Source organism: Molossus molossus, unplaced genomic scaffold, assembly GCF_014108415.1.
Source record: "Molossus molossus isolate mMolMol1 unplaced genomic scaffold, mMolMol1.p scaffold_m16_p_26, whole genome shotgun sequence".
Lineage (NCBI taxonomy): Eukaryota > Metazoa > Chordata > Mammalia > Chiroptera > Molossidae > Molossus > Molossus molossus.
In genome coordinates, this window is record NW_023425362.1 from 3117133 (window position 1) to 3185230 (window position 68098).

Consider the following 68098-nt stretch of genomic DNA (forward strand, 5'->3'; position numbering starts at 1 on the left):
ATTCCCTGTGTGGGCACAGTGGGCTTCCAGCCAGGGCCAGGGCACCTGTGGCCGGCGGCTTGGGCAGCACTCAGGACACGGGGGTGCCGGGCCTCCCTCACCCCCCTGCCTGGCCCGGCCGTGATCCTGACCTCCCCCCTCCTGGGGGGACGGAGGTCCTGGGAGCCCGGAACGAGGGGCGGGCCCGGGGGAGGTGACCTGGTGATGTATCATAAGAAACACATTTGGTCCCGTCCCAGCCGCCGGCACTGAGCTCCTAACAGGCTCCGGAATTTCCTAAGTGCTGAGTGTGAAAGCGCCTTTTGTTATGTTAATGAGGCGGCTTGGAATGCACTGAAGGATGGGGGTCGGTCACCGGAAGAACCGACCGCTGGATTAGAGGCTGGAACTTTCTGTCCCCCGGGCCCTGCAAGGCCCCTGGATGGTGCCTGGGTCCTCCTGGGCTGGACCGGACCGGAGAGCCCCGCAGTTCGAGGACAGCCCATCTGTGCCGGGGAGCATTCGGTCCCAATCCCACTCCGGTCTCCTGGGTCAGGCTGTTTCCTCGGGCCCGGCCAGTGCGGGAGGGACCGGGCTTCACCCGGCCGGGACCTCGGAGAGGTGTGTGTGAGGCCTGTGCCTGTGCAGGCGGATTCACACCCCCTAGAGCCCTTCCCCCGTGGCCTGCAGTGTGGGGACGGTGCTCTGAAGGCACCCCGCACACCCGGGGAAGGAGGGGGAGGAGACTGAACTTGCCCCCCATCGCCCCCAGGCAGGGAAGGAGGGCAGCGGGTGCCAAGGGCACCCAGGGGGCTCAGGAGGCAAGGGGAACGAAGGGAAATGCAGGGTGTTCAGGAGCTGCAGTGCGCCCCGTGGTCTGGGGGACCCACTTCCCCAGAGGCCTGGCTCTGCCCTCAGCATCCACCTTGTTCCTCCACAGGGGACCCAGCTGCCCACCTGGAGGAGGAGGATTCAGGCCTGGCTGCCATCCCCCCCCCCCCGCACTCCCTCCCCCGCTCCCTCCCTGGAGGGGTCACCTCCAGGAACCCTCCCCATATTATATGTGCCCTAGTGTTGGCAATTATTGTCACTTGCGGGCAAGACACCTCTGGTTTCCTGGGACATTAGTGTGTGCCAGGCTTCAGCTAGGGGCGTCATGCTTCCAACAGCCCAGGAGGTGGCTGGTGTTGCACCAATGGGGAAACCGAGGCTCAGAGTCAGATTCTACCCCTCCCCCCTTTCTGCTTGATCTGCATGAGCCCAGGAGCCAGCTGTGAGAACCCATGGAGATGCCTACCCCACCCCAGCCCAGGGTACTGCAGACTGTGTCTTTTTTTTTAATCCTCACCCAAGGATGTGTTTTTTTTCCACTGATTTTAGAGAGAGGAAGGGAGAGGGGCAGAGAGAGAAATATTGATCAGTAGCCTCCCATATGCAACCCTACCCAGGTGTGTGCCCTGACGGGAATCAAACCCGTGACCCTTCAGTGCACAGGACGGTGCTCCAGCCAACTGAACCACACGGGCCAGGGCAGAGCACATCTGAAGCCTCCCAGTGCTCTCCCGCTGAGGCTTGTGGGGAGGAAAGGCTCCCCCGGTCCCACGGGGGTGTGCAGAGGCCGGGCCAAACCAGCACGTGAGGCCTGGAGCCCCCAGGTCCCTTTGGCACCCAGCTCTGACCAGCCTTCGTCCCCTCTGTTTAGCCTGGAGAGGAGGGGGTGGCAGCAGGGAGTGCCCCAGGGGCCAAGGCGGGTCCACTACCTTGTTCATTCATGTGTTCACTTATTTATTCCCTCACCATTAAGGGGGTGCTGCCCAGATGAGGGGTACCAGGGCACCCGTGCTGGCCAGCGTCAGCGTGGCTGACCACCTCCCATCTCACACTGAGCACAGGCCCAGAGCTGGTGCCACACAAAGGCGTTTCTGAGCCTGGACTGGAACCTGCCCTGAGGCTTGAATGCTGCCCTCTAGTGGCCCATGTGGAGCCCGGATCCGTGAGCCCGCTCCCTGGGGCTCTGCACTGAGGAGCAGGTGCAGGAAGGAAGACCATGTGCAGAGTGGGGACCCCGGGCCATGCATCCAATGCCGGATTGGTTGCTACAGCTATGGGAGGGGGTGCAGAGCAAGAACCCAGGGGGACCCCTTTGGATGCTGGGGCCAGCATGCTTGGCTTCCAGTCCTGCTTGGCCACGGGGTGACCCTGGCAGTCCTTCTGGCCCCCCACTCTGAGCTATAGTCTTCGCACCCTGGGGGCTCCCACCAGGCACTTGACCACGCATGTATTTGTCTTCATGAGTCACCTGGGTGTGGGGTCACAGTGCAGCTGGCCAGGCCTCGCTGTGGTCACTGTCAGCCCGGTGGCTCTTGGTGTCTGAGACAAACAACAAACACCATTACTTTCAGGAGATCACTCTGGGAAATAGGATCGTGGCTACAGATGCAACTATACTTCAGACGGTTGATCTAGCTCCCTGGGGCCGAGTACCCGTTCAGAAACAAGCCAGTCATCCCCTGAGAGGCCGGAGAGTGGGGACTCAGCCCTGCTTTCTAAAGAATACACTTGGCTTAAGGCATGAAAAATGCATGAAGTTAAATGCAGGGCAGAGTGACCATGAGGAGAAATGAGTGACCCTCTCCTGCACCTCCTAGGCCTAGAGTCAGATCAGTCAGGAGTGAGTTTTACTTAATACTCTTTCTATAAACAGAGCTGGCTAAAGGCAGAAAGATGGGGGGCTCCACCTGCCCCTTTATTCCTTCAGCACAGCCTTTCTGGGGCTGGCTGCAGGCTGGGGCCCAACTGAGCCCCAGGGAAGAGGTCTGAACAACCAGTTGTCTGCAGACTGAGTGGATCCAGGACAGGGACACCTAAGCAGATCATGGGGTAGGGAGAAGTTGATTATGTGCCCCAGCATCCATCTCCCCATCTGCCTTTGTAACAGAGCTTCAATTTTAGCTAGGTCTAGTGCTGCTCAGCTAACAGATTACATTTCCCAGCCTCCCTTGCAGCTAGATATGGTCATGTGACTACGTTTTGGCCAAGGAGAACAAAGTGGGAATGTTCAGGAATGGGGAGAGGCATGCCCTTATTTGGTCCTTCTTTTTTTTTTTTTAAAAAAAATCCTCACCTGATGACATTTTTCCACTTTTTGTTCAGATAGAGTGGGAGGGAGAGAGAGGAAGAGAGAGAGAGAAACATCAACGTGAAAGGGGACACATCGAGTGGCTGCCACCGGTACAACCAACCAGGGCCGAGGACAAACCGCAACCGAGGTATGCGCCCTTAGCGGGAACCGAACCTGGGTCTCTCTGGATCACAGGTAGATGCTCTAACCACTGAGCAAAACCGGCCAGGGCCTTCTTTTTTTTTTGGTACATGCCCCTAGTGGGAACCGAACCCAGGACTCTCTGGTCTGCAGGCCGACACTCCAACCACTGAGCCAAACCTGCCAGGGCTATTTGGTCCTTCTTCTACTCAGCAGCCTGGAAAGCAGATGTGATGGCAGACCTCTAGCAACCATCTTGGACTCTGAGGTGAAGGGACACATACTCTGGAAGGCAGAGCAATGAGCTAGCAGGAGCCTGGGCTCCAGACGATGTGTGTGGCCTTTATATAAGCCCTGGTTTATCTACATCTAGACATCTATTATGGGAAATAAAAATACACATTAATCCTATTTAACAACTGCTGGTTTTAGTTTTGTATAATATGCATTCCAACCTAATCAGGACCAATGTATTGGGAAGAACCTTTAAAGAAAACAAGATTCGCCCTGGCCGGTTTGGCTCAGCGGTTAGAGCGTCGGCCTGGGGTCCTGAGAGGCCCGGGTTCGGTTCCCGCTAAGGGCGCGTACCTCGGTTGCAGTTTGTCCCTGGCCCTGGTCGGTTGTGCGGGTGGCGGCCACTCGATGTGTCCCTTTCACATCGATGTTTCTCTCTCTCTCTCTCTCTGTTCCTCTCTCTCCCTCCCACTCTACCTGAACAAAAAATGGAAAAATGTCCTCGGGTGAGGATAATAAAAAAAAAAAAAAAAAAAAAGAAAACAAGATTCATGAAAGCCAGAGGCATGATCAGCCTGGGGCCTGCATACAGTTCGAGGGGGTCACATGGTCCAGTGGGATGCCTGGGCAGGTCAGTGTAGGTGCCAGCCCTGGGGACAAGGTCTCCTGGACCGAGCTAAGGCGCTGGGGCTGCACCCCGTAGACCAGGAGCTGCGGAATCAAAGGCCGAGAGGGGCCCTGAGAACAGAAGGAGTCGTGTGGGAGGGTGTCGTGCATGTGTGGGGAGGAGCAGGGGAGGGACAGGATTCTAAAGGGACGTGAGCCGCTTTCCTCCGGGACTCATTGTCCCCTCTGGCTGGTGTCTGTGTGCTCACCTGTTCTGTGAATGGGAAGCTGGTACTGACCAGCAGCCCCTGCAGCTGGGCGTGGCCACAGATCGGGCCAGCATCGGTGGGATGTGGGCCGAGGTGGTGTCAGTGGGTGCGGGCAGAAGGATGTGGGCACTGCGTCATTGGCCTAAAAGGAAATTGCTGGTTTGGACTTTTCTTCTTCCCCCACGTGGGAGCCCAGACGTGCCCGTGACACCTCTGGAGCCTGGCAGACCTGCCCACGTCCTGGGGAGGTCCAAGCAGGATGGGAGAACCTGCCTCCTCCACACCTAGAGGTCCAAACCCACGTTCTCCAGCAGGGCCGATCCTGTCATTGGACAACGTCAGGAGACACTGTGGGTTGTCACAGTGGGAGGCGTGGTAGTTACAAGTATAGTGGATGGAGGTGAGGTCACCCACTTGAGAGTTTGAGACAAGACAGGACAGAAGCCTAGTCACCAAGGTAACAATGGACGATCCTCCCCTCCGCAGGGCCTGACCCGGCCCCTGGCACCTTTGAGCCAAACAGCAAGTTCACTCACAAGGCGGCCCTGAGCCTCCGGAAACGCTTCCCCTCCTGCACCCCAAACCCGTGGAGGTCAGAGGGTCACCTGCACATTTTATTCCGGGTGCAGCAATGCTGGCTTCAGGCGCTCACTCTGGGTTCTGGGGGCTCCCTGATGCCCTGTGGAATCGTGTCAAGCTCTGGGGGTTGCCCTGGGGGGCTGCTTCTCCCCTGTCCGGCCAGTCTCTGTCTGCCCCTCTCCAGTGAAGGCCTCAGCAAGAGGGTAGTGGGGAGGGCTCCAGTTCTAATCCACCAGAGGGCGCTCTGCCCCTCCACAAGGAGCCACGCCTCCCCACAGGGCCCGCCCACCTTGACGGGGCTGGGAACTCCAAGGGGACTTGGGAAGTCGGTTCACATGAAGATGGTCTGGGATGTGACTCATGGCTCAGCTGGGGCACACTTGTCCGAAGGAGCGTGCCGACCTCAGAGCCACATCTGCAGGCCCCTTCCCCAGGACGCTGGAAGAGGTCCTAAGAGTCAGCTGGTCAGGCAAGCTTGACACGTTCTATGCAGGGCCCCCTCTGGTTGCCCTGTGTCCCTCAAGTCTGCAATAGCTCCCCAGTGCCCACAAAAGCAAGCCTGCGCCTCCGCGTCTGAGCCCTGCCTCGTTCCAGTCTCATCCTTCACTGGGCTCCGCCGCCTCTGAGCGCCCGGCAGCCGGCCCGGCGCTTGGGTTCCTGCTCCCTAAGTGCGCATGTTCGGATCGCACCACGTGTGCTCCGATTGCCACGCGGGACATGATCGCGCACTACAGCCCCTCCGCTCGCTGGGTCACAGTCTGCGGCCAGAAGTCCGCATGGCCTGTTCCTGTGCTCCCTGCAGGTGTAGGCCGGGCTGCATCTCACCGGAGAGTCAGGGCCCTGGGGCTACAGGGCTGAGGTCCCCATTTCCTTGTTGGCTGTGAGCCCCGGGCGACTCGCAGCTGCTAGATGGCCCCTGGATTCCTCCCACGAGTCCCCTCCACCTTCCACGCTGCAATGGCAGGTCAGACCCATCTTGTGCTTCGAACCTCTCTGACTGCCCCCCACCACAAGCCGGAGAAAAGTCTGCTTTAAAAGTGCTCACATGATTAGGCCAGGCCCACCAGTTAATCCCCTTTCAACGAATTCAAAGTCAACTGATCAGCTACCTTGTCACACGTCACATGCAACATGACATAATCACAGGCACTGTACCACCACATTCACAGTCCCTGAAATTAGGGCAGGACATCTTGGGGCCACTTAGAAGTCTACCCACCACACTCCCCTTCCTCTCCAGGAGCCCCTAAGGTACCTCACTCCCCCTGGGGTTCGCCCAGCGCCATCAGCACTTTCTCCATGGCTTCCTGGCCTCTGGCCACACTCAGTGTCCCCCACTGAATGGGGGCTCCACTCCCTGGGACACAGGCCCCGCCTCCTAGAGGCTGGAGTGAAAGAGGCCCAGTTCTGGGCCTGCTGGGCCTGGGCCCGAATCCCAGCTCCACCAACTGTGTGACCTTGGCCAAGCCCTTCCTTCTCCGCCTCAATTTCATCATCTGTGCAATGGGTTTAGTAGCATCACTTCACAAGGCTGCGTGAGGTCCAATAGACAAGCATGTAATCCTCATCTGCAAGGGGCTCAATACATGTTCACTGTAACCTGAGTAGAAATTTGGGCGGCACAGGAAATGCTTATCTGTGAAGCCAGTGACGAGAAGCAGCAAGGAAGCAGGAGAAAGGCAGCAAGAGTGGGGTGTGCTTGATGCTGGGGATGGTGGTTGGGCTCAAACTCCGGGTTCACAGGAGTCACTGTCAGGTCCCCGGTCTCCGCAGTTTGCGACACTGTCAGTCATGGGTGCTCTCCCTTGGAAAACCATGCATTCATTCCGCGGTGGCTTAGTGAGCACTTACTATATGCCACCGTCGATTTTACCCTTGGGGATAGAGCAGGAACCAAAGCGGACATGGAGATGGTCCCGATGGAGCTTACAGACTGCTGATAGACAGGAAACAGATGACACATTGCCCTCAGTGTCCCAAAGGGAACAGCAAAGTGTTGTGATAGAGAATCCCAGTGAGTGTTTGGGGGGAGGAATGTGAGGGCCCCTCTGATGTGGGACATTTAAGCAGAGGCCACACAGAACCAGGGATAGAACACTGCACTTGAACGGAAAATATGTGCAAAGGCCCTGGGGCAGGAACTAGCTCGATGTATTTAAGTGACAGAAGGAAAGACAAGGGCGACAGAGAGGACAAGTGTATGTGATGAGGTTGAGGGACGGGCAGGGGCCAGAAGATGCCAGGCTGAACCCGCAGTGATTGACATCCCACCCTCTGCCAGTCACTTCACAGGGGTTAACTCATTCAACTGTCAGAACCCCATGGGATGTAGGTGTTACTGTGACCCCACAGGGAGATGAGGAAACCCAGGCTGCAGAGGTTGAGAACTGTGCCCTGCTGGGCCCCACTGAGGCCAACGGTGGCCTAAGACTCATCTGGGGTCCCTATTGTACCCCATCTCTGGAGATTTCTGCCCTTTGGACACTGTCCTGTCTCCCTATTAGTGGGAACCAGAGCCCCATCCCTGGCAGAAGGGTCCCCTCTACTTCCTTCCCCCCAATCTCTCCCCACCTCAAACAGGTGGAACCTGGGGAGCCAGGCCTGTTCAGAAGGCCTGGAGCTGCAATCCCATTGGGGAGGGAGGGCAGGCCCCACAGACCTCAGAGCCCTGGAACCAACCCTGGGAACCCAGGTTTCGTGGGACTTTAGGTGCAGCTTCCCTTCTGACCCCAGGCAGCTGCTTCTGCTCCCTGCACACGTGTGTGTGTGTACATATACCAGCGGGAAGCTGAGCCAGGGATGGGAGCAGGGGGTCACAGGGGTGATCCTTGAATCTGGCCCCACAATACCTCAGACTTTTCTCCCAGGTGCCACTTCCCTCCCCCAGCCGGCAGGGGGCAGCACCACGCCACGCGGCTGTCCCTAGCGTCCCCGGAGGTGCGGCCCGGAGGGGCAGGCTGAGTTAGCGAACCAGCCCAGGCGTCCAGCGCGGACTGTGATCCTCTCATCTCCCAGCGCCAGCCCCCCACAGCCCGACTGGGAGGAGACGGGCATGGGCGATTGGGTGGGGCTGGGGTAGGCGATGTGTCCCGGGCCTGGAGGAGGCCAGCACTGCGGTGGTGGTTATTTAAGCCGCCACAGATCCACCGCTCCTGAGGACTGGCCTTATTAACAACGGGGAGACTGAGGATGATGGCCCTCGGGGGCGGCGTGGCCACAGGACGCTGTGCCAGGGTGGGGACACCGCCGGTTTTGCAGCCCTCTCGGCGCACCTGCGGCGCAGCGTCCGAGCCGCCACAGTGCGCCGCCAGGTGGCAGCATCGGTCCGCGAGTCCGAGCTCCTCCGGAGGCTCCCTACCCCCAGTCGGCCGGGCTCCAGCCACTTCGGTCCAGACCCTCCTGTTTCCAGAGTTCAGCTTTGCGTTCATCAAAATCCCGGGGCGCAGGGGCGCAGGGGTGCAGGGGACACTCGGAGGTGAGGCTGCTCTTGTCATTTCACCTCTTTCTGTGCCTCACTTTCCCTGCCTGTGATGATCTCCAAGGTCCCTTTCATCTGGGAACACTCCCCCTGCGCTGGGCTCCGCACAGCTGCACCGGCCCCCTCTCTCATCCAGGGGCCAAGGAATGGCCCACGCCCGGGTCGTGGCAAAGGTTCAAGGGATTTGAAGGATTCAGAGGGGGTGGGGGAAGGCGATCCAGCGGGACTGCAGGGGCGGGGTGGGTAGGCTCTGAGCTCCAGGTCCCTGCCTGGTTTGGCTAGGTGGGACCGAGGGTGACTGGTAGCAACTCTCTTCCCCTACCTCCACACTCCCACCCTAGCAAGTGCGGGGTCCCAGCTGGTCCTGGGGCCCAAGCTCTCCCCAGTTGTACCCCCTGGCCCAAGAGGGCAGTGAACCGGCCGAGAAGGAGAGGAACCTAGCCAGGACCGAGTGAGGCGGTTAGGTGGCCGGTTGCTGTCCTGTCCCCTCCGAATCGCAGGGCTTCTGGGAAGCAGGGTCAGCCAGGCCCTGAGTCCACTCACTCCAGACTGGGCCAAGCCTGACCGCTCCGGGTGTGTGAGGCACTGTGGCCGTTCTGACCGAGCTCTGGGCGCTGGACTTGAACACTGAGCCCGGCTCTGCACAGGAGACTGCACGGACTGCAGGGGCCAGGGATCAGGGGAGGGGAGGCAGGGATCCCCCAGGGTGGGGAGCTTCCCCCAAAGACTGGGAAGCGCCCTCAACATCCTCCAATCTGTCTCTATCATGGTACTTAGCCAAAAGGCTTCTGCAGGTCATCTGAGCCATCCCCTTGCATCTGACCAGTCCTGTATTTCTGTCCCTTCCCTGTCCCCACTCTGAGTTAGCAGTGCTGACAGGTGAAGGCGACCCTGAGTGCTGGAGGGGGAGCTCTGATCGAGGTCTGCGGGGAAGGCATTGCAGCCTGGCTAAGGGTGTGGCTCAGTAGGACCCTGGTGCTGGGGGAGGGGAAGCCGCCAGAATGGCGATATGGCTGGGTGGTCTCACCCTCCCCCAGTAGAAACTGGAGGCCCAGTGGCCACCACGATCTGTACCATCCATTCCCCGCCCCCCACTCCCACCCCCGCGGGCTCAGAGCAGCGGCCAGCCCCTCCGCAGGTGTCTCTTCCTTGTCGCACCTTCCCCCCTGCCCCCCTCCCACGCACCCACTCTCCCTCCCCCAGCCCAGTCTTAGTAGGACAGTAGGAAGGGAGTCGGTCTGAGGAGGGGGGTCCGGGGGGGATGTGTCTGTGTGTTACGGGGGAGGGAGGGGAAAAGGGAGGGGAGAGCCGGAGAGCGAGGGAGAGAGAGAGCGCGGAGAGCGAGGAGGGCGGGCGGGAGGCGGATCCTCCTACCTGGGGCGCGCTCGCTCCCTCGCAGCTCGCTTGCTGGGGCCGCGAGTCACCTGGGGAGGCCGACAAGTGCGGACACATTGGCCGCCGCGGCGCTCGGCGAGGCGCGCACGGCCCCAGGCGGCTGCGCCCAGTACAGACAGCGCCTGCCCAGCCGCCGCGCTCGGGCCCGGGCCCGGTCCCCGCCAGCGCTCAAGGGGCTCTGCAGTCGCTCATCCGGGCTCCGAGGTTGCGGCCCCCAGCCTAGGTCACTCCCCCAGGCGCGAGCGGCAGCGGCGGCGCCCTGGGCTCACCATGGTGGCAGCGCGCGCCGAGTGCCCGCGCGTCGCCAGCCGCCCGAGCCGCAGCGCCGGCTGAAAGCGGTCCGCCGAGACCCCCCGCCCCTGTCCGCTCCCCGCCCCGCCCGCGCGTCCCCTCCGGCCGCCGCTGTCTATGGCGCAGCCCCCCTCCCTGGATCATGCACAGAAACTTTCGCAAGTGGATTTTTTACGTGTTTCTCTGCTTTGGCGTCCTCTACGTGAAGCTCGGGTGAGTAACGCCGTGGGCAGGGGCCGCAGCCGGGGGTCTGGCCGCCGGCAGGAGCGGCCTCGCGGGTGTCCCCGCGGGAACGTGGGGGCCGGAGGGGGCTTTGGGCGGCTCTCGAGGATCCGGGACTGGCCTGTGGATCCTCGCCCAAGCCGAGCAAGGACGCAGCCGAACCCCCTGAGCGGCGGGTTCTCCCGAGGGGCACCCGGCCCAGGGTTGGAGGAGGGAGAGCAGGGCGCGCAGGCGGTCGCGGGCAGGCTGCTGGGTAGCGGTGAGCGTGCCCGGCGCGTACTTTCACCTGTTTGGGCTCCAGGCCCCGGGGGTGGGACGCGCCTTCCCTCCCCCGGGCTGCGCTGGGCGCTGAGCCCGGGCCGAGCGCTCGCCGCCGGGAGGGTGCGCCGGCGCGGGGGGCGGAGGGGTGCGTCGGGCGGTCGGGGAGGCCCCAGCGGGCGGGGAGCGCGCACCCCGGCCGCGAGCGCGCAGGCCAGTGCACCCGCCACGGCCCTTCGTCTCTATCCATCACCCGGACGTGTTGAAATTACCTTGACAACTTGTCCGGCTGGCTCGGGATGGGCCGCGCGGCCGACCCGGCCGCCTCGGGCTCGGTCCAAGCCCCGCGTCCCCGCCCTCCCGGGGCTCTCGGCCCGGCCCCCTCTCGCTGCGCTCCCCCTGGAGCGGCCCGGCGGGCGGGCGGGCGCCCGGCGGGCCGCGCTCGCAGCAGTAGCTGCTCCGAGTCGTATTTCCACATTCCTGAACCCAGCCGAGTCCTTACCTGTTGAGCTGCGATCTCCTTTAGACAGAATCTGTCTCGGCCTCGCTCGAAGTGGGGGTGGGAGGGCGGTGTGACCCCGAGGGGGTGCAGTGCACCTCGCCGGGGCGCCCACGGCCCCGCACCCCGCCGCTCCCTGCGCGCCTACTGTGCGCCGCCAGCGGCCGGAGGCAGGCCGATCACCGCCCGGGCAAAGCCGGCGAACTACCCCGAGGGAGGGCCCGGCCAGGTGCCGCCGGCGGAGACGCAGCTTCCCCCGCGGAGGGGTAGAAGCTTCACCTGAGAATCATTTCGTCCATTGCCCCCTCCGTCATTTTACAGATGGAGAAACTGAGGCCGGTGACGGCAGGGGCAGGACTGGAAGCCCGCCCTCTGCCCCAGCCGCGGTTCTGCAGCCGCGGGCTGCGGCCGGTGCTGGCTGTTTGTGTGGGTCTGTGCGTAGGCTCTGTCCCTGGGTGTTTGTTTATGGGAGGTGAAGCTTCGTGCACCGAGTCTGCTGGGGGACAGGAGGTGGGGAGGGAGGCACCGTCTTCTGGACTCTCCAGCAGCCCCTGCAGTTATCCTTCCTGTGCCCCCAAAGTAATGGGCACCCCCTAATGACTCTCTCTGCAGACTGGCTCTCAGCAATGAGGCCTTGTCCCTTCTGGCAACTGGAGTTATGTGCCCTTAACCTTTCCGTTTTGAAGGATTAGATACCCTCCAGGAAGGCCGAGTCACTGGTCCTCAGAGTAAGTGGCAGAGCTGGCACCGAAGTTGGCTCTGGTCACCACAACTGCCACCAATTCCTGGACAGGAGTCCTCAGCTAGCAGCTTGCAGGGAGAGCTGTATGAAGCACCCCACTTCCCCACTCCCAGGACACAAAGGGAACCAAGTCAGTGCGCCCAGCCTAGGCTCCCAGGGCTGCCCCCCCCCCCCCAGCCTCCTTCTCCCCTCTGTAAGCGGAGTTGCAGCTCTGGCCACCCTGAAAGGGACGGTGGCCAGTGTCTGAGCGGAGAGCCCAGCGAGTGAGATGTAGCCTGTGTGCCCAGGCACACGGGCCAGCCTCTCTGGGGGTGCCCGACAGAGCCAGGCAGTGAACAGGCCCTGTCCTCTGCTCCTGGAGTGGGGACTTCCCCTCTGTGCTCCCTGAAGCACACACTCTCTCATTCCTGAGGAGAGGGACAGGAAGACCAGAGAGACACCATGGGGTCTGACAAGGGGACGGGCTCCACCTGCCACCACCTGAACCCCTCCGGCCTTTGATCTTGTGGGGCGCAGGGGCCTGCTTCCTCTGCAAGCCGTCTTGGTTGTACAAGGCAGGGGGAGAGGGGAGCTGGGCCCGGGTTCCACCTGCGGGGTTAGGAGCCTGAGGATGCGGTTTGGGTGGTCAGTCTGCCTCCCCACTCCCCATCCAGTGCCATGGGTGAGCTCTTTAACCTCCCAGCCCACCTTCCCTCATCTTAAAAGTGGGGTAACAGTGCCTCCTTTACTGGGTACTGTGAATGCTGGTCATGGAGGCCCTTGCTGTGGGATTGGGGGGGTCCTAATAAACACCTGTTCACACCAGTCCAGCCTTTGTTATTGTGAATGACCAGATATCACAGCCCTGCACGCACCCTGGGGACCTCCAGATACTGTATTCTGGGGCCTCAGGATTGGAGGACTTGGCATTTCAGGGCCAACCACATGTCAGAGATTGTGTGTGTGAGGACAGTCCGTGGTCGCAGCCTGCCAGCCCACACCTGTGCAGTGCAGTCCCCACACACACGCCCTCAGCCAGTGCGGAGCTGCAGCTCTCGGGGAGCTCCCAGACCCGCGGGGATGGAGCTCAGTCCTCACGATGCCTGTGGGGACTGCGGTCCTAAGGCCAGGTGTGTCTTGAACTTTGCACAATTTAATTAATTTATTTTTTAAATCCTCACCGGAGGATATTTTTCCATCTATCCTCAGATAGAGTGGGAGGAAGGGAGAGAGGGAGGGAGGGGGAGAGAGAGAGAAACATGATGTGAGAGAGACACATTCATTGGCTGCCTCCCACATGACCCCGACCAGGGCCAGGGACCAAACCCCTAATGAAGTACGTGCCCCTAAACTGAATGGAACCTGTGATTCTTTGGTCCTTGGGCCAATGCTCCAACTGCTGAGCCAAACCGGCCAGGGCGATTTTGCAGTTTTGAAACAAATGGCTTTGGGGAGTCCCGGTTTCTCACGGAGGACTGAGCAGCCTCTGAGCTCCAGCCCTGGAAGCGGCCAAGCCAGGGCCTGGAGGATCCTTCTGGAGTCTGGGTACCCTCTGTCCCTAGGAATAAGGGTCGTGAAGTGCCAAGACCAGCCCTGCTCCGTGCCTACCTCGTGCCCTTGGGGCCAGGAGGGGCAAAAGGGCCTGAGAGCCCTGGACCGGGAAGATGAGGGGGAGAGCCAGCCCTTCCTCCTGGATGCTAGGGGTGGGTCTCCACACCTGGTTTAGAAGCCCGGAAATCCACTCCCCTTGGGACCACTGGCCACACTGCAGAGACCTTTCTCTTCTTGTCATCTCATCTGCTTTGTGCCTGTGCCCCAGCGTCAGGAGTCTACACTGCGTCTAGAGGGACAGTGGCGTGTAGCTGAGCTCATGGACAATAGGAGGTGGGATTTAAAACCCGTGTTTCTGGGCTTTAAAAAATCACTGGAAGGATTGTTCAGAAGAGTGTGTCCCACACTTAATGCAACCAACCCTTCAAAAGAGAGCAAAATAAGTGAGGGGGTGGGGAGCCAGCGTTAAGGGGCCTCTGAGCACCGGTTGGAGGTGTGGTCCCACCGTCAGCCTCTCTGAAGAGACGCAGGCAGGACCCTGCAGAGACACCAGTGCGCATGTGCACAGGTGAGTCCTGCCAGGCTGGGCCTGGTTGGCCAGAGAAGTGAGTGCACGCGACCCACAGCCAGGCTCACCGAACTCAAGGGCGCACGCAGGCAGAGGCGCAGCACATACAGCACATCTGTGCGCACACACCTGCGTCCTCACTGACGCGCCCACGCTCCCGCAGGCGCACACAAGCACATGCAGGCACATGCATGCACACCAGAGCACACATCGCCGGGCACAGCCCCCAAGAGGAGCGCACGCCCCCGCGCGGTTACCCCGAGGTGCTCCCCCCAGGTGCACCCTCCGGCGCAGGCCAGAGCTGTGGGCTCCCTGAAGTTGCGGGAAGGGGTCCTGGCCAAAGCAGTTTGGGCAAGCCCTGGGGGCGGCTCCCGCCGCGCGCTCGGGTCAGCCTCCCCTTTAAAAAAACCCGCCCGCGGAGGAGGCGGATGTAGGGGCAGCCCGGCCAATGGCAGCTGCGTGCCTCGGGAGACTTGGAGACGTGAGCCAGAGCGAGTGACAGAGCCGGTTCCGACCGATCGACGGACGGAGGTCCAGACGGCGGCTGAGGCGCACCCGTTGCCCCCTGCCGGCCCCACCCCTGCCGGGCACTCCAGCCCCAGCGCGATGCGCAGCCCTGGCGGCGGGGCACCGGCGACTACTGCGCCGGGACCCGCACGCCAGGGTCCCTAGCGCCCGCTGCCGCCGCCTTACCTCGGGGAGGGCCGCGGAGACCCGGCCTCAGCTGGCTCAGGCCCCTGCCCGCCGGGCCCGCCCGGCCCCGCCAGGAGCGCCGGCCCACCATGCTCCTGCTGTCGCCGCGTAGCGCGCTCTTCTCGGTCTATTGCCCGCAAATCTTCCTCATCTTGTCCAGCGGCAGCTACCTGTGAGTGCCGCGGGCCGCACGTGGGGTGGGCGCGGGGGGGGGGGGGGGCTCCCTCCTCAGCCTTCAGCACAGGAGCCGAAGGGCAGGAGGCGGTGAGGTCCCTGGGCGGGGCGCGGGGTGCCCAGCGCGCGCAAAAGCCAGGGAGCTTCGGGTCGCCCGGCTGGCCTAAGCCGCCGAGGGGGGGACCGGCGAAAAGCGTTGGCATGAGAAGTTACGGCTTTGGGGTCAGAGAAAAGATAGCTCCCAAGAGGCCCGACTAACCCCCAAGACGAGGCTGCGGGCGCTGGGCGCGAAGGCCCCAGGGCGCGGGGGGCGGTGGGGAGATTCCCTGCGAGTCCCAGCGAGTCCTGGACCAGCAGGGACCCCTCCCAATAGAAATCCACGCGGCCCGCACTGTCGTGCCATATTTGAGAGAGCTGCACGCACGTACCCGCTCCCCCGCATAAACACTGGCACACACGTGCACGATGCTCCCCACCAGACAGCTTCCAAGCTGTCCCGCGAGGTCCCTGCGGCTTCTCGCGCCTTCCCGCGGCGCTCGGTGGCCTGACCCCCGCCCCGGCCGACTCCTCACCTGGGGGCGAGGGGGAGCAGTGTGCGCGTGCAGCCGGCCAAGGTGTGCCCTGGTGTTCAGGCCGGGGCAGCGCGCGGAGTGTGGGCGCGCATGTGCGTCGGGCCGGCCAGCGTTCGCCCAGCTCCGGGCAGCTTCAGGCAGGGCCCGGCCCGGCCCAGGGAGCCGAGGGGGCACGTTGGCGCAGCGGTGGCTTCGCTGGATTCCTAATGGGACGCATATGCTCTGGCCTCCGATTTAAAAAGAAGTTTGATTTATGGAACCGCCGTTTGGGGGAATTTAAGCTGGATGCTACTGATTAAACCTCAGAGCCAGCTCTCCCTCCTCTTCTTTCCTCCCCTCCCCCTCCCCCTCCTTTACACGCGGGCCACGTCCGGGGTCGCCTAACGCGGCCAGAGGGGGCAGCCGTTGCCTTCCCGCTCCCTGCTCCGCTCCCTCCCCCCACGAGGCCGCAGTTTTAATAAATCGCCGCGCCCCCACCCCCTTTTAATAGAGACGCAGCCAATTTCTCCTCCAGCTCCTAGGAAATTACTATCCTACCAGTTTTCCTTCTATAAATAGTCGCGCATCTTGAAACAAAAGTTCGCAACCACAGCCAGATGCTGCGAGGCCCGCGGTTTCCCGGGCTGTGGGACATAATTACAAGGTCCGGGCGCAGAGAGCGCTCCAGGCCCGGCGGGCAGCCCCGGCTGCGGAGGCATCGCCTGGGGCGCGCGGGGGGGGGGGCAGACGGCCTGGGGCAGGGCGCAGGGCGGGTGGGGACCGCCTGATCATTGGGGACTCGGCTGGGGAAAAGAGCCCTGCTTCTGCCACCCCTCCCAGGAAATGGATCAGCCAGGGGTCCTTGGAATTCAGCCTCGGTTCTGAGAGGTCAGAGGTGGAGGTCCAGAGCCTCCCCTCCCCAGGATCCCAGCACCTCAATCTTAAATCTTGGTAGAGAATCCGCAGCTCCTCTGCTTAAGAGCCCATTTTTGGAGCCAGCTGATTGAGGTTTGGCGTTAATGGGGAGGTGATCGGGTGGGAAACCTGGGCTCCTGGGGTGGTTTGCAGTGAGATTCTGAGAGGAGGAGGTGGGCAAGGGGCTCTGGAACTGGTGAGAGAGGCTGAGGGGGCAGGGGCAAGCCAGCAATTGAGGGGCTCCGGGGCAGGTGGTGCCCAGTATCCCTCCGCAGACCCCAAGCCCTCCTTTGGCTTTGGCCCTCCAAGCCCGGGTCTGCAGTGACCACCATCTGTACCCACAGGCTCCCTCCACCGTGTGCACTGCCAGCTTTGTCGGCAGAGTTGTCCTAAAGTAGCAGCTTTCCCAAATGCTCCTGGGCCAGGGCTGGGGTCTGGAGTGGGCAGTGGGCACGGGGCAGACTGGCCTCTGCCCTGCCCTCCGGTCAGCCCAGCGGAGGAGAGCCCTGATCCCGCCTTTCCTGAGCAGAGACCAGGAGCAAGGCAGGGAGGCCTCAGCATCCCTGGGGCTTCCTGCCCTGTTTGGGTGGGCGCGGATGCAGATGGAGTGTGTGAGGTGAGAATGCGCTCTGGCGGCCGAGCTCACACCCAAAGGCAGGCCAGGCGGCCAGTGCAAAGGAAGGCTTAGAAGGTGGGCCCTGTGGGGTCTGAGGAGGTCCAGGACAGGAGGGGTCCTGGCGGAGGCTTCTCGCTTCTCCAGAGAACTTTCCAGAAGGCATCCCACTGCTGGGATCACAGACACTGGTGAACGGTTGATCCTGCCCTTTCCATCTGGGCTGCGCTCCCAGCTCCCTGTCCTGGGCCGTGTCCCATGCACAGCGGATCGCAGATGCATGCCTGGGCCCCTGCCACTGATTGGGTGCGACGGGTGTGCTGGCCTGGAAGGGCCCTGAGCCCTGTGCCTGGTGCTGAGCTTGGCCAGATGAGCCTGTGCGAGAGCCCTGCAGCCTGGCCAGCCACACCCTCCTCCGCGCCTCTGTGTCAGAGCAGGAGCTCGGGCTGGCGGGGTCGGCGAGGGCCCAGGGAGGGCAGGTGCGGAGCCCAGAGGACGGCCGTGGTGCCAGGTCAGCTGGTATGGGGGCCTGGTGGAGGCCTCGTGCCAGGACCAAGCTGACCTCTGTGCTGGGCAGGTCCTTCCGGTCTTGGCCTCCCTCTCCCAGATGTGGGGGTTGGCTGCAATGATCCCCCCAGGTCTTCCGGTACGAGCCTCTCATGGTGACCGCCTGCTCCGGGGATCTGAGTGAGTCATGAGTGACAGGGTGGTTACTCACCGACCACCTGGCTGTGGGGGGGTGAGGGGCACTCACCACTGCTCAGCCAACGCTGGGCCTCTTCCCGGCTCTGCTGCTGTGGCTTTATCGGTGGTGTCCACCGCAGCCCCAGAAGCCCTGTGGGCATGACCCGTGGGGGGGGCTGGATCAGGTCCGCTTCTGTGGCATCACAGCCCATGTGGGGGCAGAGTGGGGCCACCAGCTCAGGCGAGGACAGGTCGCCCTTGGGAGGAGCAGCTCCCGGCTTGCAAAGCTGTGTCTAGCGGGGCGTGGGAGGAGCTCAGCTCTGTGGCCTCGGTCAGGTCCGAGGGCCTCTCTGGACCTCAGTCTCCTCATCCTTCCTTCACAAGCTCAGGTCAGGCCCACGTGGCCTCGTGTCCGAAAGCACGTGCGGCGCTGGGGAGGGCTGGGTGGGAGCCAGGGAGCCTGACAGTCTTAGCTCCCAAGGGACCCCCACAGCTCAGGATGTGCCAATCAAAGAGAACTTCTTGGTCGGCGACAGGAAGTCACTGACGTGTGAGTGGGACTCGGCAAGCACTACGGGGGGACTGGTGCACTCTGGAAAGGACTCCCTGTGACCGTCAGCATGGGGGGGGGGGCGGCAGCACTGAGGAGGGCTCCTGGAGGCCCCTAGGGCTGCACTGGGCTCTGCAGCTGTGAGTTGAGGCATCGCAGGAGAACGGCCCATTTCTAACCAGGTTCCCCTTGAGTCCTCGCGAGGCCCAGGTCCCATCTCTGTTTCCCCCCACTGCCTGGGTTCCCCCGGAACCTCACTGTCTTCGTACAGAGGGGCCACGGGAACTCACATGTCCTGGAGAGGGTGTGAGAACTCAGCCAGCAGACGCAGAGATGTGCTCAGCCATGTCCTGGCATCTGGCCAGCGCGCAGGAGCAGGGCGGCCCAGTGGCCACGCTTGTTGGGAGGAGGGTGATGAGCTCTCCAGGCTGTCTCGGAGGGCTTGCTGGAGGAGGTGACGCCAAGGCAAGGTCTTGCTGGATGGATAGGAGTAGCCCAGACTAAGTAGGAAAATGGGGTGAACCCTGGAAGGAATGACTCACGGTCACACCGTTCGCCCAGGTGCCCCTTCAGGGGGCCTCGCAGCCTCTTGCTGAGGTGGCAGACTGAACGCCGGGGTCCAGCAGAGAGGCCCTGTCCTGAGGCCACCCGAGCCCGCAGAGAGGCCCTGTCCTGAGGCCACCCGAGCCCGCCGCGGAAGGTTCCCTGTGGAGAGAAGCCCGGGTCTGTGCGGGCGCTGGCGGAGGTGCTGGGGGGAGGAGAGCCCCGCGAGGGGGGTGTTTGCTGGGACCTCACTGCACACCGTTTGTTTCTGCATTGAGCTCCCTGGGGACACTGCAGACAGAGGCCTGGCAAGTCACACTCCCTGCCCCCTCCACCCCCACTGTGGCCGGCAGAGCCTGTGGGGAGCCCAGAACCCCAGCTGAGGATCGGGACCAACTCTCTGGGTTTGAGGGTGGTGGCCGGCAGTGGAAGGGACGAGATGGACGCCTTGACCGTGGGACCCAGAGCTTCAGCTCAAATGGGGGGCAACCAGAATAAGCCCTGCAGGGCAGCCTGTGGACCCCCTCAGCTCTGGCCTCTCCAGGAGAAGTGGGAGGGGCTTCGGCTGGCCCCCCTGAGGCCTGCACTTTCATGGCCCTGGGTCCAGCTGAGATAGGGCTCCACACCCCCCCCCCCCCGCCACTCCCCTAGCGAGGGGACAGGAGGCTGGGCGCCCTCCCTTGTCAGATGAAACCCCGGCCCAGGGCTCCCTCAGCCTGATGAAAGGGTCATTGTGTGGCGCAGGCCGCCCGCTGGCCAAGGACAAAACCACCGTTTGTCCTCCTTCCCTGGCGCGGGTGGGGCCCCCCTGGGCTGGCCAGCAGGGTGGGGGTGGGCACAGGTGCGCTCCGCTTCCCTTTCTCCATCTTCCCTGTCTCCATCACAGAACCGCTCCACTTGCTGAGGCCCCCTCCAGGTCCTGCCCCCACCCAGGGTGTCCTCGCCCCTGAGTGGGGAGCCTGAGGCTCCAGCCAACCTAGCTGTTGGAGGGGAGGTAGTGAGCTCTCCAGCCTTGGAGGCATGCAAGCAGATGCAGGAGTGAGGGCCAGGGATCCTGGGGAAGGGCCTTGCCTGGAAGACAGCCCTCACTGGTCCTCTGTGCCAGTAGCCATGTGACGTGCTTGGCCCGCTCTGTGGGTGAGGATGCGGAGGCCCTGAGGGGTCGCCCCCTAGCCTCAGCGGCAGGGTGCAGCGCTCAGGCCGGAGCAGGCGGTCTCTGTGGCCCTGGGGATGTCGCGAAGAGCTCCATCTGAGGCTGGGAGCGGAGGACACTATACTTCGACAGTCCCCAAGTAGCCATTGCTAACGTAGACCCTAAGCCTGCCAGCCACGCAGAGTGGAACCAGGGAGGACGCAGCTCCTGGGCATCAGCGGTGGTGTGGAAGAGCCCGAGTTAGCATTCCCTGGCTCCCTCCATCCCCGTGACACCAGTGGGCCTCCAGCACGGTCCAGACCCCCGCCCGCCCGCGCAGCGCTGCCTGGCTCAGCCCTGCTCTGGTGCCTTCCTCCTCAGAGGTCCCCTTGTCCGGAAGGCCTGCTGCTGTGCCTAGGCCCCTGGAGGGAAGGAACCCGGGCAGGGGGCCAGTCTCAGTGCACCTGTCGCAGACATTTGTGCTACAGGGTTCCGAGGGTCCAGAGCTGAGACTTAGGCCCTTGCTGTCCCAAGTGGTAAAACAGATTAAACACCCCCTTGAAGAGAATTCCTCCAGTACGAACTCCCTGCCCCTGGACCCCCACTGGCAGACACAGGGCCCTGTATTCCAGTTCTGCACGAGCAGCTGGCTGGGCTTTGTACCCTCCCTGGCCACCAGGTGGGGCCACCAAGCCCCCCCCCCCCCACCGGGAGGCGGTGAAGTGGGTGCGTGAGGGTCAGTAACTCCCTGTCGTGTCTGAGGGGGCTGAGCCCAGATGCCAGCCTGGGTCCGGCCTCCGCTCAGGGTGTCCTGCTCACACCACCCTCTAAGCCACTGCCTGCGACGCCCGTAGGTCTAGAAGCCAACTCTTCCCGCTGCGCAGGGTCGTCTTGACTGGGAGTCGTGAGCGGGTAGCCCCAGCCGCCAGCTTGTGACCACTGTCAGTCAGCGTGGGGTTGGGGCCACGCGCCGTGGACTTGTGGAAGCCTTGGGGACCACCTGCTCCTTTTCTGGACCTTGGTTTCTCCATCTGGGTGATGGGCCTCGATACTCTCTCCCCGCTCTCCCCCTCCCCTTACGCTGGTCCCCCACTGCCCCAAGCCCACCCCGACTCCGTGCCCCGCCTCCACCACAACTCCCAGCCCGCCCCTCACCCCTCACCCCCCTCACCCCAGCAGCCCTGAGCCCGGGACCTCCTTCCTCCCTGGTGCTGCCACAGCAGGAGCCCTAACCCACCAGGAAGGGCGCTCCTAAGGTGACCTCTGACCTGGCGGAAGAATGTGCTGGAGGGAAGGAGGGCATTCCTGGCAGGGCTGACCAAGGGCTGGGGATGGGGGGGGTGATGGGGGCGGTGGCGGAAGGTTTTGAGCACGGCAGGGTGGACAGCTTTATCCTGGGCATGGGTGGGCACCAGGAGACCTATGGGCTGCTCCGGCCCCTGGGCTCAGAGGGAGGGGCCATCTCCCCGGAGCAGGGTCCTCAGGGCTGGGGGGGCGCCGTCAGCACCCAGGCTCCGCGAGGCCAGGCCTGTGGTCGAGAGGTTGACGACTGTGCCCAGTAGACACGGGTCCAGTGCTCAGACGGCCACCGTGTGTCTGGGGCCCGGTGAGGCCCACTGATCTAGTCAGGGCCCATTGTCCGGAGGTGGCAGAGGCCTCCGGGGTGGTGCTGGCCCCCGGCAGGCGTAGGTGGGCATAGAGGTGGGCTGGGGGCTGGGCGACTTCCTGGCTCTCCTGACTCAGGCCTTCCCAGGGTGACTTCACCGCTGGCTGGGAGCGTGGGGAGTTTCCAGGTGCTACCAACACACCTTCCGGAAGCAGCTACCTGCGTCCCCTTGCTGTCCCCATCCTCCTGGGCCCCTCCTGGGTGCCCCTTGCCCACCTTGAGCCCTGCGGGGTGGCTGGGCTGCACCCATGGACAAAGCCCCTATCCCTGCTCCAGCAGGGTTATCCCCTCCTTGGTAACACTGTCCCGGGGTGGAGCACGGTGCCTGGCTTGCCCAAGTTCCCGGGGTGACCTTCCTGAGCCTCAGGCCCATGAGAAAGGGCCAGCCCAGGGAGGATGCCCAAGAAGTGTCCCTGGGGCGGGGGCAGGGGCCTAAGGCTGGACGGGCAGACTGGGGTTGCAGGAGCACTGGACAGGGAGCCAGCAGCCTCAGGCTAGCTTACCCGTCCCCGGCGCACTCAGGGCCGCGGGGCATCACAGAGGGAGTGGGGACCCCAGGGACACGGACCCTGGAAATGCCGCCTGGAGGCTGCAGTCAGCGTATCTGGGGTTGGGCTGGGCTGAGCGCAGTGAACGGCCGAGAGTTCCGCCTGTCCTCGCTCGGACCCCGCCTGCTGGCCCTGTGACCGAGCTAGCCTTCACTCCCTGGAGCCCCCGCAGGTGTGCGGAGGGATGGGCACCGGCCCTGCCCCCTTACTTCCCTTCCAGCAGCCCCAGGAGTGAGGCAGGGTGTGAGGTGCGGGGACTCCGTCTGCCAGGGAAGTCCTCGTTGTCTAGCTTCTGCTCCAGGAGTGGGCAGGCAGGGGTTCCAGCTGCCCCCGGGGTGCTGGCCACCACAGGCATGGTCCCCAGCCCCTCCCAGAGAGGTGCTGAGAGCCAGGGTGTGCGGCCAAGTCTGAGTGTGAGCCCGGGGCGACCCCGGCCCCGCTCCCTGCCTTCCTGCCAGGGTGGGGATTCCCGCAGGGGGAGGCGGGGGAGGGACAGGTGGGAGGCAGCCAGCAGTTGGAAGAATGTGCTGGGGAAACAGGAAGAAGGGAGCGAGCCCAGGGCCGGCCTGCCCCTGGCTCCTGCTGACCCCCTGCCGGGCGGGCAGTCGTGGTCTTGAACCAGATTCGGTGCCTTCCTCCAGCTGGGAGCAGAAGGCGGGGCCTGCGCAGGCCCAGGCAGCCTCGGGCAAGGCCGGAGCCGGAGCCGGGAGGTGTCTGGAGGTGCGGCCCAGGGCTGGGGCAGGCTGTTCCTGAGGCGGTGAGCACCCTGTCCCGCAGGACATCCGAGAGAAAACGGTTGGCTGGGGAGGCCCTGGTGGCCCCGAAATTCTCAGAGGGAAAAGCCCAGGGCAGGGGGCTGCTTTAAGAGCGAGGCTGGTGGGGAGGGGGCTGCGCCTGGGAGGTTCTGGCCCAGGAGGTTCTGGCCCAGGAGGGTTCCCAGCTTCGGTGAGAGCAGAGGGCAGAGCCATAGAACTGGGGGGCCTGGGTGGGGCTGGGCCTGGGTTTGGGCTCGTTCTCTGCTCTGAGCTACTGTGTGGCCCATGCAGACCCGCCCTTCATCTGTTCCTGGAATGGGGACCCTCCAGGACGGCGGCCTGTCTTAGTCCTGGGGCCAGGAGCTCAGGTCTGCCCTGCAGGCTACACAGGGTGACCGCTCACTGTCCACCCCGCAGGGCTTGGGCCCCAGCCTGCCGCTCAGACCGTGTCCAGAGGCCTGGCCGACCCATGAGATGCCCAGACTCCCAGCCTGGCCGTGGGCCAGTGGGCCCCGCCAGCTCCCTCCCACCAGTTCTGCCCTCCTGTCTGTCCGCCGTCTGTCCTGAGGTGAGGGTGGGCAGTCCTGGTTCCCAGGCCTGCAAGGTGCCCCCTTGTCCAACAGGTGCACGGCCAGGGCTGGGGTCTTACTGCTGCTCCGGCCTCAGCTCGCTGTGCAGTCGCTGGGGTCACGGCACCAGGGTCCCCTTCTGTCCCGCGGGGAGTGAGGAGAGACCTCGGGGAAGCCCAGAGCACAGCAGGGGCGCAGGAAGTGTGGCCGCGGCCTGGCCGGACAGGTACGGCTGGCTCTCAGCCCTGAGCAGCCTCGGGAGCCTGGCATCCGTGCATCCGTGCGGGAGGGAGGACAGGAGACCTAGGCAGGCTTTCTGGAGGAGGAGGCACTCAGCGGGCCTGGACCTCTGCCTGGCCGGAGGAGGAGGGAACCTTCCAGCATGGCTTGAGCCCAGGCATGGCGTGATGGGCCCTGAATGCCCAGCAGAGGTCTGGAAGTTTCTGAGGTCAGGGGCCAATGCCTTGGGGTCACAGTGACAGGGTGAGGTTCTGGAGGATCCCCCTGGCTGTCCTTGCGCACCTCCATCAGCCTCAGCCCTACCCAAGACCCCCTGCTCACGGCCTGCTTTTGCTCGGCCTGCCTGGTTTCTCTCCAGAGTGGGGTCCCAGGATGCCAGCTCCGTGTGGGGGGGGGGCGAGCTGGCGGAGCAGGGGCCTGGACAGACCACACAGACGGGAGCCGGGGTGTCGGGAGCCTGCCAGCAGGCTGTTCTTCCCATTGGACAGATGGGCAAACCGAGTCGGTTGCTGAGCAGACTCGCACACAGGGTCCAGACCAGGGGACTCTCTTTGGACTACAGCTACAGGTGCCCCTCACCACGCAGACAGGAAGCAGGCCCGGGCAGGGCAGGGGGGCAGAGGGAGGGCCTCATGGCCCCGCAGCGCCACTTCCCACCTCCAGGCCTCTCTGTGCCTCCTCTTGGGCCACCCTCGTTCCTACGTGCCACCCTGACGCCCTCCTCCGGGGTCTGCTGAAGCCTCAGTTTCCTCGTCTGCGGGGAGGAGGGGAGGCAGGGGGGGGTGCTGCTCAGGAGGGTCTTTCTGACCTGTTTCTGCCCCGAAAGTGTGGGCCCTGTGTCTCTGCAGGTAAGGGGACAGGCCAGATGGACAGGACGGTCTGTGACCAGGCCTGCGGTCTGTGTACGCGTCCCCACCATCGCCCTGCTAGGTCCAGGTTCTCCCAGCCCGGGCCAGTGACGGGAGAAATCATTTGCCAGAAGAGGGATGATTGGTCCCTATTTTCAGATGAGAAAACTGAGCCTCAGAACAGCCTGGGGTGGCCTTTCCAACATCTGGGGATGTCCCCAAGCCTCATGCTTCCCACAGGCCAGGCCTTGAACTCCAGCGGCGGAGGAGGGGGGACGAGTAGACTCAAGGAAAACCGGAGGAAGGGGAGGTGGCATGGGTGCCACCGGGCCTTTGCACCAGCTGTGTCTGGCTCCCTTCTGTCCTGTTCCATTCCACAGAGGAGGGCCTCGGGGACCCATCTGGTGCCAAACTCTGGCACTATGACAGTGGCTTGGTGGCTCTGCTGAATGACCCAGGCCTAGAAGACAGTCTGATCCCCTCTGGACAGGCAGGAGCACTGAGACCGTCATTAGCCCCATGGTCACCTGGCTCCAGAGGCGGCCCGTCCATGGCTGGAAGGCTCTGGGCCAACCCCTGCGCACCTGAGGGCGAGGCTGGCAGGAAGTGGCCGTGGGTGGGCGTGGGGGCCAGGTGCCGCCCTCTCAGGTATTTGCCGAGTGCTTCCTGGACAAGTGGACCCGGGCTCGCCTCCCTGGCTGATCGCAGATAATTAGAACATTCCTCAAATATTTTGCCGGAGGATGCCCAAGAAGGAAGAATTACAAAGCTGTCCGGGCCAGGAGCGTGGGCTGGAGGAGCTCGGGCGGCTGGGCAGCCAGGGCCGGGGCCAGGCAGGAGACTGGGGATGTGGCCCAACTAGACCAGCTTGTCCCCCCCTCCCAAGGAGCTGGGGCTGGGGTGGGGCTCACGTCCAGAGCCAGCTCCGAGCCCAGCTGGGTGCCGGGCAAGATTGGGGATCCCGACCTGGGGAGCCCACAGTAGGCAGGGTGGACAGCCCTGCCCCAGCGGGGTTAGGAGAGGCTGGGGTCCAGCACAGGGTCCTGCCCCCGGGGCCTCCCGGGAGGGTCTGCAAGGCAGAGTGGGTCTGGGGGAAGACGGAGCCCGGCAAACGAGAGGAGCGGTTGGCGTAAGAGGGAGTCGTAAGGGGTGTGCTGTCGGTCAACCTGTGATGACACCCATGGTCCCCAGAGCCCAGGCCCCGAGGCCACTGTGCTGCTGGTTGGGGAGGAGCAGCTGCACCCGGGTGGGTGGCCCCGAGGGCAGAGGGGCTGGGTGGCTGCCCTCCCAACACAAGCCAGCTGGGGATGGGGGGGGGCGCTATCCCCCAGGACCCCCTCCTAGCTCTGGGGGGTCAGCCTGGGGTGCTGAGGCCTATAGGGTTCGGTCATGAGGTGGGGCTCCAGGAAGAACGTGGGCCCGGTGTCCCCATGGAGTACCGCCCGGTCCCAGCCTCAGGAGCACTCCCGGGGGTACTGCGGGTGGGCCGCTGGAGCTCAGGCCGGAGCGTGGGCTCCCAGGGGGCACTGGGGCCGGGGGCGGCCCCCGCGGCGCATCTCTCTCGGGCTGTGGTCTGTGGGGTCGGCCAATGGGGAGCTCGCAGGAGAAATGAGCCGCTGGGGTGGAGGCGCCTCCTTGCGACACACGGCCACTCACGTCCGTGGCCGTGGTTTGAAGGCCCTGCGGACACGTCGGACAGCCCGGGTCTGGGAGGCTCTTTGGTCATATGTCCTGGGCCAGCAGACACCTCCTCCTCTGGCTTTTAAATAGAATGACACGGCTTATCCCATCACTGGCGACGCGGGGGACCAGGGGACCAGTGCCCTACCTAGGGCCCTGTGGGTGGCTGGATCCCCGGCACCCCGTCGCCTGCCCACCTCCCGCAACCGGACGCGCTGGGCCCTCACAGGAGAGGCGGACATTCCCTCTTCATATACGGCTGTTTATGGGCCCGAGTGACGAAGGGGTGTGCTGATGGCCACCAGCTGCCCGCCCAGCTCCTTCCCACGGAGGACGCCCTAGCTGCACTCCCAGCTCTGCACAGTCCGGGGCGCTGTCCGGGAAGCCCCCCAGCAGATGGGTCTGAGATGTCTCCTCACATTCTCCTCCTGGCTCATCTGTCCGTCATTCGTTTGGTTTTTCCACGAGGACCCTGAACCCAGTTCAATGCACAGGGGGAGGGAAATGAGGACCTGCTGTCCGGGCTGGCCTGCTTGGGGACACGTCCACGACTCGGCCCTTGGCCTGGGGGCTCCTTCCGGCCTGGTGCAAGTTGGGGCCTCCTTTAGGAGTCCCTCCGAGGGGTCCCAAGTGTAGCCTCCTGCCTCTAGGGACCAAAGGGGGGGTGGTTCTCCAGGTGGACGAGTGACCACCCCCAACTGTCCTTGAGAGTCAGGGACAGGGGTGATGAGACTCCGACAGCCTGGGGCAGGAGGTGTGGGTCCAGCCCCTGCTCCCCCCACTTGGCAGGTGGCTGGGCCTCTCGGGGACTCCAGGTCCTGCTCTGAGGGAGTAATGGTTATTATCACTTACAACACTTGCCTCTCTTCTTAGCCCCGAATCCACACACAGTAGGGGCTCTCTCTGCCTTGAGCTGCTGTGTCCTGAACAGCATGAGGGGTTCAGGTTAGACTCCTGGCTGCTGGGTCAGGCTTTGGGTGGCTAACTCCCAAATAAAGGCAGGTGTCCCCGCAGAGACTGGCAAGGACGATTCTAATCCTGGAGGTAGCTCCTCCACCCGACCCCTCTCTGGGCCTCTGGGTCCCTGATGGTGTGACACAGACATTCTTCCCCAAGGATGTTGGAGAGGGGGCTGCCCCAGGAGCCCCCCAGGCTGGGCCTGGGCAGGGGGGGTCTTAGGCAGAGCCCAGAGCTGTCTCCTCCCAGCCTCCACCAGGGCCTGTCCCGGCTGGTGGGCCAGCTGCTCAGGGAAGGAGACGCCAGCAGGGGGGCAGTGCTGGCCCCAGTGCCGGGCAGGGCCCCTCCACACCTGTGGGCGGAGTCCAGGCAGGGGTGAGGGTGGGCGGGTGGGCAGCCCTCGGAGGACCAGGCTGGGGATGCCTTTGGACCCGGGGTGTCTGAGAGCCGGGTCGGGGGCCCCCGAGGCCGGGCACACCCAGACAAGGCACACGGCAGCGATGTCTACTGTTCACATGGTATTAAGTGCATTTTCTTTATTTTCACTTTCGTAAGAAAACCTGGCGTCTTCGTTCTTCTCTCCGCTGTCCGCCCTGTAACCCTGTGCGTTGCGTCCTTTCTCTTGTTTGCTGGGTGGAGCTCACACCAAGTGTGTGCAGAAATCTCGAGAGGGTGCTGATGCATTTTTACACGTGTGGGCACCGTGTGACCACTACCCAGCTCGGGACAGAGAACGTTCCGGAACCCAGCAGGCTCCCCAGACCCCTCCCAGCAAGCGCCTCCCACCCATGGCGACTCTCGCCTGACTTCTGTCTCGAAGGGGGGCCGTGCCCGGTCCCGTCTGGCTTCTCTTGCTCAGCGTGTCCGGGAGAGTCACCCACGTGGATGTGTCGCCCGCGGTGTGACTGCCACAGGGCATCTGTCCCTCTCCTGGGATGGCACCTGGATGATGCTCCCAGCTCGTGTTGGACACGCGTGTGTGTCTTTGGTGACCACAGTGCTCACTTCCCTCGGTGTACAGACTCCGCCCAGAGTGAGGGGCAGCTCAGAGCTGACCCAGGAGTGCAGCTGCGGGGTGGGACGTGGACGCCCCCTGGCCGCAGAGCTGCGGGGTAAGCATCCGTCCTCCCAGTGGACGTAGCGGCTGTTTGGTCCCCACAGTGGAGCTGGGTCCAGGGGCTGAGTGGATGAGTCAGTAAGGGGCCCCCAGTCTCAGGCCACGAGGCTCGTGAGGGTCCAAACCTCTGATCTCTGACCTCTGACCACAGGCCAGCTACAAGTGTGTGTCCTCCGCACCACGCACGCCCTGCCAGCAGCAACGTCACGTACCAGGCCCGTTATTACTCCTGTTTCACGGATGTGGAAACTGAGGCTCAGGAAGGTTAAGAAACCTGCCTGAGGTCTCACGGCTAAGGAGCGGCAGAGCCAGGCCAAGCCGGCCACACCTGTGCTCATGTTCCTCAGCCCCGCCCACAGGGCTGCCAGGTGGCTGGGCTGGCACCTGGCTAATGCCATAGCAGAGGTCCCACCCTGTTGGCCACTTCTGCGCCTGTCACCTGGCGGGGGTCACCTCTGCCCTCCCCACACTGGAACTGCCTCGTCCCCGGGGGAACTGCCGAGATCTCTCTACCTTCCCGTCGTCCGCGCAGCCCCTCCTGCACGGTGCCCTGTCCGAGCCAGTGCCAGGTCCTCTGCGGGCCTCGTCACCCTCTGCTCCGAGACGGGAGGCCTGTCCATCGTCCCGGGACAAGAACTGCTTGTCTGCAGGGTCCGGAACTCCTTCTCCGAGCTCAACTGACTGGCCTGGCCCGGGGATGAGCCCAGAGCAGAATTTTCCATGGAAAAAGTCAGCAAGTGAAACAGGAGCACCCTGCCTGTGACACCGGCCACGCAGCCGTCCCTGCCAGCCTCTCCCGGGCACCTGCAGGGCAGCGGGGGCCGGGAGGCGCTCAGAGGGTTCTTCCACTTTGGGGCGAGAGCGGGCCCCCTGCGGGGTGGCTTGATGAGCGCGTCATCGCATGCCCGCACCCAGACTGCCAATTATCCCAGCATGTGCCCGTGTCCACCCACCTCTCTCCGCCCGAGTGCCAGTTATCTAGTTATTATGTATTTTTATCCTTTTCCCACTCCGCCGTTCCCTGATGACGGCCAGGCCGGGCACCCTTATCAGCAGCCCCTCCCTACAGGCGGATGGGAGAGTGTGGGCAAGTCCTGAGGTGTGGCAGGGCCAGGCTGCCCCGAGGGCAGTGGTCAGGCTGGTGGGGTCCCGGGGGCTGTGGGGGAGGGACGACCTCAAACGCCAGCAACGATGTGTCCACAAACCGGGGTGAATTCGTGAGTGAGCTGGAGGATTCTCAGCAAGGGCAGGATGTGGCTGTTTTGACAATGAAAAGTAGGCATGGCCTCCGCCCCCGTCACCCTCTGGCATTTGTAAGGCACCTACTGTGTGCGGTGCTCGGAGCCAGACGCTGCGCCCACCTAACTTCCGGAAGCAGAGCCGGGCTCCCGGCCTTGCTGTGTGGCCTCGGGCAGGCCCCGAGCCTCTCTGAGCTCCAGCCTGCACACCCGGAACGTGGGGAGGACAACAGCCCTTGCCACGTGTGGACTGAGACACGGCAGAGACTGTGTGGTCCAAGGTCCATGCTCAGAGCAGGAGTGTCCATATCACTGGGGGCAAAATCCCCACATTCTCAGGAAGACAATTTTGGAATTATTTCTGAGTTATCCATCATGTCTGATTACTCATGATCCGGCCACAAAAGCCAGCATGACCCTCTTCCGTGACACGTTTTACCTGTAATCCAGGCACTGGCTGGCGACGGCTGGGGGCTCCTGTCCCCCTACTCATTGTCCCCCTCTACCCCGGAAGGTATACAGTGAGTACAAGTGGGGTGTCTCCGGGAAAAGTCCCTCTTGTCTCCATCCCCCAATCCCACCTGTGGCCAGGGTGTAGATACCCTGTGTGCAGATAGAATTTTTAAAAATTGTGGTTGAAAGACCTGTCGACAATCTGAAAGAGTACAAGTCAGCAGCATCTGGTACACTCACAGGGTTGTGTAACCATCAGCTCTATGTAGTTCTAGAACTTCCTTCATCACCCCAGGTGGAAATCCCACACCCATTAAGCAGGCACTCCCCAGTTCCCGCCCCCCAGTCCCTGGCAACCACAGATCTGCCTCCTGTCTCTGCGGATTTGCCTTCGCTGGGCGTCTCACAGAAACTGAGCCTTGCCGAGCGGGATCTCTTGGGTCCAGCTTCCTCCCTGAGCATGATGTTTTCGAGGTTCATTGAAATCGCATGTACGGGTATTTCATTCCTTTTTTATGGCTGAATAGTATTCCGCTGCCTGGACAGACCGCGCTCTGTTGGTTCATTCATCTGTGGACGGACGTTTGGGTTGTTCCTGCCCGTTGGTTGTTGTGAATCATGCCGTGATGTGTTCACACTTTCGTGTGCACACCTGTGTTCAGTCCTCTTGGAGGACGTTCCAGGGGTGGAGCTCTGAGTCCTGGAGTCGGCACATTTTACATTCCCGCCAGCACGCGCCGGACCCACACGCTACGTTCTGTTTGGAGTGTAGCCATGGCAGGTGCGAGGTGGCCCTCACCGTGGTTCTGACGGCATCTTCCTGATCTGAGTGACATTTAGAGCCTTTCCGTCTGCTTGTGGGCCCTCTGTTTATCTTCTTCGGAGAAGTGTCTGTTCAAGTCCTCTGCCCATTTTCCAACTGGACTGTCTTTTTGTCACCGAGTTGTAGAAGCTCTTTCAGGCATACTTTTTGAGCATTTACTCACTTGTTCATCCACTCATCCGTGTCACAAACCTCACGAGAGTGGCATGGGCAGCCCCTGAGGCCCCAGATTCAGCTGGGACTGGACACTGCCCCGAGGTGGAAGTGGGCAGGGACACAGCTGTGCGGCCAGGTGCGGCCGGTACTGGAGAGACACCTGCCTACTCCGTGAGCCCTCAGTGTCTGGGGCCAGAGGTTTGAGCCCAGCGTGGCTGGCACCTGGGCCCGGCGGGGAAGATGCTTACCAGACAGGGAAAGGAAGAGGGAGCGGCACCCCAGGCAGAGGGGCCAGCACAAGCTAGGTGGGGGTGCTCAGGGGCCGATCCCAGGACACCCCCGGTTCTAGGCAGAAGAGCGAGAACTATGGGTGGGCTTTGAGTGGGGGTCGATGTAGGTGTTGGCAGCAGTGGGGCTCGGTGGCCTGCCTGGAGGCGGAAGACCAGGGCAGCAATGATCTGTTTCATACCCCCGCCGCCACCCCAAGGCCCACTGGAGTTTCCCCCCCGCACCCGCCCTGTCAGACTCCATCTCCTTAGGCTTCTGCCCACAGCAGGGGCTCTTACCCCAGGCCGCGGCTCTGCAGCGGGCACGCTGGAAGAGTTGGGGATGGGAGCATGCTTCAGCGTCCACAGCGGCCCTGACCTGTGGCCTGGAGGCTGGTGCCCGGCAGGGTTCCCATCCAGCTCATTTCCCAGGGTCGGTTTTCTGAGGATCTACAATTACTCTGGGCTGAATTCCCCAGATTCCAGCCGGCTCCCAGCCCCACCCGCCCAGATGCTCTTCCTCCACACCAGCCTCCCAGTTGCTGCCCATTGTGCCCGTGGGAGACCCGGGGGGGTTCTGGCCAGATTAGCGGGTGGGCCGGGCGGGCGGTGGGGATTGAGTGTCGGCCGGCGTCCTGGTCTCAGCACGTGCTGTGGGCTCATGCCACACGGGGACGTTCCCAGCGGGCGTGGTGCTCGGCCGGCGGGGGAAACGGTGAGAGGGGCCGGAGGCCGTGGCAGAAGGAGGGAAGGCCTGGAGGAGGCCAGGCCACGGCATCGGCTCTGGGGGCTCACGGTCCCCCCACGCACACCCCTCGGCCCTCACTAAGCAGCCGGGGACCGTCTGGAAACCCGGCTGCGGCTCGTGGTTCTGCCGAAGCCAGCGCCTCCTTCCAGTCCGCTTCCACCCACCGGCAAACGGCTTAGTGGCCCCCCAAAAGCTAAACACGCTACCACAGGGCCCAGCAGTTCCACTCCTGTGCACGCCCCAGAGAACTGAAAACAGACCCAAACAAAACATGGACCCTGACGATCACAGCAGCCAAAAGGTGGGAACACCCCAAACATCCGGCAGTGCTAGAAGGATGGACAGACTACAGTCTTGGCAGACGGTGGAACATTGCTCGGCCTGAAAAAGGCAGGAGGCCCCGACACGTGCTGCAGTGTGGACGCCCCTCGGAAACACGGCTCCGTGAAAGCCGCCGGGCTTTCTGGGCACAGGGGAGCCGGAGAACAGAAGCAGATCCCGGGGGGGGGGGGGGGGACGGGTGGGGAGCGGTTGTGGAGGGCATGGTTCTCTCTGGGGCTGGGACAGTACCTTGGAGCTCAGAGGTGGTGGCGGCGCAACATGGAGAATGTGCTCAGTGCTGCACACTTCACGGAGCTGCACACTTCAAAATGTTTCCCTTTATGTGATGTGAATTTCACTTCAAACAAACAATCTCGCTGATACCAGCTCAAGAAAGGGACGGAGCCCGACAGGTGCCCCCTGCCGCAGCCTCAGTCCCTGGAGGGTGCAGGGGGAACAGTTACAAGGGCTCCCTCAGGGCTGCTCTGAGGACACGTGGGCAAGCACCCTGCCCAGCCCAGCACATAGTAGGAGCTCACTTCCTGTTAGCTCCTTTTCCTCCTTGAGGGCCCCCAGTCAGCCAGAAACCAGTGAATAATGACAACAGTTGTCCCCCAGCGTGCAGCCCCCCCGAGCCCGTGCGGTGGTGGTGACCGGGGACAGGTTTCTTATACCCCTATTTCATGGATGTGAGAACAGAGGCTCAGAGAGGCGCAGTGTCTTCCGAGGTCACCCAGGGAGGCAGCCGGAGCCAGGGTGGGGGGCTTGGCTGCTGGCACAGGCACCCCCCGAGCCGGGTCTACACGTGTTGCCAGCTCCCCAGAGTGCCTGCAGCTGGTGCAGAGGCATGAGAGCCACGGCTTTTCCACGTTCCGTGGGCCTCCTGATCTGCGGGACTTGTGATTCCATGTCTTGCCGTTCTGTGGTTCGTGGACGGGCCGTCAGCTGGCTCACACTGTCCTGTCTCCCTCTCTGCAGAGCGCTGTCGTCTGTGGTGGCCCTGGGAGCCAACATCATCTGCAACAAGATCCCCGGTCTGGCCCCGCGGCAGCGCGCCATCTGCCAGAGCCGGCCCGATGCCATCATTGTGATCGGGGAGGGGGCGCAGATGGGCATCAACGAGTGCCAGTACCAGTTCCGCTTCGGGCGCTGGAACTGCTCCGCCCTCGGGGAGAAGACGGTCTTCGGGCAAGAGCTCCGAGTAGGTAAGGGCACCACCCGGCTCGCGGGGACCCTGCCATCTGGGCTTCCGGGGCCTGGGGGCCAGGCCGCCTGCCCACCCACTGAAGGCCAGGCCAGGCCCGGCCCCCAGCTGGCCAATGTCTTTGCCATAGCATCTCCCCACGCCCTTCTCCATGCCTGGCCTGGTTGGAGACGGGACCCCGGGGAGACCCAGCCCCGGCCTGGCCCTCTGGGACAAGGGGGGCTTCGAGGGGAGCCAGCCTGCGTGGGTGGATGAGGGTCCTCGCTCTGGACTGAGGGCGGGGGATGTCATCCTGGCACGGACACCAGCCGACAGGCTGGGAGCGGGCAGTACGGCGCAGTGGTTGGAGGCGCACCCCGCTGCAGCTGAGCCGCTGTGTGCGCCCAGGACCTTCGCCCCCTGTGCCCGCGCTGCTAGGTCCGGAGATGGGGTGACAGCCGGAGCGTCTGCGTGGGGCTGCTGGGGAGCTTGATGCAGAAGGTGCCCGGCGCACGGGAGCCGAGGGAGGCGTGTTGCCGGGATCCGGGAGCGGCAGGGATTCCAGGCAGAGGGGACAGACGGGCACGTGTGCACGGGGTGCTGGGCGTGACTCGTGCGGGGCACGGAGGAGTCCCAGGGCCGGGGGCGGTGGAGGGTGTGCGGTAGAGTCGGTCAGGGGAGGGTGCCCTGCCCTCCCAGGGCAGCGGTGGCCACTGCGGCGTTAGGCAGGGTGGCAGGATCTCTGCTGGCTGTGCCCTGCTGCGCTGGGCACGGTCCTCGGGCCGCACATGTCTCCATGTCCCCACAGCCCTGGGCAGCTCCGTTCTGCCCACTTTCCAGGCGAGAAGCCTGAGGCCCAGAGAGGGGCTCGGAGGGGAAGTGGCTTCCAGAGTCTGGCCTGGGTTGGAATCCAGCTGTGTGACCTCATGCCGCCCAGGGCTGCTCCGGGCCTCGGTTTGCACGTCTGTAAAGTGCGCCCCGAGGAGGCAGGCCCGCAGCTGGGTCCCCGGTGCCTCTCCTCGTGTCTGCACACAGTGGCCGCTCGCCGGACTGCTGCGGGACGAGGGGGGTGGGGCCGCCGTGGGGTCAGCTGGGGAGAGTGCTCACTCGGGCTGCAGCGCCGGGCATGCAGCGGGAGCCTTGTGGGCACAGGTGGGTCTCCCAACGTGTGGGCACAACGTGTCTTTCCGGTCCCAGAGAGCCAAGGAGCCACAGCTGCTGGGAACCAGGCCAGAGCCAGAGCTCTGCAGGGCTTGGCACGCCTGGCAGGGGGCTGGGGTGGCAGGGGAAAGCCCCCAGGGGCCCCTTTGCGGTGAGCAGCCTGTGGGTGGCACCTGGCACAGCCGGGAAGGTGGCCCCGCCCCTCCCTGGGGCCCCACCACCCAAGTGCAGCTCCTCCCTCCAGGTGCCAGCTGGGGAGGTGGGACTGCCCGCCCATCCAGTGCAGTGCCAGGTGCCCACTTGCCTGCCTGGCCCTCACCTCTGAGACTCGGCTCGGAGACAGCTGTGAGCACCCCTGGGGCACAGCTGAGGAAGCCCAGGGCAGCGGGGGCTGCCCACAGGGTTTGCACGTGGCAGAGCCGGGTTCAGGTCCAGGTCTGGTCTCCCAAACGCTCCAAGCCTCCCTGTGATTGGCCCTGTGCGGAGACGGCCGCGGGGTGGGCCCATGTCTGCAGAGGGCTGGGATCTGGGACTTAGCTGGGGTCACAGGACAGGGCGAGAGAGATGCAGCCACTCTGAACCTCTCCTCGGGGCGGGGGCTTCGCAGTCAGCACCCCAATGAGTGCTGGACTCCTGTGGACCGCCTGGTGGTGTTGGCCCCCCCAGAGACTGGCCCCACAGTGGACACGCCCAGTGCCCACCCAGGTCACCTCTGCTGAGCGGGGCAGCCCCTGAGGCTGTGAGGACTGTGGCCATCAGCTCACCCTGGTCCTTCTTAGAGACTAGTCCTCGGCCCGCAGGAGTCTGGAAGGTCTGCAGGGAGGGACAGCCACGGCCGGGGATGGACTGAGGCAGTCGGGGGCAGTAAGGTTCCTCTGGCCTCAAGGTGGGCTGTTCTAGGTGCCCCGCAAGCCCCCAGCTCCTTTAGCATCAGGCTTCTCAGGCTCTGCTTCTGGGGAGCCCCCCGCGGGACCCCTCACTTTGATGCGCGTTTCAGAGGAGAACTTTCTGGTGGAGCGGTCCACACCCCTGTCCCCATTCCTCACCTGCTCCTGCCGCCACCTGAGTGGCCAGGCCATGAGTGACCTTCGTGAGGCTGAGTGACCCCCTCTTCCTGGACTGTCCCCTGCTCACCCGGGCTTCCTCTTGTGTCTCCGGCTGCTCCTTCTTGGCCCCACTCCAATCTGCTCTTTCCCGGGGCCACCCCCGTGGATGGCTCAGCAGTCAGACCCTTGGGAGCCTCTGCCTCAACATCTCAGCATCCTGCTGCTCAAGTCTCCATGGCCGCCTCCCTCTCCCCTCCCCCCTCCCCCTCCCCCGCCAGACCACCCAGCTGTCTCAGCCGCAACCTGGTGCTGCTCCCCTGTCCCCCTCTGCGCTCTGCAGCTCCTGCCTCCTCCTGCCTCCCGCCCAGGCCCAGCCATGCCAGGTTACTCCCTTCCTCCAAAACCTGCAGTAGCTCCCTATGGCCCAGGATGAAGTTAATTCCTCAGCTGGAGTCTGAGTAGCCCCTGCCCTAGGTCAGCTCCTCCCTCCCTCCCTTCTGGAAACCAGGGCTTCGGCCGTAGCCGACACCCACCTCTTTCTGGAACACCCCAGGCCCCTTCCCTCCTCTGGGACTTGGCTCCTGGGGGGCCCTTCCTCTCTGCTCTCGGATCCCCATCCGCTCTCCGCTCCTGAGGGAGGAATGCCCTTTCCCCCTGCCTGGCTCTCCCTTGTCCACAGCCAGGCCATGGTCCCAGCCTCGTGCCCCGTCCGCTCGCGTCTCGGCCCGGGTCGGCTCAGCGGCTGCCCTGAGCCCCCTGCCCTCCGCCCTGGCTGGCCAGGCCCTCCACGCCCAGGCGAGGTCTCCTCCTGGCTCTGCTCCCCCAGAGGCTCTGCCGCTGCTGGGCTGGCTTCGTCCCGTGGGTGCTGCGACAGGGCCTGGGCGAGCACCTGGCCCCCCGGCCAGCAGCTGGGAGTTGGGAGTCACAGGCAGGAGGAGGGCCGAGCAGCGAGGCCGGCCCTTGTCAGAGGCATGCGGTGCCCTGGGCACGGGCTGGGAGCCGGGCCATGAGCTGGCAGGCAGCCGGAGGCACTTGTGGGAGCAGCCACTCAAGGGTGACAATGAATGATTGGCCGTGAGAGGGGGAATGGCCCGGTGGGCAGGACGGCCCCCTTCAGGCCTTGCTTGTGACCTTGGGCCATGCCTAAATCTTGAGAGCTGAAGGGAAACCCCTTAGAGGGGCACATCAACCCCTGTGCAAAGTTATAATCCCTTCTCCAGCACCTGGTGCTGCTGCTTCCATGCCTCCAGGGATGGGGAGCTCACTACTCCACATAAGCGAAATCTTTCTTGTGGTGACCCTGCACTGGCTCTGCTCTGGGGCTCTCTGGGTGCTAGCTGCTCTGTCCCTTCAGGGAGCGAGGCCCATGCCAGCCTCCCCCCTACCAGGTTTCCCCACATGCCTGGTGGCTTCCACCCTCTGGCCACCTGAGCCTGCCCCGGGCCTATTCCTCATCTATTGATCAAGGCTTGTGGCCCAGGCCCCTTTGACTCGTTTCTTTTGTTACCTGTAAATGAGCTTGTGTGTGTGCGTGTGCGTGTGTGTGTGTTGGGAAGGGGGTGACACCTGTTAGCTATTCAGGGCCCCAGGGACCCCGAGCAAGCAGGACATTCCTGGCAGGCCTCATGTCCGATTCAGGACTGTTGGCCAGGGCTTTCTTGACAGGGTGATGGGTAACCTGAGCCCCGAGGGAGTATCGGGGAGCCTCAGACAGGCCTGGAGGCGAGCGCAGGGAAGGGGGCTCCCGGTGGAGGGAACAGCATGTGCCAAGGCCCAGAGGCCAGAGAGCAGATGGTATTTTCCATGAACTGTGGGAGGGGGTGGAGACCTGAGGCCGGAGGGGGCAGGGCTGGAGGTGGAGAACCCAGGGTGTGAGTACTGTGTCGCCATGGAAGGCGTGGAGGACGGCCCCCCCCCCCAGCCCTTGGGACCCGCTTACGTGAGGCTTCGACCCCCACCCCGAGCAGCCATGGGACGCAGTCCCGCCCATCATGTGGCACTCAGACATGACCAGGCATAGGGGCCGCCCCTAATCCTGGCTCACGTGGCTGCCCCGGGCCACTGTCTCCGTCCGACTTGCTTTGTGGGTGAGATTTTCACGGGGAGCCAGGCCGGCGCCCACCAGCACACGCGGTAGGGGCTCAGCAGCAGTTCCTGGACAGTCCCAGGGAGCAGGGACTTACCTCCCGTGCCCGAGAGGCCAGGGTCTGGAGGCAGGGGCCTTGGGAAAGTCAGGGTGACTGCAGGGCCTGGGCACCTACTGCACCGGGCCCTGCCCCAGGCCCTGCAGACCCGGCCAGGGAGGCAGGACACTAGTCCCAGCAGAGAGAGGGGCTCCAGGGCCGCACTGGCCACAGGCCACCACTGGTGGGGTCGCACTGGAAATGTGCCATGAGCGTGAGGGACACAACAGGTTTCAAAGACTTTGAAAGAAAAAAAGCCAGTGAAATACCTCTTTAGTCATATTTATAGTGCTTACACGAAATGACCCTATTTGGATAGAGCGGCTAAACAGACGTTATTGGATGAAGTCCCCCGGTTATTTCCACTACATGTGGCTGCTAGAAACGGTGAAATGACCCGTCTGCCTTGTGTGAGACCTGTTGGGTTGCGCACCATCAGCAGGGCCGGGAGCTGCCCGGGTCAGCCTGGTCAGTGAGGAGCGGACATTTGAGCCCAGGTCTGACGGTCTCCTCCCAGGACACTGTCCTCCAGCTCAGCCGAGGGCAGAGGGCACTGGCCAGCTGCTGCCTGGGCAGTGCAGGCTGTGAGGGTGGCTCCCTTTGGCAGCCCCTGTTCACGGTCAGCCTTGTGCATTGAGTGCCAGGCCGGGCAGGGTGCTGGGGCGCCGTGAAGGCCGGATGGGCTGGGTGGGCACGCAGGCCCGGGTCACAGGGAAGCACATCTCTGTCCTGTCTGCCCCGGTCACTCCCTACCCGGCCCCGCCCTGGGGCCCAGCCTGAGGCAGCGCAGCAGCCGGTCTCCAGTGCTGGGGTCCAGGCAGCCAGGTCACCGGGGACGCTGGGGCTCGGAGGTCAGGCAGGGAGACTTTCCTGGAGACAGAGCTGCTCACGCCCCTCCTGCCTCCGGGGTGGTGAGGCCTGAGGCCGCTCCAGGAAGGCCCGGGCTCCGTGCCCTCCTCCGGACGGCCAGCCTGCCCCTGAGGTGACCCTGGAAATGGCCGGGCTTTGGGCCTTCCCGTGGTGGCACGGAAGCCTGAAGGCCGGAGAGCCTGTGACCTGCTGGCTGCGGGGCCGGGCCTCTCGGAGGCCACTGGACCGCGTCCAGGGTGGGAGCTTCCACCCCCGCCGCCAGGGCCCCACAGCAGGACATGGCGGGGTGGGCCGGGGCCCCGGAGGGCAGAGGGCACTGCCAGGGATGCAGACCCCACCCGGGCCAGCTGCCCACTCCCACTGTGTGACCTTGGGCTTAGCCTTGCTCTCTCTGGGCCTCAGTCTACCCATGCATACCAGGGGCTGAGGCGGGGGCCCAGACTCCGCCAGGACTTGGGGTCTCTGCTCAGAATGGGGGGCAGGAAGGCCCTCACTCTTCAGTGCCCACACCAGTTCTGCCGAGGGGCTCCCTGGACGCGGTCCACTGAGGCAGGACAGGGTGGGCAGGCCTCCACCTCGGCTTCCAGGGGCAGGCCCGGCCCTGACCTCGGCCAGTCTCCAAGCCCACTTCTCCTGCTGCCTTTTCGGGGGGATCTTCGGTGACTGCAGCCACTTCCCACGGCCACTCGCAAGCGACACTCACTCCAGGTTCTGTGTCCACACACCGCAGGGAGACTGAGGCCCAAGAGGCCAGTGCAGCGTCCAGGGCACCCTCCAGGGCGAGCTGGAGGTCGAACCCAGCAGTCCAGCTCTGCCCCTGGGAGGGCCGGGGTCCGGGGTGGGGGGGCTGGGCCCAGGGATGGGGGGGACGGGGTCTGGGGCCGGGGGGGCAGGGCTGGGTCCAGGGATGGGGGGTCCAGGGTCCGGGGTGGGGGTCCGGGGCCCAGGGGGGGCGGGGCTGGGTCCAGGGATGGCGGGGCAGGGGCCCGGGGTGGGGGGCTGGGGCCCCGGGGGGGCGGGGCTGGGTCCAGGGATGGCGGGGCAGGGGCCCGGGGTGGGGGGGCTGGGTCCAAGGATGGGGGGCAGGGGCCTGGGGGGGGGCGGGGCTGGGTCCAGGGATGGCGGGGCAGGGGCCCGGGGTGGGGGGCAGCACCGTGGGAGGAAGGGGCTGCTGCCATCCTGGCCCACCCCGGCAGTTGCTGTGGGTGCTGGCAGACCGGAGGGGAGCTTTCGGGAGGGCGGGCTGCCCGAGGCTGAGCTCCCTGGAGCGCTTGGGAAGGGGCAGCAGGGAGGCCTTCCCAGCTCCTGGAGCCCCGGGGCAGGGCGGCAGGCTCCCGCCAGGCCAGCCCAGCTCAGGACACAGCCCCGGCTCCCGTCCACGCTAGCCCTCGCTGTGTGGCCTCGGTCAGTGTCTGCCCACTCGGGGGCTGGCGCTCCCCGCGCCGGCTGGAGCGCGAGCCACCTGCAGGCTGCGTGGCGGGTGAGGGCCTCGCTGGGTCAGAACAAAGGCCCCCCCCCCGGGCGTGCCGGCGTGTTCGGACCTGGCGTGAGTTTTTCCAGTGCTCTGTTTATGAGACAGCAGGGAAGGGCTTAGCGTGGAGACACTGACTCAGCCAGAGCGAGCCGGGTGGGGGCCGGGCGGGGCTGGGGAGACAGGGACAGAGAGGGTCAGAGCCACCCAGAGTCGGAAACCGAGAGGGAAGAGCAGATGCAGAGGGAGGGGCAGGGCCCGGAGCTCCGCAGACAGTGCGCACCCACAGCACCGCGTGGCCCCCGCCCCCCCGCTGGCCCGCCCAGGCCCAGGGACGGCTGATGAACCAGCTGCGCGCGCCCCCACTTCCCGCGCCTGGCGTCCCGCGTGGCTCTAAGTCATTCTCATGCAGGGCCCCCTCGGCAGGTGTGGAAGCAGCCTGCCCTGCTGTCCCTGGGCAGAGCCGATCGGACCCAGGTGGCCAAGGCTCCAGGCACGTGCTTCTTCAATTGCACAAATAAGGATTTGGGGTCTCGCTGGGCCTGGAGGCTTCTCTGGACTCGCCTGACCCCCATTGCCCCTGCCTCCTGCTCCCCGCTTCACCCGGAGCCCCCAGCCTGAGGCCCTAGGGTCCTGGGAGGGGGCTCAGGAGAGAGTTGTACCCCCAGGCCCTGTGGCTGAGTCCAGGCTGAGGCTAAGGGGCCGGGTTGGGGTGTGGGAAGCCGTAGGGGCTCGCTGGCCCCATCCTGGGTCCCTGAGCTCCTCTCCCCAGCTCCTATGCCTCCCAAAACCTGGACGTGGGCTTTGCACCTGCTTGGCCAGGTAACACCAGGTACTGCCCGTGCGGCCTGGGCTGTCTCCTGGCCTCCCTGGCTGGCTCTCTGCCTGTGAGCCATGTGGGGTAGGGGAGGGTACTGCCCCCCACTTCTAGGCTTCTGGGGGCTCATCAGCCAGCACTGCTCCACTGGCTGGGCCTCAGGCGTGGAGGCCTCGGAGCCCCCACCCTGTGTGTGTCCCCTACACCACGCCAGTCCCGGAAGCTCCATGTTGACTTGTCCCTCAGGGAGAACCATCTGACCAAAGCTCCCTGCTAAAGGGGGTTGTTACCCCATGTTACCTGGAGAAACTGAGGCCAGGGTGGCCCAGGAGCCCCAGTTCCATCTGGGGTTGGCCCCTGGTGGTGGTGGTCGGGCAGGGCGGGGGGTCTCCTGGGCAGGGTTTGAGGGCTTCACTGCCCCTCCCTCCCTTCTCCGATCGCCCTCGGGCCCCCTAACTGCCCCCTCGGTCTCCCCCAAAGCTGGTCCGTCCGTCCCCTCGTGGGGCAGCCAGGCCCACACCGGGAGCTGTCCGGGCCCGTCTCTCCTGAACCTTTCACCCTGCCTATTTGCTGGTCTCGCTGGCTCCACCCTCAGACTGTGTCCTGAGCCTGGCCCCCTCTTCCTGGAAGGCCCCCAGAATTTCTTACCTGGTCCCGTGACAGCCTCCCTCCCGGGGGTCTGCTTCCCCTGAGCCTCTGCCATCAGCCTGAGCGTCCTTCTCTGCGTCAACCTCAGCAGCACCCTCATGTTCTCAGAACAAAGTCTAAAACCCTCCCCGTGGGCTTCAAAGTCCACGCCGTGGGGACCCCTTCATGCCGTGGGGACCCCTTCACCTGCTGCTGCTCTCTGCACAGAAGGTGGCTGAACACGTCGACACGTGCCGCACACGGGCTCTCCGTGGTTTGCACAGGTTGGGGCATCCATGTGTGCGTACCCAGCTCATTCTCTCCTCAGGGCCTTAGCATTGCTGTTCCCTCTGCCTGAACACTGTTCCCGGTGCCTGCACACGGCTCACGTTTCTCATCATTCAGGACCTGCCTTCAGCCCCTTCCTGGGAGGGGCCCTCCCTGGCCACTCCCTGCCCCGGTCCCTCCAGCCACCCTGTCCTGCGACCTCTCTGTGGCTGACTGGCCACGCGACCTCAGGCCGAGCACCCTCACTGTGAGGTGGGGCCCCTGTGTACGATGAACGGTACGCAATCCCCGACAAACCATCAAATACTACGTTATATCATAGCGCCATTGAGATATAATTCTCATAGCTCACAATTCACCCACTTAAAGTGTGCAGCTCAGTGGTTTTCCGTGTGTTCACAGGGTGTGCCTCCAGCACACAGTCGACCCTGGAATATTTTCATCGCGAGCAGAAGAAACCCTGCAGCCCTTTGCCGTCCCCGGGGTCCCCGCAGCCCTCGGCAGCCCTCACCCGCTTTCTGTCTCTGTGGGTTTACCCCTTCCCAACACTTCACATAAATGGGATCTTGTCATACGTGGCCTTTCGCATCTTCATGAAGCATGTTCTCCAAGTCTGTCCCTGTTGTACCCCGTGTCATTTCATTCTTTTTCATGGCTGCGTCATATTCCATCCTATGGACGGACCACATTCTCTTTAGCCACTCCCTTGTTTATGGACACTTGGGGTGTTTCCACCTCTTTAAAAAAATTTTTTTTTCTTTATTGAATTTAGAGAGAGGAAGGGAGAGGGAGAGAAAGATAGAAACATTGATGAGAGGGAACATCGATTGCCCGCCTCCTGCATGTCCCCCACTGGGGATCGGGCCCACAGCCTGGGCATGTGTCCTGACCAGAATTGAACCAGCGACCTCTTGGTGCAGGGTTGACGCTCAGCCCCTGAGCCACACCGGGTGGGCTGTTTCCACCTTTTGGTTGTTATGAACAGTGTTGCTGCAAGTTGTCGTGGGCACCTCGTGTTCATTCCTCGAGGGTGGGCTGAGGAGGGAGCGGCCGTCCGACGGTGGCCGCGTTTACCGTCCTGAGGACCCGCTGCTGTTCCGAGTGGCTGCACCAGCGACCCCCGCGGCCCGTGCGGGGTCTGACTTGGCCACACTGGCGTCCACGCTCTCACTGTCGTCCCGGGTGGGCTGCGCCGTCCCGGGGGCCGTCCTGTGTGTTGCTCTGAGGCTCCTGACGCTGAGCGTCTCGTCTCGCGCTTCTCCAGCATTCGAATTTCTTCGGAGGAGGAGTGTCCGTTCGGATCCTTCTCCTGACTGTAACTGGGTTATTTGCACTTTTGTCGTTGAAGTGTAGAAAATGCCATTTTTCTTTTTTAAGGAAGGGCCAGCCCGGCTTGGTGGAGAGGTGGGGGCCGTGCTCTCTGTTGGCGCAGGCCGGGCACGCACACGGGTGTGCACGCTGGCTCACACTCAGAACACGTGCATGGGCTCACGTAGAGGTCCGCACACACGGATGCCCAAGCAGGTGCGCTCACGGAGAACCTGTGAGCGGCGTGTCACGCATGCGGGCCTGACGCCGAGTTCAGCCTGTGGCTGGGGCCAGGCCCGCCCAGGACCACGTGGGCCCATCCGGCTCGGTGACTTGGCCATATCAGAACCATTATCCTCACTTTTAGGTGGGGAGACAGATACGAAAGGCCCCCTTCATGGTTCTGAGGGCACCCAACCGGACAATTTTAGGGTCTGGACTTGAATTTGAAGTTTTAGACTCTCTGGGAACACGAGTGGCCTCAAACCTCAGTCATTTCAGAATATCAGGCCTGCCCCCCATCCCCGCTTCCTGGGCGACGGTGACCTCGGGAGCGTGTGCCCTCTCTGGGCCTCAGGCTCCTCACGGGGTGGTCCCGGATGTGTCCGGAGTCCCTCGCCCGCCTGAGGTTGCTGGCTCCCCTTGTAACGGGGAAGCAGGGGCCTTCCCTCCTCCCTCCCAGCCTGCCGTTAATCGGGTCATTATGAGCTCAGTTAGAGCTAAATGGCTTTCTAAAAATAGGGTGCCAGACCCCTGTGGGGCTAGGAAGTGGCAAGTAGCTTTGAGTGGCCAGTGGGTGGCATGGCGGTGGGCACCGCTCTGCCCTGGGAGGGCAGGGGGCTCGTTCTGCTCAGGAGGCACCCCCTCCCCTCCGAGACCTGCTCACAGAGGTCTCCCAGTCCCCGGCATCCTCCCTGGAAAGGGGATGACGGGGAGATGGGGCCCCCTCCCTGGGAATCGGGTCTGGCTCGCATCCCTGAAGGCAAGGAGCAGGGCGGGGTCGTGCCTGCTCCCTAGGGACCTGGGGCCCAGCAGGGTCAGCAAGGGCTTGAGTTGTGAATGACCCACAGGCAAGAGAGAGCAGAGCTGGGGGGTCCCCGAGTGGCCTGGTAGCCTCAGTTTACCCACAGGGCAGTGGTCTCTGGGGGTTCTGCTGTTCCAACGTTGTGGATTCACCCAGGATATGTGTGGGGGCAGCTGGGATGGCTGACTGGGCAGCCTCAGAGGGGGCTCCGGGTGGGTGCAGGGGTGCCTGGCCCATCCTGGAGGCCCAGCGCTGTGCCCGTTGTCCCTGGGCAGCCCCACCCTGCCCACCACTCTGTGAGGGCGAGGCAAGTGCCCATTCACCCCGTTTGTTCTCATGGCTGCTCCCGGGGCTGTGGTGGGTGAGGGTTTCCAGACCCGTGGCAGGTGGGACGCAGGCTCCGAGGGGGTGTGCGACCTGCATGGGCCACACGGAGCTGTGAGATTCCAGGTCCCTTGTTCTTCGCCCATCCCAGTCCCACGGAGTCTCCGGCACCCTCGGGCGCTCCTCGCCCTCGCCTCCCGGGCACGGACTGCCACCGTGCTCAGGGACCCCCCTGGCTCGCGAGGGCTGGGGCGCCTGCCTGCCTGTCTCGGTGCTTTCTGGAGATACTGCCGCTGGCTCCAGTGTGTGAGGGTGCAGATCTATGCCGGGTGGGCTCCGGATCCCAAGAGGGGCCCCTCGGCCTCCTGAGACCAACATGCACCCCCAGGACAGCTGCAGGCCCCAAACGGACCACCATGCTGCCTTCAGCCAAGTCCCCGCCCCGTCACCACACACATCCCGGCACTGCCGCCACCGCGTCTGGGGCGCACCCCTTCCTGCCTTCACTGTGACACGGGCTGTCCTGGGGGATGGAAGAAGGCGAGTGGGGAGCCCTAGCCCAGCACTGTTTGTGTTGGGGGCACAGAAAACAACATCGAGTGGGGGGGCAATAGAGGATCAGGTGTAGGTCATTCCAGTCACCTCTGCGGCCCCGGGGCACCTGGCAAGAGCCCAGAGGGGGCACCTCACCCCAAGGGGCAGCCGGGAGTGGGTCTGTTGAAGCCATGTCCAGAGCGTGGGCGGGCATCCCAGGCAGAGGTCCGGCGAACACCAGGGAGGCGGCAGGGACCCAGGTTGTGGGTTATTCAGGGAGGGTGTGTCTGGGGGCCACTGCGCCTGCCCACAGGTGGGCCAGCTGCTCATCCCGGCCCAGCGAGGCTGCAGGTGGGGTAGGGGTGGGGCGGGGTCAGGCCGCCAGGGCTCGAGGTCAGCTCGGAGGACAGGGAGCCAGACAGTGGCTGGGCGAGGCCCGGGACTTCGAGAAGTTTCCTTCTAACCTGTCTCCTGGTGCTCACCTGGAGGACAGGTGCAGGCAGCAGTCTGGGGACTGGCCAGACAGAGTGATCTGGGGAGGGGACCCTCTCCCGGTGTCCCCGGGCACACTGACCCGGGCCAGCTCTGGAGCCCTCCAAGCCCGCGTCGAGGTCTGTACAATGGGGAGTGGCCCCCTCCCTGACCTGGGGTGGGGGTCGAGAGAATGAAATAAGGTGCATGTGCGGAGGGCAGGGCAATGGGAACCCCTCTGTCTGGGACCTCCTGCGGCCTTCTGGATTCTCCCCAAACGACAGCTCTCTCAGTGCCCCCCCCCCCCCGCCTTGTCTCCATGGTGAGACAAGAGGGTTTGGCTCATTAAAACCAAATGAAAAAGGAATTAGCGGGAGTGGCACCTGGTGAGTAACTGATGAGTAACCAGGTCTGAGCCGGCACGGGCACCGCCAGGGGGGAGCAGGCCTCACCGGGAGGGAGGCGATCTCTGTGCACTGCCCTCCGCACGCACGGTCCTGGCTCAGGGCCTGCCGCCTGCTGGGGCTTCAGGATGGAGTCCCCGTCCGGCTCCCGGGGAGGGTGGGCGTTCAGGGAAGAGGGGGGTCCTCGCCCAGGCAGGGCTCAGCTGTGGGGACTGTCACTCCTGCAGGACTGGCCTCCTGCAGGACTGCACCACCGGCTGCAAGTCCTCTGCCCACCCGCCTTCACTGGGGGCCTGCTTGTGACGTGCCCCCTCTGAGGCCGGTCGGGTCTCCCCAGAGCTTCCCCGAGCCCCCACCCCGAGGCCCACAGACTGTCCAAATGTAGTGTCCCCTCCTCTAGGGCTGCACGTGTGGTCTCTGTCTCCTCCTGCCCAGGTCCCTTGGCTGCAAAGGGGCCAGGCCAGAGACAGGAGGGCCTCATGGCCCACGTCCCAGGCCCCAGGTCCCTCCCTCTGCTTCTTCGGGCTTTGATTCTACGGCCTGGGTTCAAATTCCGCGTTAGCCACTAACCTGGTTTCGTAACCTGTACCTCCGTGTCCTCGTCTGTGCGAAGGGAACGGTAATGCAACCGGCCCCGCGTGTGAAGGGGTAGAGGGACGCTAGGCGTGTGACAGCGGGGCGTGATTGCAGTGGTGACCATGCCCCACAGCTCCGATGATCTGCTTTCTGATCAGTCCAGAACGCCAGCCCCGTGTGCCAGCGAGCTCTCAAATCCGAAGGCCACCTGCTCCACGGGACGGCGCAGCCTGCCAGGCAGGCTCTCCGGGGCCTCAGCCACCTCCTTCCTTATTCCCCTTGACCTCAGACTTCTAGCGCCAGCAGCACCACGGCCACACCTCCGCACCTTTGCTCCTGCCGTGGCCGGGACTGTGCACGCACCAGACACACCACACATACACACACTATACACATGCATGCACACTCAGACACCACATGCACACAGGCAGTTAACACATACTTCTTGTTAAGATGTACTTTAAGACGTCACCTCCTCCAGGAAGCCTTCCCAGATTCCACCTTCCACCAAGGCAGGTCAGGCGTCCTTTGAGGCTCTGGGACTCCCTGTGGCTCCTGCTTGCAGAGTTCTGAGGTCCCCTCCTGTCCTGGCATCCCCCACCAGCTTATTTATTATTCCTGCCTGTGTGTGTCTGTGTGGTAGTTTGTGGGCCGCTCTGCCGGGCTTGGGCCCGGGGGTAAGTAGCCTACTTCACACCCAGGTTTCCTTTCAGACCTGATTTAGAGCCGGGGAGGTCGATTCCTCATATTCTCCTTGTGGCTGTCCCGGTGTCTGTCCGGGAGTCCCTGGCCAGGCAGCTGTGACGGCACAGGGACTGGGCACCCCATGCCCCTCAGAGAGCCATGCACTGTGCTGAAAGGTGCTCTTTATGGAGGGGCCAGGGAGCAGAGTCCCCAGGTGGCGGTGCACGGACCCAGGCTGGGAGGGAAGAGCCCCCAGGGAAGAGAGGCGGGACCCGCAGAAAGACCTCAGGAGGGCAGTGGGGGCCCTGGGCCCTCTCCAGACCCTGATCTTTCTGGGCAGGAAGGGATGCCAGAAACCACCCTCCCCTCGGCTCTTCAGAGGAAGGTAGTTTCCAGGAAGCTGGGGCCCCTCCATGATGGCAGAGGCCAACCAAAACCTCCTCTGTCCCGGGCTCCTGAGACCCAGAGAACAGGGGCCCCACCAAGGGTGGAAACCACCCCTGGGAACAAGGACTTCACCAGAGGTGAGCCCCCAGGAGAACGGGACCCCATCTAAGTGAGCCCCAGGCAGTTGGTGGGTGAGGAGGGGGGACCCCAGAGCACACAGTGAGCGCCAAGCATAGGCTGGGCATACAGTCAGGGCTCAGTGGGTGTTCATGGAATGAACCTGGCTTCACTTGACCCTCTCTCCATCTGGAGGATCACCTCAGCCCCCAGCAACAGGGACAGCGGCCAGGGAAGCAGAGGGGCTCGGTGGCAGTCAGACACAGGCACAGGGATTGTGTGGGGCAGGGCTGCGGATCTCCAGTGGTCCCTCCGAGACGAAGCTGGGCCCTCCATGACTGCCTCACTGGGCAGAGATGCTGGCTCCGGGCTGGACTTTGGTCCGGTCAGCATCACTGAGCTCTGTGTCTGCAATGTCGGATGCCGGGGACCACCCAGGCCTGGCTGTGGCCCACAGGGAGCCCCTAGATCATGGGCAAGGTGAGCGGGTCTGAGAGACTAGGGCCAGGATGGTGGGGTGCACAGGGCCCAACCAGGGGCCATGGGACATGAAGACTTCGAGCTGGACCCATGTGTCGCCAGGAGGTCCCGGTGGTGGGCTGACCAGGTGGACAGTGTCAGGAGCGCTGAGGGTCAGACCTGCTGCTGAAGGGGGCCGGGCGGCGAGGGTGCACGCCTGCTGGCGGTGTGGGGGGCTGCCGGGAGGAGGAGGCATGGAAACTGGCCTTGGGAGGTGGTGGGCTTCGGGCAGGAAGAGGAAGGGGACCCCCCAGGAGGACGGGTAACCTGCAGGGCGTGTGAGCGGCACTGGAAGGAAAGGTGGCCAGGGCTGGGCGCTGGCTCGGACTGTTGGCATAGGCTCTGGGTTTGGTCTGCAGGCCCGCAGCCTAGGCAGAGGACAGCTGTCAAAAGTGCTGGAGGAGGTGCCCACTGGGGTGGTGGCTGGGGCGTGAGGGAGACAGAGGGGCCAGCACCCGAGTCTGGGCAGTTCAGGGGCCCCTGAGGCGGGCTGGGGTGTTGGGGAAGGGAGACCCAGGAGGCTAGGGCCTGGTAACAGGGTGGTAGTGGGTGGTCGCAGCAAAGAGGTCGGGCGGGCTCTGGGCGGTGTGGATTCTGCTCGGTTCCTGCTGGAGGGAACTGGGCCCCTTCAGCCCAGGCTCTTGGGACAGGGAGAGAAGTGTCTTTCCCGCTGGTGGCCAGGCGACAGGCACTGTCCTCGACAGCCCTGCAGGGCAGGTGCCCTCGGCCCCCTTTGCTGAGTCAGAGGCTCAGAGAGGGCAGGTGCTGAGCCCGGGCGGGCACCAGGGCAGGCACTGGCAGCCTCAGGCGCACTGGACTGGCCCTGGGTCCCGGCCCCCGGGGGGCGCACAGCCGGCAGCCTCAGGCGCACTGGGCTGGCCCTGGGTCCCGGCCCCCGGGGGGCGCACAGCCGGCAGCCTCAGGCGCATTGGGCTGGCCCTGGGTCCCGGCCCCCGGGGGGCACAGCCGGCAGCCTCAGGCGCATTGGGCTGGCCCTGGGTCCCGGCCCCCGGGGCGCACAGCCGGCAGCCTCAGGCGCACTGGGCTGGCCCTGGGTCCCAGCCCCAGGCGGCACTGGCAGGGCCTCAAGGCGCACGTGCTTCGCCCCGCAGGGAGCCGTGAGGCCGCCTTCACCTACGCCATCACCGCGGCCGGAGTGGCCCACGCCGTCACGGCCGCCTGCAGCCAGGGCAACCTGAGCAACTGCGGGTGCGACCGCGAGAAGCAGGGCTACTACAACCAGGCCGAGGGCTGGAAGTGGGGCGGCTGCTCCGCCGACGTGCGCTACGGCATCGACTTCTCCCGGCGCTTCGTGGACGCCCGCGAGATCAAGAAGAATGCGCGGCGCCTCATGAACCTGCACAACAACGAGGCGGGCAGGAAGGTAGGGGGGCAGGGAGGTGGGGGTGGGGGTGGGGGAGGGGGCAGGGAGGTGGCGGCGGGGGAGGGGGCAGGGAGGTGGGTGCGGGGAGGGCAGGAAGGTGGGGGGGTGGGGAGGGGGCAGGGAGGTAGGGGTGGGGGCAGGGAGGGCAGGAAGGTAGGGGTCAGGGAGGGGGGCAGGAAGGTAGGGTGGGGGAGGGGCAGGGGAGGGCAGGCAGGAGGGGAGGGCAGGCAGGAAGGGAGGGCAGGCGGGGAGGGAGGGAAAAGGAGGGGGGGCAGGGCTGGTGTGGCCCCTGGGTCACGGCCAACCTCCCTGAGCTTGGAGCCCTCTCCAGAGGAGGGAGTTGGGAGCCCCGACCCTGAAGGCGCGGTGTGGGTGGTGCTGGGCAGGACAGTCACCGGGGCCCCCAGCAGCTGTAAGAGTGGGTCTTGCTTGCCCGAAGCAGAGGTGGCACACCGGGGCTGGCGTGACCAGGCGGTGTGCCTGTGCCTCCTCCCTGCAGGGGCCCTGTTTGCACGCAGGAGGGGAGCTGGGCCTGGCGGGGGACTCAAGGGTGGGGGGAGGCCTCCAGGCCAGTCCCATGTCCCTGTTCCGGACCCACAGAGGTCAGGCAACACCCTGGGGACGGCTCCTCAGAGGAGGTGGCCTTCCGCTCCGCTTGCCGGGACAGACCTGCGGAAGGCGAGCTCCCTGGGGCGGGAGGTGGGAGCCGAGCCGGGGCCCCCGAGGCGCGGCCAGCTGTGTGCTCGGGGCAGCTGCATGTGGCGGGCGATGATGGAGGACACTCAGGCGGGGACACACTGGGCAAGAAGTCAGGGCGGGCCCGGTCCTGCCTCAGGGAGATGAGGGCCCCAGATACTGGGCGGGGAGGAGCGGCCACCGTGGCGTGGCGGCAAGATGGCCAGAGATAGGACCTGCAGCAGAGCAGAACGGCTCTGGGTCTGATTCCCCAGCCGGGGCCTGCACCGGGGCGCCAGGGCCAGAGGGGTCTCGGGCCTGGGACAGACTTGCCTTTTCAGGCAGAGGGGTCGAAGCTGTCCTCTGCCCCAGGGACCACCGGTCGCTCCCTCATCCACTCCACAAACACGCCTTGTCCCTCCTCTTGCCAGTGCTCGATTGGGCACAGGGGACAGGGAGGAGTAAGGCGTGACCCTGGCCTGGGAGCCTCCTCAGCACTAACAGGCCCACATGAGAGGAGCAGAGGCCACACCAGGGACAGAGAGAGCCCTGGGGACCAGCAGGAGGGGGAGCAGAAGCTTCCTGGAGGTGGCGATGTCCTCTGCATGGAGCCTTGAAGGACACGCCAGACTGGAGACCAGTAGGGGCAGAAGAAGATGGTGCTGGGGGCGGGGGGGCAGGTGGTTCAGGCTGGTGGGAGCCCGTAGGGTGGACAGGGCCGGAGACCCGAGCAGGGGCCGGCCCAGAACAGGCCTTGAACGCCAGGCCAGGGGTTTGCCTTTTATCTCGTAGGCGGGGAGGTTGCCCTGCAGCAGGTGGTTATGAAATGCTGGTCAGATGAGCCAGGGAATGAGGGACAGTGTTTGCGTCCCGGGAGCTCGCGGCGCCGTGCTCTAGGCCCGCGGCTTTCGGCCTGTTTCATCCCACGGCCCCTAAAACTCTGCGGCACGCCAAAACTATATTGCCGATCTGACAAATAAAATCGGTATAATTTTGATTCATTCACGCCAGACAGCATTGTTGTGTTGGCTGTTGTTATTTTTATTTGACAATGTAAGGGAAGAGAGGTCGGTGCCCCTGGCTAAACAGTCAGGTGCTGCATGTTTTAAAGTGTCTGCGGCCCGGCAGTTGAAATCGCTGCTGTAGGCACAGGCAGATCAAGATCTGTGCCTGGGAAGGTGGAGGAAGGCGAGATTCACTTACCCGGAGGCATCGGGAGGGCTCCCTGTAGGAGGGGGCATAGCTCAGCTCTCAATGGCCCCTCCTCCCCTGAGCCTCTGCAGCGTCTGGGGTCTGGAGTGGGGGCTTTCCCACACGCTCGGGAAGAAGACCTCACAGTTGCCATTTACACAGGAGGACAGTGGGGCCCAGTGAGCTGCAGAGCTGCTGGGGTCCCGAGGCCTCAGCCGCGGGCACTCTCCATGGGGATGTGTTGGGGTGAGCAGCAGAGAGGTAGGAAAGTGGACTCCCGGGGGAGGGATCGGCACAGGCAAAGGCCCCGTGAGGGGCTCACCACGTGCAGTACAACAAGGCCGCCGGCCCAGCTCGGGGCGTTTGGGTGGCGAGGAGACTGGCAGGCTAATGGGTCTTGTGGTGAAGGACAGTGGCAGCCAGGTCGAATTTTGGCCTCTTGGGCACAGGTGCCATTGTAGGTCCCTGCAGGAGAGCGGGACTGAGCAGCTGGAGGGCTCTGAGCTGGCCTGGTACGGGGTGCGGGTGCGTAGAGACCGATGGGGTACAGAGGCACTGGGCAGGAGGCAGGCAGGACTGGGCCCAGGGAGACAGGGCAGAAGGACTAGGAGGCTGGGGATGGGGTCCAGGCCTGCCCGGGGTGAGCCCTGGGGGTGTGCACTGGGGTGAAGTCCTGACCCAGGAAGCTGTGAGCTGAGGAGAAGCAGGTGGGCAGGGGGCAGGGTCAGCAGTTCGAGGGCCCGCTGGGGGAGGGCAGTGCAGGACAGGGCTACAGAGTGCGCAGAAACGGGCCAGCGCGGCCCTGACCACCTGAGCGGCCCTGGCTCACCCCGTCTCTCTTCCGCCTTTATTGTTTAATCCTCACCCAAGGATATATTTCCATTTTGTTCAGATAGAGCAGGAGGGAGAGAGGGAGGAAGGGGGAGAGAGAAACCCCGATGTGAGAGGGACACATCGACGGGCTGCCTCTCGCACGATCCCGACCAGGGCTGGGGATCGAGCCACAACCGAGGTGCGTGCCCTTGATAGGAATCGAACCCTCGCCTCACTGGTCTGCAGGCCGATGCTCTAACCGCTGAGCCAAACCGGCCAGGGCTGCCCCTCCCTCTTCTGAGCCTGTTTCCTCATCTGCACAGTGGGCATGACGTACCGTGTCCCCCTCCTCCCGCCGTCCCCCCAAAGCTGGTCTGAGCCCTTGGACCAGGCGGGGGGCGGGGGCAGCGCAGTGTCCGTGAGGAGGGGTCGTCCCAGCAGCGCAGTGCTACCAGGGCAGAGGGGTGGGCTCGGCCTTCAAGGTTTTCCTGAGAACTGAGCCCAGACCTTCACAGGTCACCCCAGGGTGGGGTGCCCTGGCCCCCATTACAGAGCCATCGGGCCTGCCCCCACTTCCTCCCACGTCCTCAGGGCCACGGAGTTCAGCCAGTCGGGAAAGCAGGCCCAGTGCTGCCGACCAGCTCCGCCAACTGGGCGCTGACGGCCACGGAACCCATTCTCAGGCTGGAGCCAGAGCCCAGAGCCCAGGTGTGGGCCGGGCCAGGCTCGGGGGCTGCTGGGAGGGTCCTTCCTGCCTCTCCCGCCCTCTGGGGTGCTCCTCCTCCTCCGCTTGTGGCTGCACCATCCAGTCTGCCTCCGTCGTCATGGGGCCTCTCCTGTGTGTTTCCTCCTCTTCTGTCTCGGACAACGACAGCCTCAGATTTAGGGCCCAGCCAGGTCCAGAACAATCTCATCCCCAGTCTTACCCTCAACATGTCTGCAAAGTCCCGGTTCCCAACTAGGATCACACTGTAAGGTTCCGAGCGGGTGTGTGTTTGAGGGGACGCCATGCAGCCCGCCCTGGCTGGCGCGGTCCCCGGCGTGCCCGGTGGGTCAGGGTCAGACAGGCCGCGCGGGGAGATCCGCTGCCTCTGGGATGTCGGTGCCCCAGCCTGGGACTCCCCTGACCTGGCCATTCCTGAGCACTGTTCCCAGAGCAGGGGCACCCCTTATTCCAGAAAGAACCCCACGTCAGTTCTTTCCTGGAGCCCCCATCCACGTCCACATTATCGATGGTGGGGGGGGTACCAAGGCTGGAGGAGGGGCCCAGCTCAGTCCTCAGCTCCTCTGGGTAGAGGGGGCCACTCCGCGCCCTCCCAGGTGGTCTCTGGGGACAGCGGGGCTGGCGCCACCTTCGCTGTGGCTCTTATCTCGAGGGCACTGGAGACGGAAACAGCACATTCTTCAATCCTGTGATCAGTTCCCAGGAGAGGCTCAGGCTCAGGGGACCCAGCCAAGCGAGGATGCGGCCCCCCGCTCTGCAAATAGCTGCCCAGTCGGCTTCCTCTGCTGACTGTCACTGGCCTGGCCACACAGGGCCCCCAGCCGGTGGGGGGGGGCTGGGCTGTTTGGTCTTGATGAGGACCGGGAGATGGGGACAGAGGGAAGGGGTTCGGGCAGGTGGCACCGTGAGGTGGGGTGCAGGTGTTCAGGCCAAGTGGACACGCAGATGGCAGTTCAGCCTGGACCGCCTGGCCGGCACAGCCGCTAGTGTGGACGCCCTGCCAGGTCTCTGGCCATCGTGGCCCGAGTGCGGAGGGATCTCCGGAGCCAGCAGCCTGTGGTGAACTGTTGCCCGGGCTAGGGGTTCTGAGAAGGGCATCCGTCCGGTCAGCTCTGGCCTGAGGGGCACACACAGTGGGCCGTGTGGCCAGGGTAGAGAGGCTTCAGGAGAGGGGAGGGTCCGAGCAAAAATGAACATGGGCAGGGGGTGAGGAAGGGGGATGTCTGGCCATGATGGACAGGAGGGGGGAGGGGCAGGATCAGAGACAAGATCAGAGATGCTTTCCCCTGGGAAAGGGGTCCCGCCAGGATCCCACCCTGCACCCAGTCCCTCAGACCAGACTTCTGGCCTGTGCCCCAGACTCAGACACCCCATGACCCTGCGGTTCCAGGGTGTCACCCCCCACTCCAGCCGCCAGCCTCATGGCCCCCCCGGTGCACACGTGAAGCTCATCGGGCCAGGTCTTTCCTTGGTAGCACTATCGACAGCTCTCCAGACCTCGCTCATGCTGCACCCCTCCTAGAACACCCCTCCTCTGTGTCTGATGGTCGCTGACTCCTCCAGGAAGTCCACCCAGGCACCCTCACCCTGGGCGGGCTGAGGCTCCCTCAGCCCCTGCACTTTGTGCGTCAGTTTCTCTGGTCCCCACACTGGACTGTGAGCCCCGGACGTCCTCCCCGAGGTCCAGGGCCCGTGCCGCCAGGGCAGCAGAGAGGCTGGGCTGTGGCCCGCTCTGCAGGATGTCCCTCTTGCCCTTTCTCATTCCCACCTTCACTGTGGGTCCCGCCTCTGGGCCGGGGCTGGGGTTCTGGCCGGGGGCAGAGGGTAGCCAGCTTCCTTAAGGCTGGGCCGCGTATGTAGGGTGGGGGAGCCGGGACAGCTGACAAATGGCCCCTCCGCAGCCCTGGGCCGCAGCTAATGATTCCCATCTTTCATCAGCCTGGCTGGCAGGGCCCTTTCGATCCGGGTAAATGAGTACCTGGGGTCAGGGCTGGCTCTGGGAATCGGCCTTCCGGGGCCGGGGAGGGAGGCCCAAGGAAAACACACGACGCGCCCATCACGGGCTGCTTGGAGCCGGGCAGAAAGGACACCGGGCGGTCGGGGACGGCTGCCCAGCAGACGGCACGCCGGGGCCTCGTGACCGGGTGCTTGCCGCTGTCCTTCAGCACGGTGGCTGCAGAGAGCTCCGCGCACACGCCAGGCCCTGCGCCGGGGAGGGCGGGACAGGGAGACACGGGGCGGGAACCCGCACCCGCACAGCCCGGCCAGGGGCACCGGGGGCGCCGGCCCCCGCCTGGCTCCACCCCCGCTGCCCTGTCACCCGCACCAGGTCCCACAGCTCGCCAAGCCTGCTTCCCCCTGGTGTGAGAATTTACGGAGCACGTCCAACAAGTGTGTGCCCGGCTCTGCATTCTCGAGGGCCCCTGCAGGGCCCGGGGGTCAGCAGCCCCCGTGAGCACATGAGGAGATGGGGGCTGAGAGCAGACCCTGAGGCACACAGTGGGCATTGTGGGGGAGCCGCTGGAGGTGGGGGACCGTGGCGGGGTCTGTCCCCGCCCTCAGCCCTGCCCGTGCCTGCCCGCAGGTCCTGGAGGAGCGCATGAAGCTGGAGTGCAAGTGTCACGGCGTGTCGGGCTCCTGCACCACCAAGACCTGCTGGACCACGCTGCCCAAGTTCCGCGAGGTGGGCCACCTGCTCAAGGAGAAGTACAACGCGGCCGTGCAGGTGGAGGTGGTGCGGGCCAGCCGCCTGCGGCAGCCCACCTTCCTGCGCATCAAGCAGCTGCGCAGCTACCAGAAGCCCATGGAGACGGACCTGGTGTACATCGAGAAGTCGCCCAACTACTGCGAGGAGGACGCGGCCACGGGCAGCGTGGGCACGCAGGGCCGCCTGTGCAACCGCACGTCGCCCGGTGCGGACGGCTGCGACACCATGTGCTGCGGCCGCGGCTACAACACGCACCAGTACACCAAGGTCTGGCAGTGCAACTGCAAATTCCACTGGTGCTGCTTTGTCAAGTGCAACTCCTGCAGCGAGCGCACCGAGGTCTTCACCTGCAAGTGAGCGGACTCCCGCCGCCCTGGCCCCGGCCGCCGGGGCGCAGCTGGCCGCAGGTGGCGGGCTCCGGACCCGGAGGGCCCCGGGCCCAGCACCCTGTCCCTGTCCCGTGGCTCCTTCCTGTGGCAGAACAGTGCCGGCGACCCGGCCGAGGTCCTCGAGGGCCCAGTGAATTCCTTCTCTCCCCCCCCCGGGAAAGTGAGCCGCAAGGACACACACATCCCCTGAAAGAGAGACAAGACTGAGCATCCCCCTCACCCACCCGGCGGCACGAGCCCCGGAATGCCGGCCGGCCCCACGTGGGACTAGTTCCCGGGCCACGTCAGCCGCTGGGCCCGGGGGCCGTCTGGGCCGACGTTGACAAAAATTATTTATGTTTTCATAGGATCAGAAGAGGACTCTTAGCACTAAGGCATAGCCGGTCCTAACTCCGCATCCCTGTGAGCGCCGCCCTCTGCCCTGTCCGCCCCCGGGGCCACGAGAGCGTCCCGGTGCACCCGGGACAGGTGGCCGTGTGCCCTCGGCCCCGGTGAGCTGAGCGGGGCCTGGGTGACCAGCACGCCGAGAGGGCCCCTGAGGACAGCCCTGCACAGGGCCCTCGGCCCCCTTCTCCTGTAGAAAAGTGCTATCAAACCAGTCGAAATGTCACCTGTGTCGGGTTCCGGGAGTGCCGCACCCCCTCCCCAATGCTGTGGCCTCCCAGCCCCTCACCAGCCTGGCACCTCACAGTTTACAGAGGCCCCTGCCCCCTGGAGCCAGCCAGATGCCAGGACAGGGTGTGCTGGGGGTGTGAGGGGGAAGGGGGCTGAGAGTAGTTCAGGGTGTTTGCCTCATTCGACAGATGGGGACACGGAGGCCCCGAATAGAGTACTCGCCAGAGACCCCAAGGTCTGAGTTGAGGTTCCTGCCTTGGCTTGGGTGTCCTGACACCCCGACCGTGGCTCCTGGCCCTGGAGGATGAGCTCTGGGGACGCCCAGACTAGTGTGAGGTGCCCCCATGCCTTGAGAAATCCGGCTGCACCCCTCCCCCACTGCCAGCCTCACTGGGGTCTGCACCCCGTCCCAGAGGTGCCTTTGAGGGTTTGTGGTGGCCTCCCTGCCCATCTGGGCCTTTCGCCCTGACCCTGTTGTGGAGAAAAGTTGGATCCAGGTGTCACAGTGCCAGGGCCCCACCGGAACCCCCCCCAGGCTCCCCACACCATGCAGCCCCTCCCTTGAAGTCCACCTCACCCCGGAACCTGGGGGACAAGACGGGGAAGGGGTCTGGCTCAGTTCTAAACCGTGTGGGGGATGGGGAGAGACGAGACACCTGGGCCTCTGGCTGGACGTGCCCTCTGGGAACACCCCCCCCCGGGACCGAGGCGCAGGGGACATGACTTGCCAGGACCACGGTGTGCGATGCCTCCTGGTGCACCCCTGCTGCCCACTACCCGCACCCCGAATTTAGGGTATTTTCTTGCAGAAACCCGTGGAAATGTGTCCTTGGGCGACTGACTGGCCAAGGGGGCTGGACATTAGCCTGGGGTGAGCGACACGGCCCTGGCGTCCACCCCGCGTGTCCCCAGTGATGTCAGGACACTCCATTAGCTGCTGTCCTGGGAACTTCCAGGCCCCCACCCCTCCCCGTGGGTCCCAGGACACCCCAAGTCCACAGGCCCCATGTCCTCTGCCAAGGAACCTGGTTAACTTATATTGTTATATAGTGTTGAAATGTCTATAATGTCTTTTAAATTATTGTGACCTACACTGGGTACTGGGGAGGGGGGATGGCCGCGTGCAGTCCCCCGAGACAGGCTCCTCCTCCTGCTTGAACGGACTCTCGGGGCCCTGGTGCCACCGAGCCCCTGCTGAGACCCCCCCCCTCGACTGTCAGCAGTAGCCTGCCCCCCGGTGAGAGGGGTCACGTGGCCCTGCAGTGCCCACTCGGGAGAGCCGGTGGGCTTCTGACGGGTGTGTCCGGCCTCCCTGGAGGGGAGCAACGGCCGAATAAAGCTGGAGTCAGAGTGAGTGTGTGTAGTCCGTGCAGTGCCGCTGGGGGCGAGCCAGCCTGCCCTCCTGACCTCGGGGCCCTCTGCTGGCCCTGTGCTGATGCCCCACCCTGAGGCCCTCCTCACACCTGGCCCGGGTCCCAGGTCCCTGAGCCTGCCACTCCCAGCATGGGCCACCGGTGGGGGCTGGGCACAGACCCTGAGGCTGCCCCAGACAGTCTGGGCTCAGGCTGGGGACGGGGCCTCGGCCTGGTGCAGGAGCTGACTCATGGGGCTGTTGGGGCTCCTCTCAGGAAATGGGGAGCCTCGGTGTGGGAGACCTCAGCCAGGCGTCCCTGGTCCCATCCTTCTCCCTCTGTGTCTCCCCTTCTGACCGCAGCTGGCCTCAGGGTGCCTGTGGTCTATTCAGATGTGTCTGGTGGGTTTTGGCTCCTGGGCCCCCTGGGGTGCTCCCTGCCCTGTGTAGCTGTGAGAAGGCAGCCCAAGCCCCCGGGCAGCCACCAGGCCCTACTGTCCCCAGAGGCCCAGCCTCCGCCCGCAGTAACCATGCCCCCAGGATGAATGGCATTCCTGCTGAGGGCCGGAAGGCATGCGGTGGGGCCGGTTTGGCCACTGCCCGCTGTCCCAGCAGCCTGGCATCGGGCGGAACCACTGATCAAACAGCCCTGTCTGCACTGTGCCCGCCTGGGCACCCACGGAGCCTGGTCCCAGACCCAGATCCCAGCGGAGGTGCCGCCAGGTGGGCTCTCCGAGGGCGCCCTGCTCCTCCAGAGTGTGCAGGGGCGGGGGGGGGGGGACAGACAGGGAAGAGCTCATCCTGATCCCTGGGCCTCTGGGGTGGCCTTCCCTACACATGGCCTCAGTTTCCCCATCTGATAGCAGGAGCCGGCCGGGCTGGGCGTCAGTGGGCGCTGAGGCCCAGGGGCCGGGCCGGGTCTGAGTTTGGCAGGAGGCCCTGGTTCCCCACGAGACAGTAAGCAGATCCCGGTGGCGGCTGCAACGCGAGGGTCCGACGACTCCCACAGAGCCAGGAATGAGGAAAGAGCGGGGAGGACGCCCGGCCCCAGTGCCCAGGCCGGACTACTTCCTGGCCACAGTTCAACCCCAGCCCCAACCTCCCAGGGCTCCCAGCACATGCTCCGGGGGCCCTGCCCGAGGCGGGCGTGGAGCCCACACTGCCGGCCAGGCCTGGGGCCCCACCTGACCCCCAGCCCCAGGCTCCGCCTCTGAGGCTAATGTTTCAGAAGCATTTCCCCGGGCAGCCCTGTGCCCGCGCGGCTCATTACCCTCAGAGGGAGCCCCGAGCCTCTGGCCCCTCTGCCTCCTGCCTGAGCGGGTGGCGGGGGCTCATTCTCTGGGCTTGCCTTGGCCCTGGGCGAGCAGGGAGCCACCAAGCAGGAGCGAGCTCGTGGGCTCCGCTGGGTGGCATCAGGCACCCTGGTGAGAGAGCCTGGACTTTGGGACACCCCTTGGCCACCCTCGTCTGCTCTCTGCGGCTGGAGGCCAGGCCCGGGGCTGCTCCCTGAGGATGGGGTGATGTGTCCCTCAGGGGCTTTGCTGCCTGCCCCCCGCTCCTGCCCCGTGCAGCCCATCTGAGCGTGCGTCTGCGGACTGAGGCGGCCTGGGAGAGGACTCGGCCGCAGCTTCCCCGCTGGAGAATGGGCACGGGGAGGGGCGCTGCCCGGCCAGGCCGAGCTCCCCTTTCTCTGGAGGCACACGGGGCCCCTGCACTGCGTCCCACAGGGCTGTCCCCTCCATGCTAGCTGGTGGCCAGAGCTCACAGGGTCCCCGTGGCCCTGGTGGCTAGAGGCTTGTGGCTCGGTGGGGCCCATGGTGTTCTTCCTGACCCTCAGCCTTATCTCCTGCAGCCCACCTCACTGCCCCTCACAAGCCCCCGCCCCCGGGGTGCTCATCCTGCTCGCACCCCCCAGTCCGCTGCAGCTGTGCCCTCTGCCTCGGGGGCCTTCTACCGCCTCCTCACCCTCCCTTCCACAGGGCCCGCCTTCCCCTCAAGGGCACCAGGGCTCCCGCTCCCTCCCCCACCCTCATCCTGATGGGCGGGGTCTCACTGCTGGACTGTCCCTGCCCCCAAGCAGTGAGCAGGTCCATGCCAGTCCCTGGGTCTGGTCCACAGGTGCCCACAACCTTCACAACACCCCTTCCCCAAGGAGGTCAATGCTGGCTCCATTTTATAGATGGGAAAACCGAGGTAGAGGGAATAAAGGGTCCGTCCAAGGTCACACGGCGGTGAGAGGAAGAATCAGGATTTGAACGCAGATCCTCTGGGGTCTTTCTTCTACCCACAAAGGGAGCGGAGACCCCAGGACTTGTCCACGGCTGCAGAGATGAGAGGGAAGGCAAGTCTCAGGGAGGGGAGGGCAGCAACCTCGCTCCTCACCGAGGGCAGGACAGGGAAGACCGGGTTGAAAAGCCAGGATCTGGGTTAGACATCTGGGTGAACTTCTGCACAAACCAGAGCTGGGGGAAGGGTCGGGAGGGCAGGGTGAAGGGAGGAGAGAGGTGACTGGACCGAGGCCGGCCTGGGCGGGCAGGGCAGTGGTCTGGGGGCCACGGGGCGGGGGGGGGGGGGGGTGGCGAGGAGGCTGAGCTGTACGCTCAGGCAGGCAGGAGAGTGAGCCTCCGGACCAGGGCGGCCGGGAGCCAGGGAGTCGGCCTGGGTCTTGCCTGCTGCCAGCTGGCCCGTCTCCTTCCTCAGGGTCCGAGTGTGTGCCCACCTCCCTTCTCCGGGAGGCCCCCTGGCTGCCCAGCAGGCCCTTGGTCATGCAGAACCGGAGACTCGGAAGCAGCTGGCCTGGGCATCCCAGGACCCTTGGCCATAAAAGCTGAGTCTCAGGGGGCCCTGGGAGTGGCCGGCCTGGCACCAAGCAGAGGCCTTGGGGGTGAACAGGTGGTCAGCCCCGTGTGCTGGTGAGGAGGCCAGAGGGCCCAGGGCCCACCTGCAGCCAGTCCTGGGCGGGCACTGTCCCCTGCCCTGGGGTGCGCAGTACAGGCCGGACCTGCCGGCCAGCTCCTCCGGCTGGTCGGGCCCTGGGCCTCTCAGACCCCAGCTGGGACCCTGCAGCCACCTGGACCCCGTGGGGGCAGAGCCCGCACAGCCTGCGGGGAAGCCGCCCAGAGGCAGGCACGCGGCCCGAATGAGGCGTGCTCTGACTCCACCTGCAGGCCGAGGCCAGGGGCCGGCAGGGCCGGCTGGGACACTGCGGGGGCTGGACACCGTGTCCTTCCTGGGGCCTGCCTGGTCTCCCTGGGTGGCCAGCCCACCCACCCTGAGGCCTGAGGGTGGCCTTCAGGACTTCAGTCTTCCCAAGACTGACCCAATGGGGGTCTCGACTGACCACTCTGGGCGGTACCCTAGGAGGCTCTCCCGGGAAGACCCCTGCCGGAGCTGCTGGGGCCAGGCTGCCGGCTCCGCCCGTGTCCCCCACTCACCGCCCCCGAGTGGGCGACGGGGCTTTGCCCACAGTCCCGCCCCTGGCTTCTGGCTCCCTTCTGGCTCCCGAGCCCCTGTTTCTCCACACGCAGGACGGGATCTGCATCTGTGCGTTCACAACGGCTTTGCTCACCTGCCATCACTGCTGAACTCCTTGGTACCCGGAGCTGGGGAAGGCAGGGCCCCGCAGCAGGGTCTGAAGTGAGCTCTTCCCTTACCGAGCCCCAGGCCAGGCCAAGGACAGAACGAAGGACGAACTGGCCCTTTGCCCACCCCACTCCCCAGGACCTGCAGTGGAAGGAAGAGGGGCTGGGAGAGCAGAGGGCTGTGGAACTTGGCCTGGGGAGGGGGTGCTCAGGGAGGACTTCCTGGAGGAGCTGGCGTCTCGGCCAGGACTGGAAGGAAAGTACAAGAAAGGGAGGCCTTGGGAGGGAGGCAGGAAGAGAGGCTTCAGGCCGAAGAATGGGGGTGAGTGAGGGTCTGGGGGGGACTTGGGGTTAACTGAAGGCACGGGGGGCATGGAGTTTGGGGCTGAGAAGGAGGACAGTGCAGTTTGGAGAGCTGCCCACAGCTGACAAGATTCCAGAAGGTTCCAGAAGGTTCCAGAAGGACAGCGGGGAACCTTGCACTTGAGTCTCAGGTGTTCCGGCACTTGGCAGGACCCTTCCCTGCCCCCTCCCCCACCTCTGGCCAACACGGTCCCATTCCTTCGGGGCAAAGGGCCTCTTGCCAGCTGGCCTTCCTGACACCCTGCTGTCTAGAGCCCCCATTTCCCAGTAGAACGTCTCCCAAATAAGAGTCATGGGTTGTGAGGGGTGTGGGGAGCCAGAGCTGGGCACCGGGGCCCCTCCTGGGCTGCTCTAGGCCATCCCCATCCCTCCACTGGGCCTTGGGACAGGCACGGCCAGACCCGGGGCTGTTTCATGAGGTCCCACCAGCCCAGTGCAAACGTCTGAGGAGCAGCCTCTCGGGTCCTCTGGGCCCCCGCTGCCCTGTTTGGACTGGCTGCTCCGAGTCCTCCTCAGGCCCAGGGTGGGCCCAGCCGAGGAGGGCACTGAGCAGGACGCCAGGGCCCCCCGTGCTGTCGCCTGTGAACTAACCAGGCCAACACCAGGTTGGAGCTTCTCCGCGGCCCCCAGTCCCGGGGCCGGGCTGCCTGCTGGGAGTGGGGGGGCCTTGAGGATGGGCCTGGACGCCCGCCCGCCCGAGGGTGACTGGCACCTGCTTCCCTCCGGGTTCCCCAGAAAGAACGATCGATCGGTGAGCTCTCGACCGCAAACACTGGGGGGAGGGAGGGCAGCCACGGGGGGCGGGGCTCCCTATCCCTACGCGAGAGCCTGCAGAGGGCAGAGGGTCCGCGCTGGCTCACAGCGCAGCACAGAGACTCGGGCGCCCCCGGAGGCCCATCAGGGACCTGAGAGGGCTGCGGTATAAGGACTGTCTCTCGGCCAGAGCTGCTGGGAGGAGGCAGTCTCCAACCACCAGGGAAATGCAAGCACGGTTTGACCTCCACGCGATGGTGGGAGAGGTGTGCAGCCCCACGGGGCTCTGGATCCACAGCTCCCGGGGCGCAGAGTGTGTGCTTCTACATCAAGGGCTGAGGAGTCTGTTCCGTGGTTGGAGGGGTCACGACTCTGGGCCGGGGCGCGGCGGGCAGTGTTGGGGTCCTGGAGGGAGGCCCTGTCCACGTCCTCTCCTCCTGTGCCTGATGCCCAGTTCCCGCTGGAGGAGACACTGCGCCTTCATATTCATTCCGTTCACAAACACAGTGCACGTCACATGTCAGGAGTTGGGGACACAGCACGAGTCCAGCCTGTGGGGAGCGGACGGTGTGGAGGGGCACGAGACAGCAGCCGTCTGTTAGGGAAGGAGAAACTATCGGAGACCACCAATGGCTGGGCAGAGAAGGAAGTAGTCGGGGCTAAGGAAAGCCAAGGCTGGTTGAAGGCTGGGCAGGGTGGAGTGGACCACAGGGAGGAGGAGCAGGTGTGGAGCTGGGCGGGCAGAGTGGACCACGGGGAGGAGGAGCAGGTGTGGAGCCGGGCGGGCAGAGTGGACCACGGGGAGGTGAGGAGCAGGTGAGGAGCTGGGTGGGGATGGGGACCACGGGGAGGTGAACAGGGAGGAGCTGGGCGGGCAGAGTGGACCACTGGAGGAGGATCAGGTGAGGAGCTGGGTGGGGATTAGGGACCACGGGGAAGGTGAACATGTGAGGAGCTGGTGGGCAGGTTGGACCACGGGGAAGCACGGGGAGGAAGGGAAGCAGGTGAGGAGCTGGGTGGGCAGAGTGGACCACGGGTAGGAGGAAGCAGGTGTAGGAGCTGGGGGGCGGGTCAGAGTGGACCACGGGGAGGTGAGGAAGCAGGTGTGGAGCTGGGCGGCAGAGTGGACCACGAGGGAGGGTGAGGAAGGCAGGTGAGGAGCTGGGCGGGCCAGAGTGGACCACGGGGAGGTGAGGAGCGGTGAAGATCGGTGAGGAGCGGGCGGGCAGAGTGGAGCCACGGGTGAGAGGAGCAGGGAGGGAGCTGGACGGGCAGAGTGGACCACGGGGAGGAGGAGCAGGTGAGGAGCTGGGCGGGCAGAGTGGACCACGGGGAGGTGAGGAGCAGGTGAGGAGCTGGGCGGGCAGAGTGGACCACGGGGAGGAGGAGCAGGTGAGGAGCTGGGCGGGCAGAGTGGACCACGGGGAGGTGAGGAGCAGGTGAGGAGCTGGGCGGGCAGAGTGGACCACGGGGAGGTGAGGAGCAGGTGAGGAGCTGGGCGTGGCGGATGGACCACGGAGGAGGTGAACAGGTGAGGAGCTGGGCGGGCAGAGTGGAGCACGGGGCAGGAGGAGCAGGTGAGGAGTGGGCGGGCAGAGGGACACGGGAGGAGAGCAGGTGAGGAGCTGGGCGGGCAGAGTGGGCACACGGGGAGGAGGAGCAGGTGTGGAGACTGGACGGGCAGAGTGGGACCACGGGGGAGGAGGAGCAGTGGAGGAGCTGGGCGGGCAGAGTGGACCACGGGGAGGTGAGGAGCAGGTGAGGAGCTGGGGCGGGCAGAGTGGACCACGGGAGGAGGAGCAGGTGAGGAGCTGGCGGGCAGAGTGGACCACGGGGAGGTGAGGAGCAGGTGATGAGCTGGGCGGGCAGGTAGGGACCACGGGGAGGGGAGCAGGTGAGGAGCTGGCGGGCAGAGTGGACCACGGGGAGGTGGGAGCAGGTGAGGACGCTGGGCGGGCAGAGTGGACCACGGGGAGGAGGCGCAGGTGAGGAGCTGGGAGGGCAGAGTGGACCTACGGGGAGGGGGAGCAGGTGAGGCGCTGGGCGGGGGCAGACGTGGACCACGGGGAGGTGGAGGATCAGTGTGTGGAGCTGGGCGGGCAGAGTGGACCACGGGGAGGAGAGGGAGGTGAGGAGCTGGCGGGCAGAGTGGGACCACGGGGAGGTGAGGAGCAGGTGAGGAGATGGGCGGGCAGAGGGACCACGGGGAGGAGGAGGAGCAGGTGAGGAGCTGGGCGGGCAGGTGGACCACGGGAGGAGGAGCAGGGAGGAGCTGGGCGGGCAGAGTGGACACGGGAGGTGAGGAGCAGGTGAGGAGCTGGGCGGGCAGAGTGGACCACGGGGAGGAGGAGCAGGTGAGGAGCTGGGCGGGCAGAGTGGACCACGGGGAGGAGGAGCAGGTGAGGAGCTGGGGGGCAGAGTGGACCACGGGGAGGAGGAGGCAGGTGTGGAGGCTGGGCGGGCAGATGTGGGACCACGGGGAGGAGGAGCAGGTGAGGAGCTGGGCGGGCAGATGTGGACCACGGGGAGAGGAGCAGGTGAGGAACTGGGGGGCAGCGTGGACCCGGGGAGGAGGAGCAGGTGAGGAGCTGGGTGCGGGCATGAGGGACCACGGGAGAGTAGGAGCATGTGAGGAGCTGGGCGGGCAGAGTGGACCACGGGAGGAGGAGCAGGTGAGGAGCTGGGCGGGCAGAGTGGACCACGGGGAGGAGGAGCAGGTGTGGAGCAGGTGGGCAGAGTGGACCACGGGGAGGAGGAGCAGGTGAGGAGCTGGGCGGGCAGAGTGGACCACGGGGAGGAGGAGCAGGTGAGGAGCTGGGTGGGGATGGGGACCACGGGGAGGAGGAGCAGGTGAGGAGCTGGGCGGGCAGAGTGGACCACGGGGAGGAGGAGCAGGTGTGGAGCTGGGCGGGCAGAGTGGACCACGGGGAGGAGGAGCAGGTGAGGAGCTGGGCGGGCAGAGTGGACCACGGGGAGGTGAGGAGCAGGTGAGGAGCTGGGCGGGCAGAGTGGACCACGGGGAGGAGGAGCAGGTGTGGAGCTGGGTGGGGATGGGGACCACGGGGAGGTGAACATGTGAGGAGCTGGGCGGGCAGAGTGGACCACGGGGAGGAGGAGCAGGTGAGGAGCTGGGTGGGGATGGGGACCACGGGGAGGTGAACATGTGAGGAGCTGGGCGGGCAGAGTGGACCACGGGGAGGAGGAGCAGGTGAGGAGCTGGGCGGGCAGAGTGGACCACGGGGAGGAGGAGCAGGTGAGGAGCTGGGCGGGCAGAGTGGACCACGGGGAGGAGGAGCAGGTGTGGAGCTGGGCGGGCAGAGGTGATGAGCTGATGCTTGAAGACTAGGAAAGATGTGGAGGGTGTCTGGGCACAGGGACCAGCCAGGCCAGAGCCCTGGAGAGGAGAGATGGCTGGTGGGTTGGGGGAACTTCAGGGGCTGGAGAGGCTGAACAGAGTGACTGAAGGGAGAGCAGGAGGTGGGTGGCCGGCAGTCAGCTGCACCCGCGGCGGGCACTGTAGGCCCTACAGTGTTTCTCCGACCGGGTCATGGTTTCTGCTGTGCAGGGAGAAGCAGGGGCTGGCGGGCAGCTCGCGATGGGCGAGCAGATGGCCGCAGGGGTCCGGGGTCCGGGGAATGTGGCCGTGGGGGAAGTGGTGGGTTCTGACAGATCTTCAGGTCCCCAGGACGCGAAGGTGAGGAGGCCATGGTGGCCTGGTTGGCTGAGCACCCCGCTGACCTCAGTGCAGTGGGGAGGGACGGCCCTAGGGCACCGGGGTGGGGAGGGCCCAGGACGCAGGCCCACCTCTCAGGGGGAGCTCTGGAGTTGACGGAGCAGCTGCCCCAGAGGCAGGTGTGGGGGGTGGGCCTGCTGGGCCCAGGAGCAGGCTGAGAGCAGGGCCCTGGGTCCAGTACTCCTAGCTGTGTGACCTGGGCCCGCGCTGCCTCGGTTTCCCCTCTGTGAGAGAGGACGGGCATGCCTGTCTAGGGCTGAGGGGCGTCCAGTGAGCTGTCTCCAGAGGAGCCTTCACAGAATCACCAGCCTGCCCCCCGCCCCCCTCCTCCGTCGGGTCAGACTCCCGGAAGTGGGCAGCCAAGCGGTGCCCTGGGAAGCCCTCTCCCGGGAGATGCCGCCTGTGCCGGACCCCTGCCTGGCCCTGGCAGCCAGGTCAGAGCAGGACCACAGGCCTGGGGCTGCTGGCAAAGCTGGGGCTCCGGGAAGGCACCCAGGGCCTCACCCTCATGTGCTCACAGCCCTTTACAGTTTCCAGTTTCCCTGTGACCATTGTCCGGCTCAGCCCGGGGCTGGGAGCCCGTACCCTGCCCTCGCCTTGGTCCCCAGGCTGGTGGCCCTGCCCTCTCGGATGCCTTAGTGGTTCCTGACGGAGGCTGTGTCCCCCCTTGTCCCCTCTCAGGGCTTCGTGGCCACCAGGCTGTCTGTGATCCTGAATCTCTGTCTACCTGGCCTGCATGGCCTGCGACCTCTGACCTTCCAGCTCTTGCGGGTGTCCCCCAGCACGTCCCCTAACACCCCCTGCACATCTGGGGAAGCCCCGGGAGGACTCCTCCTTAAAGACCCCAGGTTCATGTACCACCTGTGCCAGGAAACTGCCCTGTGCAGCTGGGCACCTGGGCCTTCAGTGTGGCCAGGTGACCTGGCGGCCTGGCCCATCGCATCTCTGTCCCTCCCCACCAGCCCTGCCCCTCTGGCTGCCGCTCCCCCAACTCACTGCTCCTGGTCACCCCTCAGCTGGGACAGGGCTGCTTCCCGGTCGGTGCCTCCCCCATGGGTCTGTGTTACTGTCTGTTTACTCTTTTTTTTTTTCTTTAGCATTTTGTTCAGATAGAGTGGGAGGGAGAGAGAGAGAGAGAGAGAGAAACATCGATGTGAAAGGGACACATCAAGTGGCTGCCTCCCGCACGACCAACCAGGGCTGGGGACAAACTGCAACCGAGGTACGTGCCCTTAGCGGGAACCGAACCCGGGTGTCTCTGGACCGCAGGCCGACGCTCTAAGCGCTGAGCCAAACCGGCCAGGGCTGTCTGTTTACTCTTAAGTGGAGGGCGTATTACGGTGGGTCGGTCGAGGGGGTGGCCGGGTCCAAGCCCCTTCTGTGCGGGCTGGGTTGCCGCCGGTGGGGCCCTGGCTCCCTGCCTCCCCAGAGCGGTCCTGGGCACCTTAATCCCGTAATCATTGTCTGATGCTTTGCCCTCCGGCCGCCCGCAGTTAAGTCCAAACTTGGCTCCGACCCGGGGCTCCGGAGCGGCAGCCCTTGCACAACTCTGGGGGGGGGACCCGGGGACCCGGCAGGGACGCTGAGATGCACCTATTTATAGCCTCCAGAAGAAAGCTGAACCCTAACACACAGCACGCAACACAAATATTTGTTTTTATTCTTAAAAGAGC

The 68098-nt window shown here is 64.7% G+C and overlaps 1 protein-coding gene across 2 annotated transcripts; it reads left to right on the forward strand.

Moving 5' to 3' along the window:
* The first annotated feature begins 9824 nt into the window (after positions 1–9824).
* WNT7B (Wnt family member 7B) lies at positions 9825–56164 on the forward strand. 2 transcript variants are annotated; one of them, XM_036278182.1, is made up of 4 exons: positions 9825–10306; positions 33131–33357; positions 49259–49530; positions 55518–56164. In XM_036278182.1, the coding sequence occupies exons 1-4, from the start codon at positions 10236–10238 to the stop codon at positions 55995–55997; spliced, it is 1050 nt and encodes a 349-aa protein (XP_036134075.1). In that variant the 5' UTR covers positions 9825–10235; the 3' UTR covers positions 55998–56164. The 2 variants fall into 2 exon arrangements, with proteins under 2 accessions (XP_036134075.1, XP_036134074.1); XM_036278181.1 differs by lacking the exon at positions 9825–10306 and adding an exon at positions 14582–14777 and having other exon boundaries at positions 55518–55998.
* Positions 56165–68098: the final 11934 nt, after the last annotated feature.

Coding starts and splice junctions, on each gene's coding strand:
- WNT7B (XM_036278181.1), top strand. CDS start 14,695: ATGCTCCTGCTGTCGCCGCGTAGCGCGCTCTTCTCGGTCTATTGCCCG. Junction 33,358..49,258: donor CGGGCAAGAGCTCCGAGTAG/GTAAGGGCACCA, acceptor TTCGCCCCGCAG/GGAGCCGTGAGGCCGCCTTC. Junction 49,531..55,517: donor ACAACGAGGCGGGCAGGAAG/GTAGGGGGGCAG, acceptor GCCTGCCCGCAG/GTCCTGGAGGAGCGCATGAA.